We start from the raw sequence: 72089 nt of genomic DNA on the forward strand, positions 1-72089 counted from the left end.
TGCACGGCCCTGGAGCCGTCACTATCCATTAATTACCAGCTGAATACATCTTATTTCAATACAGAGCAAACTTCTGTCATAACAGTCTCCAGTTAACAGTCAAAATGTCTGCTAGGAACAGTGACTTGTGTCACAAGTGATAGCTACATCCAAATTCTTTCCCGTGCTGCAGTGTTGGGCATTAATCAACTAAATCCTCTATCGACTAAAGTAATCTGACTCCCATTTAGTTCAGACTAATATTTTAAAAATTTAATTCAATTGCAGACGAAGATTAGCTTTAGTTTAAACTAATTCGTTAGTTGACTAAAAAAACTAACTTAGTTCAGATTGATTTAGTTCAGATTAAAGTAATCAGATTGAATTTAGTCAAACTAATTTAATCAGATTGATTTAGTCAACTAAAGTAATCAGATTAAATTTCGTCAGATTAAAATTTATACTAAATCTAATCAGATTGAAATAAATCTACACTGTTAGAACTACAGATTGCGTTTGGATTCTTTAAGGGGTTCCTTTCTCTTCTCCCCCCCCCAATGAATATTAAGAAGCTCCTAATGTGTTACGGGGGGGGGACGTTGGGGGTTGCCCCCCTTACCGATTTAAGACCTTAAAAAATCAATAATTTTTAAAAACACCCCCTTTGGACTGACGCAGTTTGCGACATGACCCACACTACCCCCCCCCCATTTGGTACACAATACTGCTTTTGGTCTTCCTTATCTTTATCTTCTTTATCTTTACTAATAATAAAGCTGGAAGTCTCTCTGTCGGGAGGATGTCTGTAGGATGTCTGGATCTCTGTGACGCGCATAGCGCCTAGACCGTTCGGCCGATTTTCATGAAATTTGGCGCAAAATTAGTTTGTTGCATAGTGGTGTGCACCTCGAAGCGATTTTTCGAAAATTCGATTTTATTAATTTTCTATTAAAATTTTAAGCCCTTTTTCACATAATCTTTACTAATAATAAAGCTGAAAGTCACTTTGTCTGGAGTATGTCTGGATGCCTGAATCTCTGTGACGCGCATAGCGTTTAGACTGTTCGGCCGATTTTCATGAAATTTCGCAAAGTTAGTTTGTATCATGGGGGTGTGCACCTCGAAGCGATTTTTCGAAAATTCGATGTGGTTCTTTTTCTATTCCGATTTTAGAAACAAAATTATCATAAGATGGACGAGATTACCATAACGTGGAACCATAACATGGGCATAAGCCAATTGGCGATAAAATTCACCATACATTATTTGTAAATATACAGGCGGACCAAAAGACCTTTTAATTTTCTATTACGGGCAAAGCCGTGTGGGTACCACTAGTACTGGAATAAAGGCTTGATTTTTTTCATATCCAGATAGTCGATGCCTATTCCCTATTGCAGTTACTTATATGAGGGGATGCCCCACTCTCAAAAAGAAATTCACTCCACTCAAATTATGGGGGGTGGTTAAAAACGCGAAAATTTTCCTAAAACAAACCTTAAAATTTTGAAGTCTGCACCACCCGCCCCACTACCCCCCCCCCCTGTAGGCCACACTGCTTCTGATCTTATTCGAATAAAATGCTTGAATTTTTTTATCCAGATGGCCGATGCTTGTTCTGTTTCAAAGTAACTTATTTAAGGGGATACCCCCCTTAGATTGAACCCCCCTCAAATTACGGGGGAAGGGGGCTCCCCCAGAAAAACATAAGTAGAATTTTTTTTCAAAAACAAGCGCTAAAAAATTTAAGTTTGAACCAACCTCTCCACTGACCACGCCCCCCCCCCCCCCCATAGACCATACTGCTTCTGATCTTATTGGAATAAAGTGCTTGAATTTTTTTTATCCAGACGGCTGATGCATGTTCTCTTTCAGAGTAACTTGCGTAAGGGGATACACCCTTTTAAATAGAAACCCCCTCAAATTACGGGGGGTTCCCCCACCCCCAAAAAACTCATTAAAAGACGAAAATTTTTAAAAAACAAACCTTAAATATTCGAAGTTTGCGCACCCCCCCCCCCCACTCCCCCCCCGGAGGTCACACTGCTTCTGATCTTATTAGAATAAAATGTTTGAATTTTTTTTATCCAGATGGCCAATGCCTGTTCTGTTTCAGAGTAACTTAAGTAAGGAGATACCTCCCTTAAATAGAAACTGCCCTCAAGTTATGGGGGGTGGGGGATTCTCCCCCCCCCCAAAAAAAAACATTGTAAACGCTAAAATTTTTCAAAAACAAGCCCTAAAAATTTTACGTCACCCGCTATACTGACCACGCCCCCACCCACACCCGTAGACCACACTGCTTCTGGTTTTATTGGAATAAAATGCTTGAATTTTTTAAATCCAGATGGCTGATGCATGGTCTGTTTCTGAGTAACTTACGTAAGGGGATACCCCTCCTTAAATAAGAAAGTCCCTCATATTCTGGGGGGGGGGCTCCCCACCTTCAAAAACCTATTAAAAACACGAAAATTTTTCAAAAACAAACCTTTCAAATTTGAAGTCGGCGCCACGGACCCCGTTAGTCTGGATCACCGGATAATCCGGCTCGATCGATTTGACCGATTTCCCTTTACATTTAAAGAGCGATCGTCAAAATTCCATAATAATTATTTATTTAACCCTCTCACGGGCAAGACCGTGTTATGTCGTTGATTGAGTTCCCTTTTCTTCGCAATGCAACTTTTGAATCAATTTGTTTTACTCGATAGGGAAAAAATTGAACTGTCACAGGAGAAGATTACAGACTTTGTAGACATGTTTACTGTTTATTTGTAATTCTATGTGTTTCCTTTTAAGGTGATTTTCAGTGAGTATGTTTTATTTTGTTTTGTTTTTTTCATCCTCCGGATTTTCGATAGTCCGGAATGGGTCGGATTCCAATTAATTCGAATTATCGAGGTTCTACTGTAATGCCCCCCCCCCCCTAAAAAAAAAGATTGTTACATTTTCTCATGGTTTCGATACTTTTTTTTGTATTTTTCAAGCAAACGTTCAAAATTTTCCCCGCGGTGTGGGGGGGGGGGGAGCGGGTCCTGACCTTCATGACCCCTCTTTGTATCTGCAATTGACATACACTTGGACATAAAAATATACATCTGTACACCAATATACTCGGGATAACAAGTTACACTTATATACTCGTATATAAACGTATTTACTTGTGTTTGCACGTACTTTGATGTACATACACGTGGCAAATACAAAATTAGTGTGTAAACGTATATACTCCGATTAACACGTTTACGCACATACTCGTATATACACGTACTTACTCGTATATACACGCATTAACTCGTGAATGCATCATAAATATGTATTTTAACTTACAAATACAAATGTACGTCTGTACACGAGTATACTCGGGTTAAAGAAGTATCTACACGCATATTCTCGTCTGTACACGTACATACTCGAAAATACAAGTATTTTTTCTTATATGCATGCATGAATATATATATACACGTTTAAAAGCTAATTTATCTCTGTACACTAGTACACTTGGGGTAACACGTATCTATACGCATATTCTCATGTGTACAAGTACACACTCGTATATACACGTATTTACTCGTGCAAAAGTGCATAAATATACATATACGCGTAGAAATACAAATGTATCATTGTACACGAGTATACTCAGATTAAACACGTATCTATACGTCTTTTCTCGTGTGGAATCGCACTTACTCGTTTGTACACGTATTTTCTCGTATATGCATGCATAAATATGTATATAAACGTTTAAATACAAATTTACCTTTGTACGCGAGTTTAGTCGGGTTAACACGTATCCATACACAAATTCTAGTATGTACACGAACATACTCGTATATACAAGTATTTACTCGTGTTTGCACACATAAATAAGTATACAGGATGTATCAGTACAGCGTTTACATACTTTCAGGGCAGATACAGGGCACGATTAAGAGGAGAAAACATGCTTATTATTTTTAATACAGCAAAAATACTGGTAAGATTTGTCTGGTGCATACAACAGATGTTGCTACGTAAACCGAAGCATCAGATGACGGTGCATGCGCACACGTGGTTTTTGTTCCACCAGGAAGTCCGAGACCCTCCCGGTATTTTTGCTAAATTTCGATATTACGGGCGGGGTCGTAATTTCGAACACTTTCTTTGATGATGATCGTTGGCCCCTTAATTTTCTTTTTCCTTAGTTTTTTGCCGTACTAAAGGTTCTAAACATGTTCTCTTCTCTTATTCGTGTTTTGTCTTTTTGGTGATTGGTGTTGTCACTACCGCGCCAGGAAAGTGTTTCCGACCATGCATTGCTATGTGTTTTCCCTCGTCTAGGTGTACTCTATCTGCCCTGAAAGTCTGTAAACGCTGTACTGATAAACATTGTGTACACTTAGAAGTTTGAACATAAATCCGTGCACTAATAGACTCGGAAAATACGTATTTACACTTAAAATTTCGTGTTTACACTTACGAACTCGTATATACACGTATTTACTTCTGTTTGCACGTAGAGATACAAAATTCCTGTAGACACGAATATACTCAGGTTAACACGTACAGCTCCGTATATACACGTACACACTCGTATAAACACGTACTTACTCGTATATACACGTACTTACTCGTATATACACGTACTAACTCGTGTATGCACGCATAAATATGTATTTTAACCAAAAATACAAATGCACCTCTCTACTCGAGTATACTCGGGTTAAACACGTATCTATACGCATATTCTTGTGTGTGCACGTACATACTCGTATATACTTGTATTTTCTCATGTATGCACGCATAAAAATGTATATGCAATCATAAATACAAATGTACCTCTACACACGAGTATACTCGGTGTAACATTTATCTATACGCATATACTCGTGTGAATACGTACATACTCGTATTCTCTTATATGCACGCATAAATATGTATATACAAAGAAAATTTCTCTGTACACGAGTATATTCGGGGTAACAAGTATCTATACACATATTCTCTCGTGTGTTCACGTACATACTCGTTTATACACGCATTTATTTATGTATAAACGCACAAATATGCATATACACTTAGAAATACAAATGTACCATTGTACACGAGTATACTCGGGCTAAAAAAAAACCTAGACATCTATTCTTGCTTGTACACGAACTTACTCGAATATACACGTATTTTCTCGTATATGCATGCATAAATATGTATATATACGTTTAAATACAAATTTACCTCTGTTCACGAGTATACTCGGATTAACACGTATCCATACGTGAGGACTTATAAGTTGAATACTAAATAAAAATATTTTCTCCTTTCAGTCTGAAAGTAAGCTATTTACAAATTTAGATCTAACATTTCCTAAAAATTGAAAGATCATTAGAAATATTGCATAATAAGTAAAGTGCAGCAAGCTTCCTGCTGTAACACAATTAGTGCTTAGTAGTACTCGGTGAAAAATAAAAAAGTATGTACAAATGGGTTGAAAACAATTAATACATTAACTTATAAACCAGAAAATGAAAGTAACATAATAAAATTTTAAAAATTGAGCACTGTGAAGTGAATTATTATTCGTGCACAAAACATAAATAATTGACCCCTTTTAGATTATTTACAAATTTACATCTAACATTTTCTAAGCATTGAAATTAAATATTTGATTAAACATTCAATTGTTAAATATCAAAACAGCGCCATATCTCTTCTTTTCCCTGCATCTACCATTTCCTTTTATTCATTTGAATAAAATGTTTTGAAAACCAAATAAGGGTGTTGATCAAATGTTTTCCGATACATAAACAGATTAATAAATTTTCTTAAAGATAAATAGATCTGTTTAAATTAAATATTATAAATACTATAAATTATGATTTATGAAAATAAGTTGTTCAAATGAATGTTAGAATTATAAGCATTTCTTTACAAAAAATGCCAAGTAAACGTAAATTTAGAAAACAAAAATTGCATTTTAATAAAATTTTTTCTTATGCACTAGAATTTTTTTAGATTATATGAGAGGAAGAAGAGAATAATTAAACGAACTCATACGTTCTTTTCTAATTGAATCATTCAACGAAGTAACCATTTTCCTTTCCAAAATGTAGCTATAATTGAATATTATTTGCATCTACTTCCACCTATATTACAAAAGTATATGCAAATAGAGGAAAAAATTATATATATTGAGAAAATACAATTGAGACTTTAAAAAAAAAAAAAAAATAAGAAATGAGTTATATGCTTAGATGTCTAGCCATCTCTGAGCTTCGACTACACAAAAAATCTAGTATTTCTTCCTCCGAGACATCAGTTGCCTTTCTTTCCACGTGCATCAGCAAAAGAGCTTCTAGGTTCTTCTGCGACAAAGAATTTCTTAGCTTTGTTTTTATAATTTTTAAGTGAGAAAATTCTCTTTCGCTGCATAATTGCTTCATTGGCAGTGTTAAAATGTACTTGTATTCTTTAAAGAGTTTGTCATGACATGACAAGTACATTTGTAGTTTTTGAATTGTGTGAAACGCACAAGCTACGCATGATTTACAAAAATAATTTTTTGTTTTGGATCACACGTAGGAATTGTAGTTTCAAAAATTTCTTCATCCACTTCTTCTGATGCTTTCTCTATCTTCTGCACCATAAATTTCCTTAATATCATCAGTTAAAGTGCTATTAACTACATTCCATTCACTTGCAAAGTGTACAAGTTGCTCTTTTAATGTTGGCTGTGCTATGAAAGGGCAAAGTTCACAAATTTTAGCAAGAACATCAGTAGGAAGACATTGTGCAATGTCTCTGAAGTTAGAGGGATCGAAGCACGCTAGGTCTGCATATAATTTTTCGTGGGTCATAACTGCATTAAATACATTGATTTTAAAATCTTCTGGAGAATTATATGATGGTGCTTCATCATCCTCAAGTTCTCCCGGCATCCTTTTCTTTTTACTTTTTCGTTTCAAAGTGGAAAAATTTCCTTCTATTTCATAAATTTTTTCAGCTTGCAGTTTTTCATTCATTGTAAGACAAAATACGTTCGAAATTTGCTTAATGCTCTCAAAATCTCTTTGATAGCTTTTCTGTTGCAGAAAAGTTAAACCAAAGTTAGCTGAATGAGCCTGCAAACTTTTGCATAGTCGAAGCCTTCCCCTTGTATATATGAGGAAGCATTATTAAGAACTGCAAAAATTTGAAGGGGAAATAAAAACAGTTAATATTGATTCATACATAAAAAAGTAATTTAAAAGTGATCTTGCTTCATATCGAGCACTAGCATTTATATCCGATGATTCTGAAACATGTTGCAGCACCATGACTGTCTCAAAATAAACGTTTTCAGGTGTTGTGAAGCCGAAGAATCATCTGAAGCAACTGTTCTTTGTCCGATATGCTGTAGCCATTCATCGTACGTTCCAAAAATTTTCACTAGCAATCGTACTTTACTTGTCTATCTGGTTGAGTTCATCAAAGTTAACGGAGTTTTTTTTTTGGAAGATCCCGCTCGGTTTTTTCTCGCATCTTCCCACTCTCTGATTCTGATATAAGAATCCTTGAAAAATTTTGCTGTGACTTGTAAAGTTCCAAACAGTGTTACCACTGAAGTTACAGAAGATGTAATGTCACAGAAAAACAAATTAAGCACGTGCGCTCTGCATCAGACGTGCACGTGGTTGGGGTTTTGTCTAACTATATGCGAAACAATACCATTATACTCTCCTTGCATGTTGCTCGCGGCTTCTGAGCTGTCTCCAATGCAGTTTTGCGCATTTATCTCAAACTTTTCGAATGTTTGTTTGATTGATTCGTATAGGGATTTTCCTGTTGCCGAAGATACTCTTTGTAGAGACAAAACTCGTTTTTTAATGTTACGATGTACGTATCGTATCACAATGTAACATTGGTCATGACATGCAACATCCTGAGTGGTGTCCATTAAGATGCTGAATATTTTGGCTTCTTTAATTTCTCTGCAAATTTCTTTTGAATGCATTTTCCTACGTAGGCTATAATGAGGTTGACTGTAGTAGGGTTTAAAAAAATGCACTGAAGAGCCTCGTCTTTGCCCTTTGCTCCCCCCCCCCTTTAACATATTTCTTGTTTGCATCTTTGCTAACTTCGATAGTTTTGTCAATGTGGTCCCGTAAGTCTGGATCGGTTTTCCCAAGGAGCAACATTAGTTGCACTAAATTTCCATGATTCACTTCAGTATTTTCAAAGGCATGTGCTGCTTCGTTCCTGTGCCCTCTGTATGAAACTCCTTGTTTGCCAATATATTTTACTCCAGCAATTACTAGATTTATTACATGACGTTTCCTCAGGACCTGGCGATTTGAATTGCTAATTGTTCTCATGTAAGAAGTTTCAACGTGTCTCTTCCATCTTTTAATTGGAGATAATTCATAACCGACAGCTGATGCGTTTTGGAAATTTCGTGTTCTCCTATACATTGGTATACGTGACTCCAGTCTTTTTCGTGGTATCCTTCTTTAGTCCCCATTAATTAGACGATTATATAAAGACCCTTCTTTGTACATCGAATATAAAGCAGTGATTGATGAATACTTCAAATAGGGAATTGTGGAGGAAGTTAGTGATACTCGCAATACAGGTCATCCTACGTATTACTTACCACATTCTCCCGTTATCAGGAAAGATAAAAGCACAACCAAGTTGAGAATTGTGTTTGATGCCCCATCACTAAATGATTTGCTACACTCGGATGCTAATCTAAACCCAGATCTTTTAAATTTAATTCTTTCATTTAGATTCCACAGAATCGCATTTGTTGCAGATATCGAAAAGGCAATTTTAAATATTGGACTTTCGGAGAATGATCGCGATGTTGTCCGGTTTTTGTGGATAGATGAATTATTAAATGATATAACTCAAATTAAACTGAAGGTTTGTAAACTATCAAGAGTTCTTTTTGGCGTTACAGCTAGTTCCTTTTTGTTAGCAGCTGTTATAAGATATCACTTACATCAGTATTCTAATTTATACCCAGAAACAAGTTTAATGTTAAGGTAATCAATGTACGTTGATGATTTGCTTTCCGGTGCTTCAAATGAAGAAAAAGCTCTCCAATTGTCTAAAGAATCGAAATTTATAATGGAAGATGCAGGTATGAGATTGAGAAAGTGGAAGAGTAATTCATTAACCCTGGAAAGTAAATGGAATAATTTGGGATTTGATACGGGTACTTGTGAACAATCTGATGTATCTTTAAAGGTGTTAGGACTTTTATGGGATTCACAAAATGACAATTTTAAATTTGATACTTCTAGTTTAATACAATTTATTAAGGAATCAGATGGCACTAAACGAACGTTAATTAGAGCTGCAGGAAGAATCTTTGATCCTCTCGGATTTATCTCCCCTTACACAGTTCGTGTAAAATTACTTTTCCAAGAATTATGGGAACGTGGAGTTCATTGGGACGAGAAATTGCCCGAAGATATTGCTCAGGAATGGAAAAAATGGCATGAAGAATTGTCATTAATCAATACTTTGAAAATGCCCAGGCATTGTTTCGGACAGACTAAATTTGAAAATTTAAGAAACGTACAGGTTCACTGTTTCACTGACGCCAGTGCAAAAATTTATGGTTCAGTGATATTTATTCGTTACACAGATGAAAATAACATTACCAAAACATCCTTTCTTGCATCTAAAAGCAGAGTTGCACCCCTTAAAAAACTAACAATTCTAGACTCGAACTGACTGCCGCGCTGATAGGAGCTCGTTTAATTTCCCATATCAAGCCTATTTTTAAAAGATTCCATTCGAAAGTCAGTTATCATTGTTGGACCGACAGTAACATTGCGCTTTGTTGGATAAAATGTTCTTCTACTAAGTGGAAACCGTTTATTGAGAACAGAGTTCGAGAAATTCAATCATTAACAGATCCAAGCATGTGGGAATTTTGCCCCGGCCGAATGAATGTTTCGGATATAATAACAAGAGGAAAGGGTATATCTGAATTGATGAAATGTGAAGCATGGTTTACTGGTCCAAAATGGTTAAAAAATTAAGATTGGCCAAAATCAGCAACCGTTGATAATTTCTGCGATGAAGCTTTAGGAAAGGAAATGCGAAAACAAGAAGTTTTATTCTTAGCCACTGTCAATGAAGATCTATTGGATTTAAAACGTTACGGAAGTTACAGAAAGGTTCTACGAATAACCGCTTACATCAAAAGATTTATTTATAATTGTCGAAATGACGATAAAAGAGTTGGTTCTTTAAACGTTGATGAAACTAATGAAGCTGAAAATTACTGGATTTTGAATGCTCAAGAACATGCTTTCTTTTCAGAAAAAAAAGCATTAATTAAGGGAGAAGAGTTAGAAAACAATTCGAAAATTAAATGCTTTAACCCGTTTTTGGATAATAAGATTAGGAGGAAGGTTACAATTTTCCAATTTAACAGAAGAAGAAAAACATCCCATTTTGTTATCAAATAACAATGAAATTACAAAGCTATTAATCCATGAAAATCACGAAAAAGTTGCTCATGGTGACTTATCTGCAACTCTAACAAACTTAAGACGGCGATTCTGGATACTAAAGGCGACAAAAGTTACGAAAAGTATCATTAAGAAGTGTTTAATTAGTAGAAAACATCGTGCAAAACCATTTTGTGAAGTTACTGCTCCTTTACCAGCAGATCGTATCATGAAAACCAGCGCTTTCGAAGTTTCAGCAGTAGATTTTGCAGGACCAATTTATATAAAAGATAAACACGCAACACAAAAGGCTTACATTTGCTTGTTTACTTGCGCTACAAGCCGGGCAGTACATCTCGAACTGGTATTGAATCTCAACACAGATACTTTTATTTTGGCTTTTAAGCGATTCATTAATCGGCGAGGAATGTTTCGAATAATATATTCGGATAATGCTTCTACATTCAAAAAAGCAGAAAAGGAATTAGAACAGTGGAGTAAACTTGATAAGTCAAAAATTCAAGATTATTTCAGTCGCGAGCGAATTCAATGGAAATATATCGCCCCTCTAGCAGCCTGATGGGGAGGTTTTTGGGAACGGATGGTTCAAACCGTTAAAACATGTCTAAAGAAGATATTAGGTAAGGCATTTTTATCGTATGAAGAAATGTATACTGTGCTAACAGAAGTTGAAGCTGTCGTAAATTCAAGACCATTGACTTTTGTGCATGAAGATGCCAGTGAACCATCTCCTTTAACTCCATCGCATCTCTTGATTGGAAGACGCTTAATTTCACTCCCTGCAAGAAATTATCCGTGCAATTCCTCTTCCAGTGATTTGCGTAAAAGAGTCAAATACCAACAGACGTTAGTAGAGCATTTTTGGCGCAGATGGAAAGAACAATACTTATTATCTTTGAGACCAAACCATATAGTGTCACCTATACGCACTCAAAGTATTCAGATTGATGACATTGTTCTTTTAGGTGGATCTCGCGAACCTCACCTTCGTGGAAAATGGGGAGAGTGATAGAACTGTTTAAAGGTCGAGATGAAAAAATAAGATCATGTTGCGTAAAAACATCTACAGGCTTGTTAAAACGACCTGCCCAGCTTCTATATAAACTAGAACTCAATGACTGAAATTTTAAAACTAACTTTAAAGTGTTCAATTGTATTTTATGTGTTTTTTCTAACAATGGTTTCATGTTATGTTTTACTAATAATTGTGTTTAAAAAACTTTGCAGATGAACTTAAAGTTCATCGGGGGGAGTTTGTCACGGTTAGATTAATTCAGAAGAGGGCGCCGTTGCTGTAAAATATTGTAAAATGAAATTGGCAACAGCAAAGGATAAAAACAGATTGCATCGGTCGAAATGTGTTAGTTTCAGTTGTGTTTTGAAGGCGCAAGCCTAATTTTTACTAATCCTTTTCAATGTAAATAAATTTTAACTTTACTTACCTCATAGTGTTTTCTAACTTATTTGAATTCTACAATTTACACCGTGTCCGTTTACCTTGTCGTGGTGTAAGGGGGGGGGGGCTTGCGGTGTGGTGAGTTCGGGGCGAGTTCTTGGGAAGAGTAGTGAACCCCCAGTTGCTCAAACAGAATATCGGCGGGAAGGGACTTTTTGTTCCCTTCCTTCCCTCATCACACTTACCAAATTCGGACAAAAACCCCTAAGCCGAGGTGTGTCTACCGTGCCCGTGGCTGCGTGGTACCGGGGGTAGTCGGTGCCTCAAATTGTTGACGTCAGGGATAGCAGGCGAACCCCTGGTGTAAAAGCCTTACCCCTGTGCAAGGGGGGCTACACAAGGGCTAGACCCCATTTTTTCCCCTCAGTTCCCAGGTTAATCCATGGATGACAACAAAAAAATACCTCTCCCCCTTGTTGGGAGCGTTAGAATGAACCGCTTACATCTGCAAAATTTTTCATTATCAAAAGGAACGAAAATCTAACATTCACTGCTGTATCCCCATTCTTAATTAACAAGGCATTAATAAATCTTATGGGCGAGTTCCAATCAGTTAAAAAACTACGTACAGGCGAATTATTAGTCGAAATAAAGCATCCTAAACAAGTTCAAACTATTCTAGCTATAAAACAACTAGGCTCATATCTTTGTACAGTCTCAGCACATTCAACATTAAACTTTTCTAGGGGAATCATTTCGGAGCCAAATTTTTTATTCACATCAGAGAAGGAAATCCTAGAGGAAATGAAAGATCAACACGTAAGTGGAGTGAAGAGGATCACTATCAAACGCAACGGCGAAATGCAGAATACAAAACTTATCATTCTAACATTTAGTACGCATATCCTCCCTTCACGTGTCAAAGCTGATTATCTCTCCTGCCCTGTTTGACCATATATTCCTAACCCGCTACGGTGCTTTAAGTGCCAGCGCTTTAGGCATTCCAGACTGTCATGCCGTGGTGCAGAAACTTGTGCCAGGTGCGCTGAGCCTGGCCACGACAGCAATGATGCAAAAAGGAATATAAATGTGTGAACTGCAAAGGAGATCACCCGTCCTACTCTAGAAAATGTCCAAACTGGCTCTCCGAAAAGGAAATACAAGTAATCAAAACCACTCAGAACATATCATATCCAGATGCCATAAAAATTGTCCAGTCTCGTACGCCTTCAGCCGGACTTTCATATGCTGCAGCAGTAAGAAAAGTATTCAATTCTACCAGCACACAAACAGATCCTCAAATTATTAATACAATAACCAGCACTAAATCAATTAACTCTCCTAAATCAAAAAATAAACAGCTCAATATCCCTAAGCCTCCACAAAATAATAGTAACGAAACTAAAATAGTAAGTACGCAAATCCCGAGTACAAGTTACTCATCTACAATAATTTCGAAAAAACCAACTGATCAAAAACAAAACAAAACTGTGGAAAAAAAGAAACGTATTCAAACGCGCGCAAAAATTGGTCTCTATACAGAGGCCCCAAAAATTTTATAATTTTAAAAAAGAGGACGTTTTACTTTCTAGCAAGAAAGTAAAATTAACCAAGTCCCAAATTGAAAAACTTACACAACCTCCCCCCCCCCCCAAGAGAAGGACGAGGATGTCGAGTTGGAAGATTTTCCGCCATCTGACGATGAAAGGTGGACTGACCATCTTCCTTCTTGAGCTGTTTTTTCTTCTTCTGGCCGTTTCTCCTTCCTTTTCTCTTCATGACCCTGAGCATTCTTTCTTGGAATTGTCAGAGTTACTCGCATAATGTCACGGACATCAAGGATCTTGTCGAATATCACCAACGGCCGTATTTTGTCTGCAAGAAACATTTCTGTCCCCTGCTGATAGACCGAGGTTGAAAGGTTTTGACGTATACCGCAAGGACTGCTTGTCAAGAGACCGTCGTTGTGGAGGAGTGGCGTTGCTGATCAACAATGATTATGCATCTAGCCAACTCAATATCAACACATCCCTGCAAGCAGTAGCTGCGCGCGTTCACCTTCACTCGCTGTTCACAGTTTGTTCTGTGTATATCCCACCTTCTTATGACTTAAGAAGCGTGGAGTTGCAGACACTGGTTGATCAACTTCCTCCCCCATTTGTCATCTTGGGGGATTTCAATGGCCATAATCCTCTCTGGGGGAGTCCAGACTCCAACAGTAGAGGTTTAACAATAGAAAATTTTATTGAAGACAATGATCTTTGCATCCTTAATAACGGTGAACACACTTATTTTCATCTTTCTACCCAATCTTACCATGCCATCGATCTCGTAATATGCTCACCTTCTTTTCTGCCACGTTGGGATTTTCAGGTGGAGGGTGGTCTCTACTCCAGTGGCCACTTTCCGATCAGGATTACCTCTACTGGACGCTGCGGCCATCAGCAGCATCAGCAAGCTCGACTTCGCATTGATCGAGCTAATTGGGCAGCATTTACCCAGTTGGCAGAAATTAAATCAGAAGACGTAACTGATATTGATATCGATGTAGCGGTAAAGCGAGTAACCGACATTATCCTAAACGCAGCTAACGCTGCCATACCAAAAACCACTAAAGGCAGGATCAAGTTTCCTAAGCCTTGGTGGAACCTCTATTGTCAGGAGGCTCATAAGAAGCAAAAAAAGGCATGGAATACGTTTCGTCGTTATCCAACCACACAAAATCTCGTGGCACTTAAACGAGCTCGTGCTGAAGCTCGAAGGATTCGACGGAAGAGCCAGCGGGACTCGTGGCAGACCTATGTCAGCACAATCACGACGTCCACCCCATCAAAGACCGTATGGGGTAAAATAAAAAAAAATCGTTGGCAACTACAATATATCTTGTGCACCCACTCTGGAGAATAACGGTCGTATTTTATCCGATCACAAAGAGGTGGCTGACTGCATGGGGACTTATTTGGCAGAAGTCTCCAGTGCAAATAACTATTGCTCAAAATTTTTAACCATCAAATCACGCAAAGAACAAAAAGTTCTAGATTTTAATTCAAACATTTTTAATCAATACAACACAAAATTCACCCTTCAAGAACTGAATGCTGCCTTACAAAAATCAAAAAACACATCACCAGGTCCAGACGAAATTCACAATAGTATGTTAAAACATCTAAGCAGGTCCTCTTTAGAACATATTCTGCATCTTTTCAATAGAATTTATTCGGAACACAGATTCCCAAAATCCTGGTGTCAAGCAACAGTAATTCCTATCCTTAAGCCCAATAAACCATCTGAAAAACCTGAGAGCTATAGACCTATAGCTCTCACTAGCTGCCTATGTAAAATAATGGAACGGATGGTCAACTCCAGGCTGATATACATTTTGGAGTCGCATCATCTGCTATCTCCATATCAAAGTGGATTCAGGCGTGGTAGATGCACAATAGACAACCTATTGCTTCTCAAAACATCAATAAGAGAAGCATTTCTCAAACGAAAACATCTCGTGAGCGTATTTTTTGACATTGAAAAAGCATATGACCGTACCTGGAGGTATGGGATCCTCAAAACCCTTCACGAGTATGGGTTACGAGGTAATCTACCCATCTTTCTCTCTAATTTTCTAAGAGACCGAATTTTTCGCGTACGTGTCAAGTCTGTTCTTTCAGATGCATTTATTCAAGAAGAATTAGTTCCCCAGGGAAGCGTACTAAGCGTAACTCTTTTTGTAATTGCAATCAACAGCTTAATCGAACAACTGCCTCCCGCTGTCAAAGGTACCATGTTCGTTGATGACTTTCAAATATCTTTCTCTTCATCGAGCATGAGTATCATTGAAAGGCAACTTCAAATGGCTATCAATAAAGTAACACAATGGGCGGAGGAAAATGGCTTTACTTTCTCTGTTCAAAAAACTTTCTGTATCCACTTCTGCCGTAAAAGAGGTCTTCATCCTGATCCAATACTTCTCCTTAACAATCAACCAATAGCTGTAAAAGATCAAGGAAAATTCCTCGGTCTTATACTTGATAACAAACTCAAATTTATACCGCATATACAAGAGTTAAAAAAGAAATGTTTACTAAAATTAAATATCCTTAAAGTCTTATCGAACACTTCCTGGGGTGCTGATACAGAGTCTCTCTTAAGAATCTACAGGGCTCTAATACGTTCAAAACTTGATTATGGATGCCAAATTTATGGCTCCACGGCAAAAAGCTATCTGAAATTTCTAGATCCAATCCACAATCAGGCACTGCGCATCTGCACAGGAGCTTTCCGAACCTCACCTATTAACAGTCTTCATATTCTTGCTCATGAACAATCTTTAAACAATAGACGCCTCAAACTTTCATTGAACTTCTACTTCAAAATAAAACCTTATAGTGATCACCCTTTACACCTTCATATTTTTATCCATCTAATGTTATCTTATTTCTTCATCGTCCTTCTGCAACCCCAACATTCGGGATCCGAATGCGCCGGGTGCTTTCAGATTTGCAACTGTCAGATTTTAATACTCTCAATACAATAAAACTGATTGAACCATGGTGTGAAGTAGTTCCATCTACCATCAATGACCTCGCTAAATTCTCTAAAGAGACTACCTCCAATACAGCCTACCAACAAATATTTTATGATACAAAATGCAAATATTCTGATTATCATGACATTTTCACTGACGGATCAAAAGCAAACGATCAGGTCGGCTTTGCTGCAATAATAAATGGTCAAGTTACCGCTGAACAATCACACCCATCTTGCTCTGTTTTTACAGCAGAAATAAAAGCCATATTGATATCTCTACAATCAATAACCCAATCCGCTCACAAAAAGTGGGTGATATACACTGACTCAAAGAGTTCAGTGGAAGCAATCACCCACTGCAACAATAACAGCCATCCCATAGTCATTCAGTCTTATCATTTATACAAAAGTCTTACACAAAATAATTTTCATGTACTCTTTTGCTGGATCCCTGGTCACGTAGGCATTGCCGGCAATGAAGCCGCTGATTCAGCTGCGAAAGACGCAAATATCCTAGTTGATGACAGTGTCCCTTTAGTTGACATTAAAAACGCAATATCTGAATGTCTTAACACGCATTGGCAACGGACCTGGAATCTCGAAACACAAAACAAATTACATTCGATCCAGCCATCGACTAAAGGTTTCAAATCATTACAACTTACCAGGAGAGAACAAGTTTCGTTAACTCGTCTTCGCATCGGCCATACCAGGTTCACCCATAAATACCTCTTATGCCGTGAACCAGCTCCGATTTGTATTAGATGTAAAGTCAACCAGACAGTGTTGCATATCTTATGCAACTGCCCAAATTGTAACCAAATACGTTTTAAATATTTTAATAATTTTAATCCATCTCTGAAAGAGTTGCTGGGGGACCCACCCCATCCCAATATATACTCCTTCCTCTGGGAGATTGGCTTCTCCTTTTTAATTTAGTGGTTGTGCCGTCAAAATGTAACTTTATCCGTTTTTCCTGTTACTGAAGGTTCTTTGACAACCAATTGTTTCAAACTCTTTCAAAAGTTTTTAATGTTTACAGGTTTTTTATTACTGGTTTTAAACTACTGTTGTTTATACCTTTCTCTCCAAAACATTTTTACTTTTATCATACCCTGATTTTTTATTTATGTATAAATTTTAAACTAAAAAATCATTTGGCGCAGTATAGCCCTCAAGGGCTCTTGCGCCATTAAAAATAAGTAAACCAAACCAACCGAAATAATTAATTTATTTAAATATAATAACTGGATTAAACGCATTGCAACTGTTTCTTATACATATAATTCGGTATTTTACAGCGGCGTAATCGCAAACAAATTCACATTTGACATTTCACTAGTAAAAAAACTATGTATTAAAAAGCTACACTAACAAATTAAGAAGGCAACATACAAAGAAAAGTACAACTTCCCTGCTAGTATTTCCCCCTTAGATTACATTATTTCTATTAATATCTAAGTAATTAATTTATCTAAGTCTCTAAGTGTTAGGAACTGTATTAAACCCATTGCAACTGTATCTTATACATATAATTCGGTATTTGATGGCAGCAAACAAATTCACATTTCACTAGTAAGAAAACTATACATTACGAAATTACGAATGTTGCATACAAAGTTCTTGGAACCTCTTCTCTAATCTCAAGTTTTGCAGCGATTTCCTTTGCTTTTTCATACAAGGTTTTAAAGTTCTCATTTGCTTCTAGTCTTTGCTTCGATAGTAGATCTAAGACGCTGCTAACATTTGCCATGCCCTGAGAAAGATCTATATTTTTGTTTTGAAGTTTTTCAGATAAGCTGTGAGTGGTTGATAGCATCCGACTCAAGACTGAAAGATTCACGATAAATTAAAATTGACTCAAAGAACTACTTAAAGCATGTGCTTAAGGAGCTGCGTCACTTGATTCTTCTTCAATTTTTGAAAGAGCGAGAAGAATTGGTTCTAAACTATCTTTAAATAAAATCACTTAGTCGTGCCTTTCCACCCATCGTGTTTCACAAAGTGAGATAAGTTTCTTTTTTTTCTGTTCAGGACAACAGTCAGATATAGTTGACTTCAGAATGGCAGTTCTTTTGGCTTACTTGTGAAAAAACCCGCAGACTTCTTTGATAACTCCCATACAATTTCTTATTGATGGAATATCACTTGCGTCTGAAAAACACAAGTTTAAACTATGTGAAGAACAATGTGTATACAAGCCTAGTGGTAATGTTTCTTTAATAGAAGCTTGTACGCCTCTGAATTGTCCTTTCATCGCTGCAGCACCATCATATCCTTGACCTCACATTTTCGTTAAATCAAGCCCTAAACTTGACAAAGTCTCTAACACTATTTGCTAAGCCTTTGCCACTGACATCATATACGGGGACAAAAGTTAAAAAGTCTTCTCTAATTTTGTATGATTCTTCTTCAACGTACCGCACGCAAAGAGAAAACTGCTCGATTTGACTTATGTCCGTCGTTTTATCGGCTAAAACGGAATAATAAATTGAATTTCGTACATTAGTTCCAATTTTAGTTTGGATCAATTGACCAAACGTATTGATAAGCTCATTTTGAATTACAGAGCTTGTATACATGCTCTTTCCACCCCTGTGGAAAGAGCATGTATACAAGCTCGTGATCTTTAAGGTCATTATCACCACATTTTGCTCTATATCTCAGCAAAGATCGAAAATTTCCATCATTATTTTCTGGCTCTTCCAGTTCTATTCGCCCAGCGTCACGATGTCCTCTTATTGCTATTTGCTGCCCTCACAAAACCTTATGGTTTGTATTATAGGGATTAGTCTTTTTCTGTTTTTTTCAACATCCAATCGTCTTTGAGTATTGACTTGATTGATTATACTCTCAGACTTTTTAGTTACAACTGATTTCGTATTCTCAGCGCACAAAACTGATGCTTTGTGTTAGCTGAAATTTTTATGCTTTCGAAACATTTCCTTTGCTTTTTTCAAATTCTTGAAAGCATGTGTTAACAATGCTCCTGTCACTTAGTGACAGGAGACCTCCATTTCCTACACTTTTGGAGTGTGAAAATATCACGCAATATTTACAGAAGGGTCCGGATTTTTCTTCCGAGTACGCCAACCACTCAAATTCTTCAAGCCATTTAATTTGGAAGGATCTCTTTTTGGTTTGATCCGGAACAAGAAATACTAGGAAATTTATGTGCAGGTTGAGGCTTCCAAACATTTTCTATAAGCGAAACTTTTTCTTCATTCGTTAATGAAATAACGGAATTGCTCTGACAGTAGTTACCAATATCATATAGATTTTTTGTTAATGGGCTGGGTTTCTCCGAAACTGGGGTAGGATTAGGATCAACAATACTGTCATTTGCGATACAAGAAGAATTGACACTGGCACCGTCATTTTCAGTACTATCATTAACGGGCCCAATTTCATTTGCAACAGAGGAAGAAACATTGACAGTGGCACCGTTATCTTCAGTACAATAATTAACAGGCCTATTAACAATCTATTTTTTTGCAAAAAAGTTCTGAATAGACATTTGTCTTTTCATTATGAAATGAGTTGACTTAATAGCAAAAGAAAATTCCAAAAACAGAAATATGCTAACATTAACACACGAGCTAAAAACATAAGACTGAACGAAACAAGCTCCTGATGACAGTCGCCCAGTTATTTCTCCACAGCTTTTTCGAATCGAAGCTATATTAGAAATGCCCTTTAAAATGTATAAAACCAGGGGTCATCAGAAAAGTAAGAAAGTACATGAGCACTTTAAGCTCTTTCCCTTCAGGCGCGTGCCGCAAAGCAGACTCGATAGCCACTAATAATTGCCTCTTAACGACTTTGACGCTATTTCGGAAGACCCCTTGTAGAGAAAAAATGATAAAAAATTTCTCGGACTAATGTCTCAGTGTTTGTAATGTAAAACGTTTTAGGCGACACATGCACATGTCGCCCAAGGCTGCACTGGTGAACCAAAGGATGCAGGAAGGCTGAATCGAAGAGCACCAATTTAGCCTCTACCGCGTGTAAGATTATGTCGCTCACCAATGACAATAGTCGTAAATCTTAAAAATTTGAAAAAATATAATAATTGCTCTTCCTGCCACAAAACTCGAAAAAAGTTAGTTTACACAACAGGGTCATGTTGGTGCATTAACGATATAATTAGCAGTTACACACCTTAATAAAACTTCCTGTTATAGAAAAAAAAAATTAGAAACTTTTACAATACACTATTTGTTGAGACTACAAAAACAAACCAGTCAATATAACATCAAAAATGTTTTGCTCAAATTAAAGTATTTGAGAATTAATTAGTTAAAAGCAGGCCCGGAACCGGATCTATAAATTTTGCCCCCTCCCCATTTAAAAATCAGCCCTTAACCCCCACTCGATTGCCCTATCCTCCCCCCTCAAAAAAAAGAAAAAAAACTTTTTTTAACGAGTGATTGTTCTATGTTTTTAACTGTTTCAATATCTCTGCTTGAATTTTGAATTCATGTGTTTAAATGTTATATTAAGTTTTTGTTATTGTTGTTTTAAGGTTTTTAACTTACTTGTTTGAAAGCTTCTAATTGCCAGTGTGAATTTTTTTTATCCTTATTTTTGGAAACTCATCTTATTTATAAGTTATGTCAGCAAAAAAGAAAAACAAGTTTCCCATAACTTTACACTGCTCCCCCCCCCCCCTTTTGCTTATGTGCTTAAGCAATATGCGTTGAGATTCAATTTTTCCTCACATTTTTACCGAAGCATTACAAAACTATTTTCAATTAAAAATTTGAATGTAGTTTTTGAAAATGTATTTATTTATTTATTATTATTATAATAATTATTATCATTATTTTGTTTCTTGGGTGCCCTAACAATGCTACAAAAACAGTCTAGCATTTAAAAAGAGCTACTACTTACTCTTGTGCCTCGATGAAAATAGCAAGTATGTACTATGAGAGCTAATTTCGCTAGGAGAACCCATCATCTTTATGCATGAATACAATACATGTTTAAATTTAAAAACTAAATGTTTCTTTTTACTATTAAACATTTGTAAAATTGAAAGTTATTTTTATTAAAGTACTTTTTTAAACGTCACATTCTCAACATGTGCACAATTCAGACATCTTTGCACTAAACGTTTCACTTTTTGAAAACTAGTATTAAATACAAATATTTTACTAGAATTGCAACCTTTGAACGAAACCCAAGTGCTGCTTGTAAAGAGTCCGTTTATCAATACAAAAGAATTGAGCTTATGTATAAGAAGACCAAATGTCTTTTGTGGGATGTCTTTTCATCCATAAGCTAATTTCTTTTGCTTTGAAAAAGGCGTTTTTTATGACGCCAAAACACGTGTCTGCAGTAATCTGCAATTTGTCCTTTTTGACGTTATTATTTCTAACTTTACTTTTCAGCACAAAGGTATTCATATATCTTATCTCAAATTTATTTTCATCCTAAAGTTCACTTTTTTTTTCGCATCAAGATATGTGTATACGCATTTTTTTTTTTTAATTTCTGTATTTCATACGTTGTCGTTGTTTATTTCTTTTCTTCTCAAAACATGTTTGGTTCAAAATAAAATATGCTAGAGTAATGGTAGTTTCTGAAACTTCGATATTAATAATCTAATTTAATTCTATTAAACTCTTTTTCTCCCCTTCTTCCCTGTTTTGGAGTGGGACGTGGTGGTGGAATTTTCGGTGAGCAATATCGGTCATTCTCGTTATGCACAATAATTCAAAGCCCATAAAATCTTTCTCACACTCTTTCCTATCATTTTTCTCTTAAGATATAAAATAAATCTCCTTTGCGCAAATAGAACAGGAAGTCATGCTGTAGCCCCGCTGACAGCAAAGTACCGTCAATAAATCACGACATCGTTCTCCAGTATTCTTGAAAGAGTGAATTTACTTGTTACTCAGAACTGAGACGTGACCCCGGGGGAGCAAAGGTAAAACGCAGTGGAGTAGTGCAGTCTCCTTAGGGGACCAACCGCTTTGATGAAGATAAAAGAAAACGCACCTCACACCGTCAAACCACCTTCGTAAATTTGAGTGCGATTTTAGCCGCAACATTGGTACAAAACGAAGTTAACGAAATGATTCTTTTTTCTTTCAATTAATTATTTGTGAGCACACATAAACGACAACCAAATAATAATTGCTGATAAAAAAAATCTCTCCAGATTTGGGGGGGGGGGAGGGCGAGCCCCCTCAACCCCCCCCTATATACGCCCTTGCTTTATAATCATCTTTCAATTTCTTAAAAGCAAAAGCTTAACGTTCTTGTGAGCAGTGCACACACAAATAGTATGCATTCCAGATGAACCAACAGTAACGCACGACTTTGGTCTAAGTTCACAAAATTTCGAAGAACTTACTTCGGAGCCAAATTTTTCACGATATAAAATAAACATCTCCTTCAAATTCCGAAGCAAAAGACGCTTTTGCATGTGTTTTTTTCTCGCCTCCTATCCTAACAGATACATAATCCTTTTTTCCTGGGCAAATGCGGCTAAACTCATCATCTCCAAAAAACACTAGCTACTAGATTTTTAACAACTTCAGAAAAAACTTAGCCCCTTTTTCTGGCTGGCAAGGCAAGCACACCACATTCTGCTTTTAGCTTTCTCGCCGTTTTAATCATTCTTTCAGAAACACAAAACTCTGACATTACTTTTTTAATTGACCAACTACTTGGAGCCAAAGTTAAGATTTGTAGTTTTTCATCTCGATTTGTTGAAGTACAGTGGTGGCGCTAGGAAGTCCCCGACAGGGTGGCAAACTTGCCCGACAGGGGGGCATAGACAAATTTTAGTTTGCAAGATTCCCCCCCCCCCCAGAGCCTGATCATCCTGACACTAGACATGGGGCACATTTCTATTTCAGGAAATTCATTTTGTGCCGCCCCTCCCTCCCCCCATTCCAGCTTTTTTTTTATATGTTGAAACAATAAAATATTTCGATACTTGCGTTTTTACACAACCGTACTAAATTTGGTGGTACCTCATATCACTGTAATATATACATTTAAAAAGTAGAAGAGATTTAGTAGTTTACGATAAGTATGTAAATGTGGTTAAACTTTGCCCGTTGCAGTAAACCGTAAATACCAAAATGATCTATCATATAACTTTGAATAGTAAGTACAGACTAAATTTGGAGTGGTTTTCTGATTTGCAAAGAGATCACACTTTTAAGGCGAATTTTTATAAACAAATAGATTTTTTCCTTGTTTTGGCATTTGCAAAACTATCAATGATATCATTGTACTCTAGATTCTGAGTGAAATCATCATTTATTTTTAATTAACATGATAAATTAAGGGGATTTTAGGCCCCCCTGAAATCTAAGAGGAGGGGCCTGTGCCCCACATGCACCAGCGGTAATCAGGCTCTGCCCCCTCTAATTCAAATGACAAAGAATTTAATCATTCTTTGCGTCTAAGAACACGAATTCCCTATAAAAATTAAAAGCAAAAAATAAAAATTTTAAAATAGATAAAATGAAATATGTAGGGAAAAAAATTAAATTTAAAATGAAAAACATGAAACTAGGCTTTTAAGCAGGGTCATCGCGAGATCAATAAACTAAAACTGTCTGAGAATTAGAATTTGACGAAAAATATGAATATGATGTAAAAACATTATAAATGTGTGTTCAACAGAGTTTTATGCACGGAAAGAAACTTAACAACAGGAATTTAGTTGTGCGTGTAGAAATGAGGGGGGTCCGAGGGTTCTCCCCCGGGAAATTTTCGAAATTGTAGCTCTGAAAACGCAATTTTAGATGATCTTCGGTAATTTCATGGAGAGAAGGGTTTGGGTGCTCACCCCCAAAGAATTTTAAGAAATTGAAGTCCAATAAACGAAATTTTCGTCGATCTGTAATGGTATTTTATAGGGAGTGAGAGTCGAGGTGCACCCCCGAAAAAGTTTTAAAATTGATGCATCGAAAACGCAATTGTAGGTCATGTTTGGTAACGTTAGGGTGATGGGGTTAGTGATCGATTAAGATACTGACGGTTCCTCTCCCCCCCCCCCCGTCTTCCGTAATCAAACCTTATAAACACACAAATTTTACGGAGGGAAACTCCAGGGCTCAAGGTTATAGCGGTGCTCATCCACTAGCTCAAAATATTTATTGGGGAGCAGAGAAATCACATCTTAAGTAAACAAAAGAAGAGTAACTAATATTAAGTTAAAAAATTCAGAAGAAACTTGAGTCCGATGCCTAGCTTTATATTTAGATGAACCTCGCGAATCAGAACAGGTATAAAATTAAATTTATTTATATTTTCTTTCATTATATTATTTTTCCGGGATAACTTGGGAAAGCATGGAAAAGGGAAAACGATTACAACTACTAAGTTTTGCTAGCGCAAAAGCAGAATCAAGAGAAAAAATTGAAAATCTTTTGAAGAGCCCAGTTTGCTAAAACTCATTACAAGTATTTTATTTGATAACAAATAGAAATTGGAAACGGGTAAAAATTTTGCGCTAAAAAAATTAGAAAAGGTGCAAATTTTTACGATTTTTAATTAATTTGTATGGTAATAAAAGTTCTACATCGATTAGGCCTAGCTGGTGGTGGATGGAGCCGGCGGGCAACCGGGGTAATCAGATGAATAATCATGATAGTTTCATAGGGGACGCAAACATATTTCATTCCTAGATTTTTAAAAATATCATCGTACAAATCACAGCTATTTGGAGGAAAATGTGTGGGCCGCCGAAGCGTGTTTGAAATAGAAAATAAAAGTTAAAATGTGGTGAGCGAGAATTATTGAAATGAATAGTCACACCAGCAGTTCTAAGCAGGACTGCGGAGTCGGAAGAAAAATGACCGACTCCGCAGGGAATTTTAGAGCCTTCGACTCTGATTCCACCCAAACTGGCAGAGTTACAGATTTTAAGGGAAAATGATCGACTCCGACTGTTGAATTTTTAAACCTTTGACTCCTGACTCCGACTTCTTTGCCTCAAAATCAGTCCGACTTCAACTGCTCACCGTTGGTTCTAAGTTTTTGAATGTACTAAACGAAAGTAATGTGTGTGTGTGTGTGTTTTGTGTAATCCAAAAAAAAAAAACGAAACTTGATAATATGATCTGCACTATGCTAAACTCGGTACAAACGAAGGTGAAAAATCGCGAATCTCGTTTTTCAAATTCAATGGTTTGCCGTAGTATTCAGAAAGGGCTATTACTACTGTACACTCCCCATTATCCGCGGAATTAGGGGCCCAGATACCGCGGATAACGAAAGTCGCGGATAATGCGAAAAAGGTTTAAAACCAGAGGTAAAGAAGACAGAAATTATCTTTTGCTTGAGAATGATTGCATTGTAAATAAAACGTGAAACGTTTAAAAGAGATGCGGCATTAAAAAATATTTGTATTTCAAGCTCTACAGAACTAGAATAAATTAAAATTTAAATCATGAGTAGAAACTTTCCGTCAACCTAAAACATTCAACAGCCCAGAAGTGAAAGCAGTGACCACAACAAAAAAGACCACCCCCATCAGAGAATTCCCAGAAGACCTGCAGGCGTTTTCCTAACCTTTCTCAATCGGAACAGATGATAAGGATAATGTCATACGCTCCTTCGGGGATAAACTAGGGGTCTTCAGTAAACACATGTGTTTTACCGAAATCAGCTGAACGCTTTCCCTTGAGGCACGTGTCAAAGAGAAGTTGATGAAAATGCATAACGACTTTCACGTTTTTTGAGAAGGAGCACTTGTCATGGGAAAGGGAAAAAAAAATCTGGGACGAATTGATTTCAGATCCGTGTTTTTGAAGAACAAAAATTTTCTCCACAAGGATTAAGTTAACTATTTTTTTTTCTTTTTCTGAGACTTTCGCGTATAATCCGCTCGTGGATAATCGAGAGTTTACTGTACTTCAAATAATAAGATTTACACTTATTTACTGTTATTTATAAAAATCAAAACATTGAAAATAACTAAAGCGTCTGGTGGACAAAAATATTGTTTCGGCTCTCCTGAAAAGAGCCAATTTTCACATTCGGTAGTTCAGCATAGTGCCGACGATATTACGCCATAAACAAACCTATTAAGTATCAAAGTAATTAACATTAATTGCACAAGTTTCTCTTTTGTAAGGTTTTTCTTTTTTTTAAATTAACTATATACCTAACTTTTTTATTTTTCAAATTTTTTGAAGCATTCATAATTCGAAAATGCATAACCATTAGTTTCAAACTTTTTATTGAACATGCCAGTTGAAATCTGTCATACTTTCAAATTTCAAGTTTTAATTCACTTTCCAGACTAAGGGGGGGGGATGCAAATTCAAAGTCTTACCTCAAAACTTATCTACATGGACCATTTTTGCAGATCTACGGAGTCGGAGGGAAAATGGCCGACTCAAACTCAGGGCTGGATTTAACGGGGCCCTAAGCTATTTTAGGTATGGGACCCCTTTTGTAGTTTTAACAACGTTTCTCTCGGTGGTGTAAGAGAGAGAGAGAGGCTTTTTTTTTAATTTTTTTTTCTCCTTTACTATGTCTGTCTCTTTCATCTGATACATACAGCAATACTTTAATTTTTGTTGATCGTGTTTTAATGTGTTTTTCCTGATGTCCTGTGTTAGATTGACCTTAAGAGGGGAAATGTTATCAAGAAAGTGACACATGACTCCCCTTTAAGTGGAGTACAAAATATTCCCAATTGTAGGGGGCCCGGGGATTTCTTCCCCGGAGGAAATTTTGAAAAATAGATATAAAATTCTGCATTTTGAAGCCTTATAAGATGTAGTTGGAACTACAAAAATATCAGGACAGAAATAGGCAAACAAAACTTTTTTTAAGTTATAAACTCTTTCAAAAATTAAGATAATACACAGTAAAAATTGTTTTTGATTCGAAAAACCAATGACAGCAGTCGACAGAGAGATACAGCGCGGGAAACGAAAAGACAACTCATTGCTTCTTGCTCACATTGGCTTTCGATACAATTAGTTTTTTAATCACCCCTTCAACTCACCGACAAACAATTCAACTCCGACTCCTTTACCTTAAAATCAGTTCGACTCCAACTCTCACTCCGACCCCGCGATCACTGGCAGTGTTACAGGCATTGAAGGAAAATGACTCCGACTCTTGGAATTTTTAACCTACAAATGCCGACTCAGACTCTTTGTCTCCAAAATCTGTCCGACTCTGACTGCGCAGCACTGCTTTTTTACACTATTTTAGTACTTGGAAAAAAAAAAGCGTAATAAAAAAAATAGAATATAGCTTGAAAAAAAAAAAAAAAAAAACTTAAACAAGATTGAGTCTTTTATCAGTCTGTAAGATGGTTTGATCGATCTCGAAGGAGCAATGTTGACTTTTGAATTGGACTTGGTCCGATCAAATGATTACAGCGGTCTGGGCTAAGCGCAGCTTTTACTTTAAAGTTAGAAACATGAGTTTCGACTACATGATAACATCTGAAGAAAATAAATTTGGAAGCAAAATGTATGTTTTCAATTGCTTTAACACATGATTTATTTATTTCTTTAATTTTGCCTTTTCCAAAAGGTTCGCCCCTCCCCCAGACATTTTTCTCAAAAAGAACCCAAACCCGATGTTACCAACCCGACGCCCGATGCCACCAACCCGACGTTTAATAATCCAATGATTGTTTGGTGTGTTGATTCGCCAAGCCCAATGTTTAGTAAATCATTCTCATTTCTTCTTCATTCCCAACAAAACTATTATGCAGTCTACAAACAAGATCAATATAAGTTTTTGAGAAAAATGTATTTAAAATGTTAAACATCTATTTGCTTTTATTATATTAGTCCAAAGAATTTTTTTCCTGCATTTAGCATTTGCCGACAAGACATCATTTCACTAAAAAATTAAAACATTAAATCTACTTTAGTACACTTCCTTGTATGAGGTAAAAGGATAGTTTACTCATCGATATGTTTTGTTGCAGAATAATCCAACAATAATCAGAAAAGTTGTAAATAACTATAGTAATAACTTACTTGTAACTTCTGAGTGAAAATAAAGTACTTTAAAACGCACCAATGAGTGCGTCTGCGTCTGCACACTTGACATGCTGATGAAGAGCTGTTTAGCGAATGTAATAGAAAAGCAAAAATCTCCGAAGCATGTTTTTTCTCCCATGACACCCCCCCCCCTCTCCTCTCGTCTCGGCTATTGTCATTCGGTACGTATTTATCTCGTAACCGGATGACGACGCCTTAGGTCTGACTGGTAATCACCACTACATTCTGCAGGGACGGGGAGGGTACTCTTTTAGTCTAAGTGGACACCCTGAGGTCAAAACCAGCTCATCGACACTCTGCATCGACAAACAGAAATGTCAAGGATCAAAACACACCATTTCCCCCCCGAAGCAATAGCTATATTTTGTCACCATCTGGACGACGTTATACGGACTCGGGCTAACCTTGCCTCAAAGGGGATTTATTTTTTGTTTCCTTTATATATATGTATGTATGTATGTATATATATATATATATATATATATATATATATATATATATATATATATATATATATATATATATATATATATATATATAAAAGATACTTCTACTTTTTTCTACTAATTTTTTTTTCGAGTTCATATATGAGAAAATTTTTATCATTTACGATAAACGCCAAAGCAAACAGATTCCCCGACGAAATACTAAATTTTCCCCGACGGGGGGGGGGGGGGGCAAGACGTTTCCGACAGGGGGGCAATTGCCCCCCCTGCCCCTCCCTTGGAGCCACGTCTGTTGAAGTATTCAATTTATCTTTGACGTCATTTAGGAGCTCAGCATGATCAGAGCAATCTGTACAATGTTGTATGATGGCAGCACTAGGTTGTGAAACAATTGCAGCATTTAAACCACCTGAAGCTGCAATTTTCTTTCCGATTAAGACTTGTGTCTCAGATATTTTGCGTTTTGCATATCCCTCTGAATCCCATTTACTCACTCTTTGAACATGCATCATGGACGGATAAAGTTGCGTTAGAGTCGCAGACAAATGTAAATAAAACAAATAAATTGACTTACCGAACAATCTTTATTTAGGAAACTTCATGTTAATTATTACGGCAGAGTGCATTCTGTAAAAATAGTGAAATATGATCTAGAGTATTATAATACAATACAAATGATAATGAAGAGCATGGTACGGAAGGCAACAGTTCGTGGAAGTTCGTTATTAAGAAAATGGCGCGCAGTTCATCATGTACTGCGAAGTTCACATGGATCGTTAATAACCCAGGCCTGCAGGATGTTAATATTCACTGGGAACACTGCAGGGCAGTCTCTGGAAACTTCTGCTTTTGCACTAGACATCTTGCTATATTTGTTTAAAAAAGCCATTCGCCACTCATAGGTAGCCCATTTTCCTTCTTAACGTTTCCTTATCTTTTAAGTATATCTTCGGCCACGCTCAGGTCTGGATTAAGATAAGTTGATTGACTTTCTGTTTCCTTGTCAAGAGACCAGGACCTATTTCTCTCGTTTTTTCTTAAAGAATTTCCATAATCCTCGGCTCACCACTCGTGGTGCAGGAGAGAGAGACATCCTTCACAGAGAGCTGGCAGGACCTCAAAAAAAAAAAGAAAAGAGACGTTTGGTACACAACGTAGCCTACGAAATTTGAACTGCATAGTGCTGCCCTCTCATAGGAAAAATGTTGCCGAAAAAGGAAATTCGAATGTGGGATTTTCACAGTCTTCCTAGAAAAATACGAAATGACGGATCAGTCTTCAGGAGAAGTGTTAATTTAAAAAACATATTTTACTTTAAAAAGTTGCTAATACCTCTCTTACATAAAAGCTTCTTTATGTAAGGTAGTTTATTTTTTTCTTTCAAGTTAAATCGTTTAAATGTTACCTTGATTACAGTGAAGCCTTTGTATAACGATATTGCCTATAACAATAAACCTGTGTGCAACGATATTCTCATTGGTCTCAGCAAAATATCAGCATGAATAATCAAGCTGTCTATTAAGATAACCGGCCTATAAGAATATTTTTTTAGGTCTCAATAGTACCTTTGTAGACAGGTTTTACTATATGCTCTTTTTTTTCCATTGATACCTTCAATTCAACAAATAAATCGTAAGATGTCTATTTTCGGCACTTGTTTTTAAGTGCTTGTCTTAATATGATTTGTGCAACTTTTTTTTATTTTCAAAGATACTTTTTTTTTTGCAACTTTTTAGAATTTTTAGGCAATTTTTGCTAGTTTTGTGACATTTTCCCTGTGGCAACCGGTAAAAACTGGATAAAACCCGACTCTGGAAAACTTGCCAACCCTGGTTTAAAGACTTAAGTTTCTGAAGATTGAAGATATATGAGAGATATTAAATAATCAGACATTTTCGAAACGATAATGATATTTTCGAATATTGCTTGAGAGAAATTTGGCCAATACAAGTATGTTAAAAACGGAACATATTTCATTTGAATGCAACTTTGATGCTTAAGACCAATATGCTTTTAAGACTTTGTTAACAATGTCATATAAACAAGCCTGGTAACAGAAACAGTGTGACGCTGCGACCAGCGCCGCAGATTCTTGAGAAAGCTGCCAACTATTTCTTAGTTGAAGACAAAAAAAAAAGCACAAATTATCTTAAATTTTTGGGAGCAATGTTTCGTATCATATTTTTTGTGAAATGATATACAGATACTAATAATTTTTAAGTTTAGCACCTTATGTTGAAACATTTCTCAGGGCTCTCATAGATTTTATGATTAATCTAATGTTGGTTTATATTGCAGATTATTTTTGAGGCTTTACATTTGCCGCAGACTGATGAAACAAAATTTGTTTCCGGAGAGTCAAATAGGCACAGAACAAAAAAAAAAAAAAAGAACTTTAATGTATAAAAACTAAACCTTTGTAGTTTGTAAGTACGTAAATTTGTAAATACGATAAGAGAAAGTGCAAAAAAAGAAAGATACATTTACAAAATATAAGAAACAAATAACACTTACTGTTAAGAAGAAAGTGGCTCTTTGAAAAGGTACGGCAACACATACACTCCTAGGTATGCTTCAGCGACAAATTTTTCTGGGGGAGGTATGTCCTAGATTTTGCCTTGGAAGTAATTTGACAATTCCTCTTCAAAAGGAGACATCTTTTTCTGTTTCAATAATTAAAATAATTTGGGGCCAATTTGAAGGCATTGTCAAAAAAGCAATACAGCTCAATAGCAATCAATCTTTTGAACTCATCATGTTGCTGTTTTGGATGGAAAATTAGAGAATAAAGTTCCTTTATCTCAGAAACGGGGACATTTTTATTGATCAACTCTCTTCTAAAAGAAAATGTTGTCCATCAGAGTTGTAATCTTCTTTTCGTCCCTTTTTTTTTTTTTTTTTTTTGACGAATTCTTCACTCAAGCACCTCAGATGTAGATCCTGGGGTTGCTTCATCTTCACCAGGAAAATGGTCAGGTGCCCAGTTTATTTCACCTGCCTTCCGTCAGGAGCAAAACTTTTTATGTGCTCTGTTTGATGCTGTAGATGCCCTCACGGTAGACACCTCAACAGAGTTATCTCCCTGCCGCATCTTCTTAAGCTTGTTCAAGAGCTTCAGCTCGCACCCTTCTATACCCAGACCAAGGTCGGTCTTTAAATGGCGATAGGCTTCCACTAAGGCGAAGCAAACCTTTTGCCTTTCAAGCTTTGTGGGATATGGCTTGAATTTGTTAATGTATCGAGCTAGATGCCCAACTAGCTCCCGAGAACAGTCCCAATTCAAGGTACCTTTACCTTCCAGGGTTTCTCTGAGTGGTTTCGAGAAGTCGTGAACGGGGATGACGATAACTGAAGGCAACCTTGCCTGCTTCAAGTTTAGGTGCACTTCAACCTCAGGTTCCCCTGTGATCACATGCTCCATGAGCTCAGATAAAAAATCTAAGAGAATTTTGTGAATTCAACGAAGGCACGCTGTGAAAAAATTTAGTGTTGGTCCCTCAATATCTTCTATTTTGAGTTTATCTTTGTAGATTTGGAAGATACATTAGATATTGAAGACAAAGTCTTCAAATTCCTTGTCAAATTTTTTGAGGACATAGGAACGTTTCTTTAAACTGTTCGTTTCTTCGATGATGTTGTGCACTTTCTCAGCTTCCTCTATCTGAATTTTATTTTGTGGAACTCGTGTACTGGATTAATAACTTCATCTGCACAAAGATACAAAAACATATAAATGACTGTGAATTTTGTTTGGTGTTTCATTTTATGAGAGAAGAAAGCTAATATATTTTGATAAAATAAAAGTGTGAAAAATCCAACCGAATTTAATTATAGCATTGGCAATGCTATTTATGAACATCCCAGCAATGCTGCATTGCTGGGATGTATTGCTTGGAGGGCATTGCTTGTTTGCAAACAAGTTCTGTTATTACTCTGCAATGCTATACAGTCAAAATAAGTAGACTAAGAACTGAATAAAAAATACCTTTATGCTTGAAAAATAAGAGAACATAAAACAACATACAAAGGCGAATTTGCAGGAAAACTGTATTCATAGGCTTTAGTGTTACAAGGAAGCCTCTTACAGTGCATCTTTTGCATTGAAAAAAAGGGGTCCTTGTAACCCCAAAACATGTGTTTAGTTTTCCTACAAATTTGAGCCTTGTTTGGTGATTGCTGATTTATATTTTTTTACTAATCGAATAAGACTTGTCTGTATTTTTGGCACTAGCATCTCATTAATAGTATATTTGGAACTAATATCATATACCCCACTCTATGCGAATTTTTCCTGTCGGCGCCAAGAAAACGATGTATGACGACATATGTCATACATCGTTCTTAGCGATGCTTTTTTTTAACGCCAACAGGAAAAATTCTGATAAAAAACTTGATCAAAGCACTTCCGAACACTATATATATAAAACAACATAAAACTACAACAAATAACATCGCAAATATCCACTTCAAAAATACCAGAAACTAGAAAGTTTTTGTACAGAAAGAAAAATTACTTGAAAATGTTTAATATACTTAAATTAACAAATTACTACAACAGCTCACCAATGAAACATGTACCAATAAAAATAAAAGCTATTTTCCAACATGCATTTCATCTAACAAAAACTTTTTTCATACTCTGCTAAAACAGAGCAAAGCGATTCAAATTGCGATGAATCGGAAAACATCCCCAAAATCAATAACTATTTCAGACAAAAAAACGCTTAGTTACTCAAATTTCGATGTATGAAAAGTAGAAATGTCTCAACGGAACATCCCAAACATAAACAATACAAAAATACCATACATTAATTTGCTATGCAGACATGCTTTTAAAATACCTATTATATTTTACATAAAATAACACCTTCATTTTTAAATAAAATGCTAGAGTCAACTTATTTTCAGAAATTCAGCACCTAAAGAAGGCACGTTTATAGAATATGTCGAAATTATTCGTGGCATCGATAAGAATTAACTTTAAGAATAAAATAACCGTACTATTTTTGAAAATTAATTTACATACAGTAAAAATAATGTTAAAAACTACAAGAAACCGTCAAGATTTTGTAAAAACAAAGAATTTCGAAAGTGAGTTTTTTTTTTTTAATTCTAAAAAAAGAGAACTTACCTTTTTATGGTAGAAATCCTCCCACTCAGTTTGAAACAAAACAATATATGACAGTGGCTACCTTACAGATGCACACCAAGTTGGAGTTTACTTTTAAATAACGTTCAAGTTTGAAGAAACTGACATTTTCTAATATTTATTCATCAAAAGACAACTACTGAATTTAAACTGATACGAAATAAGTTTTCCTGTAAGGTATATTGCACGAAAAAACAAGAGTATCTCCTGTGCGTGAAACTGATAACAAATAAGGTAATTCCGGTACAGATGCCCCCCTTAAGGAAAAAGGAGCTCTAATATAAATTGGGTATTAAAAATGACAACGAAAGTTTATGGTAAATACAAAATAGTTATTGTTTATTAATACTAAGTAGTTTTTTTGTACAATATTGTACATTTTTTAAGTGAAAAAATAAAATTGTGACAGTACTACATTTGGCCATCTCTCCCGAAGTTCCGGGTGAGATGCCTCACTCACACGGGAGAGATGCCCTACCCGTAAAAATCAGTTATTTTTTAAACATAAAAAGTTTAAACAATGCTCAATAGTTTATTAAAAAAATCAATCGTTTATAACACATGAAATGAAAGCTATTTCGAAAAAAAAAAGAAAAATACAACCTTAGCATTAATTTATAAAATATGAAACTCTCATACTCAACATATAAAATTTATAATCAAACTCAAACTATTGCAAAATATTTCATTTTTTTCCCTATATATGAAAATTTCAAAATTACATTTTAGAAAGTATAATGTAAAAATATTACGAAATAAGTGGAATTTTATTCAGACAATACTTTTCTTTTTATTTTCTCTAACTTTTGTTTTTCCGCAAACATTGCAAAGATTACCATACATTGTGCATGATTCATGTAACCATTTTTGGCACTTTACGCACTTTATCCAGTCTACTGTTTCTTTTGTCAAATAATAGTTCTCCTCACATTCGAGGCAGTTGTTTGTATGATCACTTCCGCCGGTTTCAATGGGTGTGTCCATCACCAGCTGTTTTGACGCTTTGCTTAATTTGGCAGCGGATTTTAGCTTTTTTTCTTTGATGTGTTCTTGGGATGTAATAACCATAGCCAACTGTTTCTTTCTTTTTCGGCATCTTTCCTCTAACTTAGGTACAGGTGAAATCTGGTGCAATAACTTTGTCGGGGTGGATGTCAGGTCAGATGATTTAGAACTTTCGGACTGTTCACAGGTCGGTTTCATTTCTTCACTGATGGAAAAGAAGTGGTTTGGAATCTCTGCTTGGTTCAGAGGGAAAATTCCCGTCTTTCGAAAACCATTAATAGCAGTGTGAACAGAAGCTGCCCTTTTCCAGGCTCTACCAATCAGTTCTGCAGCTTGTATTCTCCCAATGGTCCTTCCTGGATGATTAACAATCCAATTCCTTGCTTCCTTTTTAAAGTAGTGTTTTAGTGGCTTAAAAAAAGACCGGTCAAGAGGCTGAAGAGCTTGTGTGGTATGGCTGGGCAGGCAGACAACTATAATATCATTGTTGTCTGCAAATTCCAGCAAGTCATAACAGTTTAAGTGCGATGCGTGACCGTCCAGAATTAGTAAAGTCTTTCCTTGGGGTTTTCTCGGAACAAAGACATCTTTAAGCCATCTGAAAAAAATATCTATGCTGATGTATGAGGATTTTTCGTTCATGAACACCATAGATCCAGGTGGAAGACCATCAGAAAACTCTTTTTTTTCCCGAACGCCTTTAAAAATAACTGAAGGGGGGAGATATTGTCCTTCTGCATTGCAACAAGCAATAACTGTAATATTTTCTCCTCTTTCTGTAGACGTCAAAACATGAACATCTTTTGCCCCCTTAGTAGCTACGACCTTTCCTGGAACGTTATTTAACTGACAGCCGGTTTCATCCATATTATAAATACTTCCCGGTCTTGTAAAGAATTCATGTTCCTCAAACACTTCCGAGAGAATTTTAAAAAAAATGATCAACACTTTCTTTGTTAATACCTTCCCCCCTTGCTAAAGAGAGGCCCTGGGCTTGTCTAATACTTAGTTCTGGGTTTCTTCTAAGAAATGATGAAAGCCAGTCATACCCAGCCATTCTTGATTCTAAATTAAATCGATGATTGAGACGTAGCTTTTCAGCAAACTGAAAAGCAAGTGTTCTAATTGTCTCTTTGTCAGGTGCAAATCCACATTTTTCTAAACGTTGGATGTGCTTGACGAGACGTTTTTCGTTTTCAACTCCAAACACTCCTTGTGGTCCTAAAGAGCTTGTTTTGATATTGTTGCCTGTTTTTCTTCGACGACGAAGTGTCCGAGAAGGAATTCAATAGTATCTAGCAGCTTCATTGACACCAATTTCTCCTGCTTCTAGCCTCCTTAGAGCCTCTTTTAAATTGTCTTCTGTCTAGGTCCCACGAGCTGCTCCAGTTTTTTTCCTTTTGTACACTGTAGGCATCTTGCCTAAAACAAATAAGAAGCATTGTACCAATAAATTTCAAATTTAATTAATTTCAAATCAAAAGTTAAAATTTCCTAGTAGTTAACTTGCGACAAATACTTTGTAAGACATATGTCCATTTGTTTAGTTAAATTTAATTTCACCTATTTAACTATTAACCACAGAAAAATAAATTTGAAAAAGTTCAACAATACATTAGCAAAAAAAAGACATACAAAAACTATTATAATTAATTACCCGTTTCACGCCCAGCAAGCCGTCTGAATAATTATCTGTCTTAGTTTCCAAACGGAAACTTGTGTGCACTTCAAAGTTTAATTTAATTTTTAGAATAAACACTATCAGTTTGAATAATTTAAAAAATAAAACAACTTAGTTTCATTAAAAAGAGTAATATATTTTATTTTAATTTTCTTCATAAACTTAACACTTCGGTTACTTATCTTGCCCCTTAGATAAAGGAAAGTGAATAGTATAAAAAGTGTGAATATTAAATAAATGTATTACTTCGTTAATCAAGCTTAAAACTATATTTTGAATTTTATTGATAAATGTTAATCTAAATTTATAGTTCCAAAAAATATTTTTTCAGTTAAAAAATATACCGATTTACGCACATTACACAATTTGTAAAAACTATATGATTTTAAAAATACTATTTAAAAATTTAAACACTTAAAAGAGTTTTGTCGCTGAAACTGTATGTGGGGCATCTCACCCGAATAGAAGCTGGGGCGTCTGTCCTTTTTGTACAGGAGAGATGCCCTGTCAGCAGTCCAAAGTACAAGACGGCAAAAATGGCGTTACATTGCCTGAAGTCGACTAATCAACTTCGCACTACAGATTTTTAGCTTAGATGAATAAAAATTCATTCTTATTAACAAGTGCCAGCCTTAAAATGCAACATCACTCTTATAACACAGTAGAAAAAACATGGTACTTACTTAAAATGTTACTGTAACAGCAGAAAACGAAGAAATAAGTTCACGTAATTTTCACAGCACAGCTTTCAACATCCAACTGAAATAGTGATCAGACTTGGAGATCCATCTAGTGTTGGGTTTCGAAATTACAGCAACTGGGGCATCTCTACCGGTGGGGCAACTCACCCGGAATCACCTTAATCAAGTTTGAACATATCTAGGATTGCCTTCGGGTTGCCAAACACAGGTTAAAATATTCGGCAGGATGCCATGCTTAAAAAATTATTGCCTCATTCGCGAGAAAAAATATTTCAATTTTGTGCAAAAAATCGGACGTCGCCAAATGGGGGAGGGGGGGGGGGGTATCACATCTGTACCGTATATCTCATAAATTAATGGTATAATTTAGCACAGAATGAAAAGTGTACAGAACATCAGAAACAGAACACTGCCCAATTTGTTTCCCTTTAGTCTTTATGCTGGCATGGTATTTCTAGTTATTAGTTTCCATTAAAATAAAAGCTAACTCAAATCTAAATACAGTAGAACTTCAGTATAACGACTCCCTATGGGACCAACATCATAAGGTCGTCGTAACGAAAAGTCGTTGTGACGAATTGAAAAAAATAATTTAAAAAATGAGCAAAGAAATGATCCGACAGTACATACCTAGGGAACACTTCTAGTATTTATTTGTTCTATTACTGTATTTTTGAAAAAAAGTCTTTGATTGACGCCTGTTTCAAGTTCATTTGGGAATTTTTCATTATGACTGATTCCATATCCGTTAGATTTTGAACGAAATCTTCAGAATTAAATTGTCTTTCAAAATATTGACGCAAGGCATTGATTGCATTGAAGGCTTCTTTTTCATTCACTTCTTCAAAAACTTGGACGATTTCTTCTCCGTCGTCGGAATCTCAGATTTCTTCGTTTCCGGTAATACGGGCAATAAAATCGTCCTCATTCAAATTTTCCTCGCAGCACTGTAAATTTTCGTCTACCACGGCATACTCATCAAAAGATAATTGATGATCCGGAAATTTGACACTGAGGTGCTGGGTCATTTCATTAGTGTCTGGAGTTTCATCTACAGGAGAACCGGGCGATAAAGGTTCCGGCAACGGTCGGAATTCAACTGACTGATTTCCCAACTCTTTCTGAAATTCTTCTTTCGTCTTAAAGCCGGCATGACGAAAACAATGTGCTATTGTGTTTTGTGGAACATCATTCCATACTGATTTGACTAGATGCATAGCAACTAGGATATCAATATCGTACGTCTTGTTTTCCATAGCGGCAATCATGCTTCTGACTAACATTTTTCGATAGTTGGATTTGAAGCAATGTCCCTGATCTAAGGGTTGAAGTATTGCGGTGACATTAGGAGGGAGAAATTCCAATTTTATGGCTTTTAAATTGCCGATTGCGGGATGAGCAGTGCTGTTGTCCACAATCAGCAAAATCTTTCTTTTATTTGCAGCCATCTTCCGGTCAAATTTTCGAATCCATTCTTCGAATAAAGCGCTAGTCATCCACGCTTTTTTGTTGTTTTTGTACTCAATCGGTAAAGTTTTCACGCCCTCAAAGCACCTTGGGTTTGCAGACTTTCCGATTAATAAAAGAGGCAACTTCTCGGTTCCCGTCATGGTTGCCACAAGAAGAATTGTCAACCGCTGCTTTGAACGTTTTGCTCCGTGTGCATTTTCTTTACTTTTTAGTACCAGACTTTTATCAGGCAACAGCTTGTAGTAGAGAGCCGTTTCATCTGCATTTAACACGTCGTCTGGCTCATATTTTTCTTATAAAGTTTTCAATTGTTCTTTCCTCCATCCGTTGACTTTTGCACTCTCACCGCATAGCTTTTTACAAGAGAGTCCGTGCCTTTCCTTGAACTTCTCAAACCATCCATTTGAAGCACTGAAATCTATTTCAACATCCATTTTTTCAGAAAAAACTCTAGCTTTTCATGGTTCCCGCGGCCATGCAAAAGTCCTTCAATTTCATTTGGAATTTCAAGGGCCCTTGAAAGTACTTGAAAATCATCTGGAATCCTTGAAAAGTTTGAAAAGTCCTTGAAAACTGCCGATGGCGAAAATCAAAAATTTCTCTTTTCCCAATGAACCACGTACGTGACTTTCCAGCAAACCGGCTGCGATAAGAACCATCAATAGCGCATGCGCGGCCGTATTTTCTCTTGCATGTGTGGAGGGAGGTAGAAAGTACTTTAGCATTTAGTCATTGCATTGACTGCTCGTTCTGGTTCGCGCCGTTGGTGCGGAGTCGGTCCTCAAAATGGGAAAATTCGTGTTTAACGTATTGTGGTTAGAAAAAGCAGATTATTGCGATTGGCTGCAACGAGGAAATGGAAAAACAAAGCCTTCTGCCGAGTGTGTGCTAAAGAATTGGATATTTCCAAGATGGGAGAAGCCGCTTTGCGATCCCACAATAAAGGTAGATATTTGGTTTTATTTTATTTATGCAATTTATTTAAGAATGCTATTTGATCTGATTTTAATTTTTTGCACCCTGCAAATGTTTTACTTAATTTGAAACATTATATTTATTGAAACAAAAAATAGGCCTAGCAGCATTGAAACACGTGTTTTTTTTATATATTGGCTAAAAAATATGGTGTGAATGATACGAATTGAACTGGATATTGTATTTAAATTTTCTGTATAATATCATGCGCAATTAAATCATGAAAATGTTATTTAAAGCATATTTTATATTAGTATAGTTTATTTATTACAGAAGTTGCGATATTTATAACGTGTGTTTCAGAATTGTGATTTTACTTTAAACTTAATAAATTTTAGTTGAAATACTTTAGCATTAACTGATTATTCAATCTTCTTTTGTTAGTTACTTTTACAGTGATGGTTTAGAATTATAAAATATGCATTTGTCAGTCAGGGCGATTTTTTAAAAATTTATGTGAAATATTAACTATGCACTAAACATCAACATTAATATTTTTGCATTACTAATAATTTTATGAAGATAAAATAAAATAGGAATTCATGTTATTAATGGTTTAATACATCATCATGGTATGATGGTTTAATAGATCATATAAATGTAAAGAGTATAGTATTTTTTGGTTATTTTTTTTAAAAAGAAATTAACAGTAGTATAAAAAAAAAAATTGCAAAAAGTTGCAAATCGAAAAAAAAAATAACAAAATATCATATTTTCTCAGGGGTGCTCACAGGAGGGAATTATGGCGTAGGTTGTGCCATCAGAAGTTGGGAGGGGGGGATTATTTTAATTTTTTTATATAAATTATTTATTTTGTTAGATTATTTCTTTTATTTTTGCTTTGTTTGCTTATTTATTTTTTGTGTGTATGTCAGTGACGTATTTTATAACTGTTCCAACAAATATAAATGAATATTAAAAAAAAATTAATTAAAAAACATAGCAAAAAAAATCACACATATTTGAGAAGAAACTTAAAAAATATTGTAGTGTCCGGCACCCCAACAGAGACATTTCTCGACCCCTCTCTCCTGGTCGCACGATTACTTCAGCCGGGTGCGAAGGAGCGAAGGGAGGTTTGAGAGAGAGATGACTGAGGTCTGAGAGAGAGCAGCGGTGTTGTGCGTTGGCTCTGACCTGTGGTTGATCTGTTTCATGTTGTGCGTTATGCTTTAAGCTGTTTCTTGTGTATATATTGTACATAGATTAGAGAATGTGTGTAAATAAAAGATCTTAAAATTAATCAGAAGAGTTTACGAAATCTATAAAACGAACCAAAGCGGATAAAGGGCAAGTTAAGCCCTGCGCCAGTGGGCAAGTTAATACTCGCTACACTGGCGCAGCCGGTAGGATGACAAAATGGATAGGTGAGCTCTTATTGATTGTTCTGTTTTGGGGGATCATTGATTATTCTAACAAGAAGATTAAATTCTAAAAAGTAAAATGTTCAGTGTGAAAGGTTTAAAGAAAGAAGATTTGAAGCTAGTAGCTGAGGAATGTGGGTAAAATGTTACTCCCGACCTAAAGATAGTGGATTTAAAAGATCTCATTACCAAATCGAAAACTTACGAATTTATAGAAGAATTTTTGGTCACCACTGTGGAAGACAGGAAAGAACGCGAGGAGCATCAGAAACAAATTGAAATCTTAAATGCTCAAAATCCCACAAAATTAGGGCCCGCCCAAAGTGCTGCTAGTAGTTTGAATGAAATTATTAAAACAATTAAGTCACTTACAATTCCATGTCCGTCTAAGCCCGAGCTATGGAATTTGTTTTTCAGCTCTTTAGAACGTGCTTTTGTGGCAAAGGAACTTTGAGGAAGTAAACAAAGCAGAGATTTTACTAAATCTGTTAGGGGAAAAGGCAGCGAATATATTAATTTATATCGACGATGAACAAATTAAAAGTTATGAGTCAATAAAAGCGATAGTATTAAGAGAATTCGAGCCCACTGCTCAAATTTGTTTAGCAAATATCAAACGTGCTAAACGACAAAGTAACGAAACTCATGTACAGTTTGCATCTAGATTAAAAACAACTTTTGAGTATTATTTAAAATTGAGGGAGTGTAATGATGTCAAAAGCATTGTAGATTTGATGGTGTCTGACAAATTGTACGAAACCCTGGACCAGGAAACGCAAATGCATATTGGCATACGGCAGGGGGAAAATTGGTTTAAACCTGTTCAAATGGGGAAAGAATGTGATACCTATTTTGTATCTAAGGGCAAATCATTCCATAAAACCAATTACACGGAGGGATGTAACTTCAAAACTGATGTAGACACACCTCACACTTCTGGGAAAGATGCTAGATACGTCCCACCTCACTTAAGAAATGATAAGAATAGAAGGGTAGATGTTAATAACAAGGGCAAAACTAAGGAATGCTAAAATGTCAGTAATCCAACGTTATTAAGCACAAAACTTGCAATTGATTGCAGACACGTGTTTCGGTGTTACAAGGAACACCTTTTTCAATGCAAAGAAGTGTGAGCTTTTGGATGAAAAGTCATCTAGAAATTCTGATGAGCACCCGTCGAGGGATAAAAGTTCTAAACCCAAGACAAACAACAACGAATGTTTGGCAGCCAAAGTTGAAACGAAATTTTTGGAGCCTCAAATAACGATTCAACCATTGCAGTACGCAAATATTGTAATTGATGGACAAGAAATTGAATCAATAATTGATAGTGGAACTCAGATTCCAATTTTGAATTCTGAATATATTCCAAATTTGAATGAAATCAGCCGAGGGAAAGTAATTTTAACTTCTGCTTTCGGGGAAGAACTTGAAGCAAAATTGTGTAGAATTCTCGTGTCCCTAAAATCTGACAGTCCAGGCAATTGTATTTTAGAGCAAACTGAAATTCTTGCTGCTGTAACGGATAAATTAAATGTGCCTTGTTTAATACTCCCAAATGTTCACCAAATGCTTATAAACGCGAACGATCCGACTTTTACTTTCGAAACGGACATTCAAGAGGAGGAAAATGACACAGTAGACGCCCCTCCGGCAGAATACGAGGGGTCTTTTTCGTCTAAGGGGGAGGAAGGAGAAACGCAGCTGTCCTGTTATCACTCGGGGAGCGTGGGAAATGATTACCGGGCTAGAACGCAAGTGGGTGGTGGAGATCGTAAATTATCCCAAGGGCTAGAAAGTGAAAGTGTTGCATCTGTATCCCATTCTGAGTCTTCTAAGTTGAAGGAAGAGCAATTACGATTTCCCACATTAGAGGGAATGCGTAAAGATTTCCAGAGGGGAAAGGGAAACTTTTGTTGCATTGATGGTATTCTTTTTCACAAAGATAAGGTTCTGGGAGAAACAGTGATGCAGCTGGTGTTACCGTACAATAGGAGGGAGAAAGTGTTGCGTTTAGCACATGAATCTGTTTTTAGAGGTCATATGGGAATGCGGAAGACGAAGGAAAGAATTCGTTATAATTTTTATTGGCCGGAAATGGCAAAGGAAATAAAGGAATATTGCAAAACATGTGAGAGTTGTCAATTGAGAAAGGAAAATAAGATTTCAGATAGAGCACCTATTACTGCAGTAGTTAGGCCATCTTTACCTTTCGAAGTAGTTAATATTGACATAATTGGAGAAATCAGTCCGCCTTCAGCAAGGGGGCACCGTTATTTATTATGCTTAATGGATCAGCATACGCGTTGGCCAGAAGCCGTACCCCTAAGATCACTTACTGCAAAAGCTACATGCGATGCATTTCTTCAAATATTTACTCGTACTGGAAAATTCCGAATATTATAGCTAGTGATTGTGGTAGAAATTTTATAGCTAGTTTAACTCAGGAATTTATGAAGAGAATAGGCAGTTCTCCACGCTTATCAACTCCAGGGTATCCCGCCAGTAACGGTTTGGTGAAAAGGTGGAACAAAATTCTCAAAAATATGATGCACCATGCAATAAGGGAGGATCCGTCAAATTGGGATAAGCAAATACCATTTATGCTATGGGCTTATAGGAAAGTACCAAATGGAACAACGGGATTATCACCATTTAAATTGATGTATGGTAGGGAGGCTAAAGGTCCACTCGCTATCTTAAAATCTACGTGGGCGGGAGAAGTACATATCCCTACAAATATAACTGAATCCGCTGTAGACTATTTAGAAAATCTAAAAATTAACTTAGAGAAGGCGGCAGAACAAGCGTCTTTAGTAGCTGCGAGCAAGCAAAAGTCATATGAGGATTATTTTAATCGACGCTCATCGGTCAGGAAATTCGATATAGGCGATCAGGTAATTTTATTAATTCCCGACTCGACTAATAAATTATATGCACGATGAACGGGTCCTGGCATAGTGGTAGAGTGTTGTTCGGAGCATTCCTTCAAAGTGAAACTATCCGATGGGAGCATTCGTCATGTGCACGTGAACAAAATGAAGAAATATTATCCTCGCGCTCAAACTATCGGAGTGGTCTTTGACGAAGATAATGAATTCGGAGACATCTATGAAGCGCCAAGTCAAAGATCGGATGGACCTGATCTTATGTCTCAGTTAGACTTGAGTCATCTACATACTGAGGAAAGAGAGCAATTAATAGAAGTTCTCCAGTAACACGGTGATGTGTTCTCAGGGAAATTACAAATTGCTCGAGTTTCGGAGCATAAAATAAGACTTGCAGAAGGAGTTACGAGGAAGAAGCCTTACATTTACCGTATTCCTGAAAATTTAAAAACAAAAGTAGACGAACAAATTAAGGAATTAGAACGCCTTGATTTAATTGAGCCTAGTGACGCGGAGATTGCATATCCAGTAGTATGTGTCAACAAGAAAGACGGATCAATAAGACTCTGCGTAGATTTTAGATCTTTGAATATTGCAACGAAGAAAGACGATTTTCCTATGCAAAATGTCGATGACTTAATAGCATCGGACAGGCGAATGTAATAACTTCCTTAGACATTTTAAAAGGCTATTAGGAGATACCGCTTGAAGAAGGAAGTCGAGACTTGACTTCATTTAAAACACACAGAGCCCAATATCGTTGGAAAGTCATGCCTTACGGTCTTAAAAACGCTTCCGCTACGTTTCAGCGCGCGATTAACTCAGCTTTAAGTGACCACCAAGAATATTGTAAAGCATATATCGATGATATCGCAGTTTTCTCTCAAGATTGGAAAACACATTTAGTGCATCTCGATTTAATATTGAAGAAATTAGAAGAATTGCGATTCACAGTTAACGTGACGAAATGTGTGTTTGCCAAAAACAATGTGAAATATTTAGGTCACGTGATTGGATCAGGCAGGCACGAGCCGGATCCAGAAAAACTCTCAGCAATCAAGAAGCTACCAACCCCCAAAACAAAGACGCAATTAAGAAGTGTATTAGGACTTTGTAGCTATTACAGAAAGTACATAGATGGTTATTCAAAATTAGTATATCCATTGACAGAACTCACAAAGAAAGGTGTACAAGAAGATATTCCATGGTTAGAGTCTCACGAAAGCTGTTTCCAAAGCCTGAAGAATGCGTTATGTGACGCACCTAAGCTGTTTACACCTAAGTTGGATCAGCCGTACGTCATTCAATCCGATGCCTCTGCATATGCGATTGGAGCCTGTCTATCGCAACGTGATGACGAAGGAGACCTACGTCCCATCAGCTTCGCTAACCAAAAGTTGAACGCGACGCAGCAAGCATGGCCTACTGTAGAGCGAGAGGCCTATGCCGTCATTTGGAGCCTTCGGAAGTTCGAAACCTGGATTTTTGGAGCTCACATAGAGCTGATAACGGATCATGACCCTCTGACATTTATTACCAAGGGAGTTCCTCAATCAGCTAAAGTGCAACGTTGGGCATTGGCACTTTAGAGATACGAAATTTCAATCTGACACTGCCCAGGTGCCAAACTTGGAAATGCAGATGCCTTATCACGGTTACCTGTGGATTAATTTAGAACTTGAACTAACTAACGAACTTGGACTAATTTGAACATTAGTTATGATAGTGACAATTTCTTACTGTGTGCTATAATATTTCAAAACTCAGAACTTACTTCTCGTGTGTTAGTTTATTTTACAGGTATGAAAATAGACTTTAAGTACGTCGACTGAAAAAATACAGAGTTGTATTATGTTAATTTATGCTAATCAGGTAATTTATTGCATGTCATCAAGAAAATATGTTAGCATTTTTTGAAGGTAAATTTTAGTATCTGTTAAAATTTTACATATGTGATTATTACAGGAGAGGATTTTTGATATTGTATTTTTCTTGTATTGTAATGTAAAGTGCTAGTAATTCGGTGAGTGTAATTACTATGTGTGTATGTTGGGATTGCCGAACTATTAATTCTCAGATGGTGATTTTCGACTGCAGTGATAATCACAATCTTGGGGGGGGGGGAGGTGTAGTGTCCGGCACCCCAACAGAGACATTTCTCGACCCCTCTCTCCTGGTCGCACGATTACTTCATCCTGGTGCTCGGGTGCGAAGGAACGAAGGGAGGTTTGAGAGAGAGATGACTGAGGTCTGAGAGAGAGCAGCGGTGTTGTGCGCTGGCTCTGACCTGTGGTTGATCTGTTTCATGTTGTGCGTTATGCTTTAAGCTGTTTCTTGTGTATATATTGTACATAGATTAGAGAATGTGTGTAAGTAAAAGATCTTAAAATTAATCAGAAGAGTTTACGAAATCTATAAAACGAACCAAAGCGGATAAAGGGCAAGTTAAGCCCTGCACTCGCTACAAATATATTTGTTAAATAATCATTAGATGAAAAGGTTAAAGTACTTCTTTAACTTTAACTATACATATAAACTGAACCTTATATACTTTTACCAGAAAGTTAGCAAATAAGAGTGGGTAGCTGTCTGATTTTGGGAAACTATCTCATTCCATTACTTGTCAGCATTAGAAATTATTGAAAAATCTTATTGGTCCTTTGGACCAGTTAACATGAATAAATACTGGTCCCCAGACAGCATCACTGGTTAATTTTTTGCAAATGTGATACTTTGAAGTACAAATATCAAAAATATGAAAATCATGATTATTTTCAAAATTAATATGATACATATTGAGGAATCCCTTGGTCTTAAGTTTTCGTTTACTTTCAGGACAAAATCATAAGGATCTTTTGAAAAGCCATAAGTTGTCGGCCATAAAGGACTACATACAAGAAATTGCACCAGGTCATGATTCACCTGTACATGGCGCTTCCACATCCCAAGAGACTGTCACAACCGTGGTCCAAGAAGTCGCACCACCTTTGGAATTGGAGTCTACGACTACTAATGCAGCAAGAGCTCTTAATTTGAATGCTGACACTACTTCTGCAGAAGTAAGATGGATTTTGAAATGTGTAGAAAGTAATTTCTCCTTTAACTCGTGTCAAGATGTGGGAGACATATTTCGAGAGTTGTTTAGCGACAGTGAAATTGCAAAATCTTTTTCGTGTGCTTCCAACAAAGCATCATATTACTTGTGCTTTGGCTTAGCACCATATTTCAAGTCCAAAGTTTATGAAAGTGTAAGCACATCAGGAGACTACGGCATTCTGTTTGATGAAACCCTATGATCTCTGAGAAGTCACCATTGTCCAACCAATTTGTGAGATGTTTATCCTCCTTAGATCCAAGGAGGATATATCAAAATAGTGACAGTTGTCACAAAAAAATGAGCATCATTCTGAAGGAGTTAGTTCGGTGCAAAAAATAAATGAAGATGATTGCGACCTAATTCTTTCGGAACTTTTAAATTCAGTGGCAAATGATGAATCGTTTAAAAGTTCCGATGTATCAACACAACGGTTAGATGTGTTTTTGATGAATCATTTGTGCACGGATGAGTATAGACTGCTGTGGGGGGTCATAAAAAGACTATTGCTTCTTTCCCACGGACAAGCTAGTGTGGAACGTGGTTTCTCAATTAATAAAAAAAAAAGAAACTGAAAACATGAAGGAAGGAACATATGTAGCCAAGAGGCTTGTTAAAGACGCATTGGCTTTGAGTGGAGGTTTTTCTTTTAAGACATTTCCATCTATTGGAGTATTGCAAAACCGCATCATTTTGAGCCACTCCACTAAGGCTTTCTCTAAAAGCGGGAATTTTCCCTCTCGTGCATGCATTCTGGATTTTGAGACACCTGCATCATTCGCTGCTAAAATTTGATCTCTGTTTTTGAGGATCGTGAATAACGTGTTTTTTTGGATATCAAACTGTCTCGCAATTTCAGCTTTTGGACATTTATTCTCATCGACCGCGGCCAAAATCTTGCACTTAACATCTATAGAAATTTGATTTCGCTTATCCATTTTAACGAGTGAACAGTGCAATAGGAATTTCTAAAACTAGGTAAAGAGAGAAGAGTGACGTACGTCCCCTCTGCAACCCCGCCTCACGTCATGTTCCCGGACATGCAGTCTCCGACCAACTGGGAACGAGAAGAATGTCCGTTCTGACAACTCGTTTCTCGGAAATGCCTGCGACTACTACTCCTCCCTTCCCTCTGGTCTTTAGTTTTCCCCTTTTCGTCATGCCCCTCCCCTCCTTTAAGCAAACAAAAGGAGAGAAGTAGAGGTTTCTTGAAATTCCACCACAGTACAATAGCAATACCCCACTTGCTCATGAGTTTTGCGGACTAAAATTGGCGGTCACTCTAACGAAAAATAATACGCTTGGGGTCGTTGTAATGATTCAAAATCAACATTATTCCTATGGTAAAATAATTGGGACTTTTTAAGATGGTCGTTCTAACGAAGGGATCGTTGTATCGTGGGGTCGTTATACCGAGGTTCTACTGTATAACTTACTTCAGCTCTCAGGAAATGGCAGTGCAAAAAATACATAAACTGCGTTACTGAAATTTTAGAATGTTTCAATTTTTCCTTTTATTGCATGCTGAATACTAAGTGAATTAAAAATTTCAAACTTGTGTGATTGCTAGAAGTAACCTTAAAATTTTAATGATTCCCCCCCCCCTCATCATCTGTCAGTGACAAAAAATCACGAACTCCGACTGGCAATAACTCGTGAACCACTGGCATAAATGGAACGAAATTTACAAGAATAGTTCCTGATCACATGTTCTGTTCATCACTAAAAAACCAGGCTTTACCCACAAGGAAATTACAGGGGTGGCGAAAGTGCCGTGAGTTGCTTCGTGAAAAGAATAGTACGGCTCTGCCTTTCTTTGGCTTCCTTATGCTCGACTTGGCGGGGGCACTGCAATGCCTCCAGATTCACAAAAAAAAAAAGAATGAAATACAAATAATTTTTAACGAAGAAGTCGGCATAAAATTAATAGATGAAACCATACGTAATCTTATTTCAATTACAAATTCAAATTAAATACAAATGTTAATGGACCCAAGTTTTTAAACAGTTTTTTCATACATTACATTTACTACAAAATATTTGTGTAATGGTATTGAGGTTTCGTTCTTAATGTCGAACAATTTTTCTGAAAAATATAACACAGAATTTAAGCCATCGTTTTTGCCCTATTTCAAAGAGTTATGTTTTAAAAGTAATATTGATGTTGTTCAAAGAATAAAATTACTTTTTAGCTTTTAGAGCAATTTCCAGGTGTAAAGCTTGTAGTAATTTTTTTAAACATATATTTAATTTTAATGCTTTGTGATGAACAATATTTTTTGTTAATTCTTGAGGAATTTAAACGAACAAACTTTATGGTGTACCAACCCTCGAAAGCGCAACGTATAATTGGCCATGAAAAAAGCATTGATTTACCAGATCCAATCCACAAATTGACATTATTGATCATTTTACGATTCAGTTCTTACTTGCAAGAAACTAGACTCTTATTGGCTTAACCATACTTTATTTTATCGACAACACTTATCTGGACAACAGAACTACAATAACAACAACAACCAAAAAAACTGACGAATCAAGCTTCTTATATAGGCTGCGTAGCAGCGCCATCTGAAGAAATTAGCATAATTTGCAACACACCCCACCTGTACACTGTACACATAAAAGTTCAAATAATAACTGAAATCTTAATTCTAATTGAATGTGTTGCAAACTTAAATTTTACAAACTCATAGAATTAAAATGTTCATATTAAATCAACAAATAGTATCCAATTTAACAAATTTGTTAATACTTCAAATAATAGAATAAATTTACACACATAATAAATTATACACGAAAGAGTAGTTGACATTTCCTCAAAATTAAGGAGCGCTCTGACAAGGGTTTTTCGCAATGGATCTTTGACACTTTTCATTAACCTTTCATAAAATCCACCCCATCATGGAGCATGAGGGACTATGAATTGCCATGTTAATTCAAGGTGAATTGCCCTTGTTACAATACAAGTAAATAAGGCTATGTAAGATTTCTGAGGGCTACTTTTTTCAGATTTAACAAAAACTGGACCAGTGAAATCCACTCCTGTCACACTGAAGGGAGGAGTATCAATTATGCGATTTTGCGGCAGTTGCGCCGTTATTTGTTTTGCCGGTTTTAAGGAGTACCTTTTACAAATTAAACATCTCCCTATAACCTTTTTTACAACTTGTCTACCCTTCGGAATCCAAAATTTACGTCTAATTCTGGCAAGGGTAGCAGACACCCCACCATGAAATATCTTGTTGTGCTCCCTAATAATTAACAAATCAGTTAATTTAGATTGTTTTGGTAAAATTATAGGATGAATTTCATCTATTGAATACTGGCTTTCTTCCAGTCTACCCTTTACGGGTAGAATACTATTTTCATCTAAAAAGGGAGCTAATTTAAAAAGACTAGAAGTTTTAGAAATTTGCTTATCATTTTTAATGCATTGTAATTCCGAAGAATAGACAACATTTTGTTCAAACTGAATCCAGGAATCTTCTGCGTCTTTCATTTCAACTGCAGAAATAGTTCCTGTATTTGATACATGTTTTTTCAATTTAGCAATAAATCGTTTAACAAACACAGTTATTCTTAACACTTTTGTCAAACTACTATACTTATTTAAATCTAATTAATATTTAGGAGGATTTACAACACAACTATTTTGTACAGTACTTGCAAACTCTTTACGAAACTCAAGATCTCCGACATCATGTTTAACTTCTGTACTCATGTTTGGCCAACACTCAGATGGTTGTCGTAACCATTGTGGTCCGTTCCACCACAAACTATTTTTTGCCAGGTCTCCTGAATACATGCCTCTGCTAACTATATCGCTGGGATTTTGTTTACCAGGACAATGGAACCACATACTAGGATCACTTAACCCTTGAATTTCTTCAACCCTATTTTTTACAAATTGCTTATATTTACAAGAATTACTTTTGACCCAACAAAGTGTTATAGTCGAGTCTGTCCAATAAAAACATTTTATATTAAATTTTAAACAATCACTTACTTGCTTTACTAATCTTGCTGACAATAATCCACCCATTAATTCTAATCGTGGTAATGTAAGGGATTTAAGGGGTGCTACTCTGCTTTTAGAACAAATAAAACTAGTAACAATTCTACCATCTTGTGCAACGGCACGTAAATATAATACAGTACCATAAGCAGAAACAGATGAATCTGAAAAAGAATGAATTTCAAAATTAAAAAAAATATCAGTTTTTAACTCATACAGATAACATCTGGGTATCTTTACAGTGTTCAAGTTCTCAACATCATTGCACCACATCTGCCACCTGTGGTCCAATGGTTTCGGCAGCTCTTCGTCCCAATCAACACCGGAACTCCAAATTTCTTGAAGAATACACTTCACAATTATGATATAAGGCGCGAGAAATCCTATAGGATCGTAAATACGACCCACTACTTGCAGAACGAACCGCTTTGTGCTGATACGGTAGGTTAGAATTCGAGATAGCTCTTTCATACAGAACCTGAAAACATCTTCTCCTGGATCCCAAATAAGAACCAGCACCTTCGTAGAAGAATCATACTGCTGGAGTCTAATGTCGGATTGTTCACAGTCAATATTGTTTTCTTTCATCAGAGAAATTAATTCGCGCGAATTAGTCTTCCATTTGCAAAGCACCATGCCAGCTTCTTTCAGAATTTTTATGCTTTCAATACAAGTCTGAAAGGCTTCATTTACTTTTTCTCGACCCCCAATCAGGTCATCAACGTACATGGAGCTTAACAATAGTTCGCAAGTGCTAGGATATTGTTCACGAAGTCTCTCAAAATGATATTTCAGGGTTGCAGATAGGAGGTACGCACTAGATTTTAGTCCAAATGAAACGCGATTAAAATGAAGCACATTCATTTCTTCTGCTTTTAAATCATTCTTCCAAACAAATCGAGTAAAATCTCTGTCCGAATCGGATATCTCAATTTGTAGAAATGCTTGTTTTATATCAGCAGTAAATGCTATTTTACTTTGCCGAAATTTTAGCGACAGCTCAAAAAGATTTGGATATAAATTGAGTCCTTTAAAAAGACATTCATTTAGTGAAAACTGTCCATCCTCATGAGCAGAGCCATCGAACACAATTCGCAAACGTGTCGAAGGTTTGTCGTCACGAATTACCGCATGGTGATGCAAGTAAAATCCCTGATTAGATGACAGCCTATCTAATGACGGAACTGCGACTATGCCTTCTCCAAGATAGCTATCAATCACTCCCTTATAAGTTTCAAGAAATGGAGGACTATTCCCAAACCTTTTAATCAACCCCTGAAAACGCCTAACTGCATTTTTCTTATTATCGGCTAATTTTTCCTTCATTTCTGGTTTCCACGGCAACTCCACACAATATCTCCCATTTGAAAATTGAATAGAATTACTGAAATCATTCAAGATTTCCTTTTCCCTAACACCGAGAACATTCGCTTTCATTTCCCGTATACCTAAACTTTCCAATTCCCAAAATCGTTTCAATTCAGACGAAATAGAATCATCTGAATGAAGGACTAAATTCACTGAAGTTAACGTATTACTGTCTAAATTTCCCTGTACAGACCAACCTAAGACTAAATAAAGAATAAATACCTTTGTGCTGAAAAATTAAAATGTCAGTAATCCAACGTTATTAAGCACAAAACTTGCAAATGATTGCAGACACGTGTTTCGGTGTTACAAGGAACACCTTTTTCAATGCAAAGAAGTGTGAGCTTTTGGATGAAAAGTCTGACTTTTCATCCAAAAGCTCACACTTCTTTGCATTGAAAAAGGTGTTCCTTGTAACACCGAAACACGTGTCTGCAATCATTTGCAAGTTTTGTGCTTAATAACGTTGGATTACTGACATTTTAATCAACCTAAGACTGTTTCTATCGCCACCAAAGACGAATTTAATCGCTCAGTTTTATGAACTAAATTCCTATAATTATCTACTCCTATAAGCATAGATATTTTCTTATTACACGTTAGCTCATCCACACTGTATGTTAAAGTGTAACCCATCGAGTTTAAATCTTTCCATATATTTTCATTAGGTAAACTTATCATTCCCTTCAAGATTTCATCGATTTCTAATGCTTCAATACTACATCTAGACTCATCTACTAAATTCTTTAAATTCACTTCGACCCTTTTGCAAACTTGTTGCTTTGGAATACTACATCCGAATGAAAATATACTTAAGTTTTCTGTACCTAATACTTTTAAACCTAATTTCTTTGAAATATTTTTGCAAATGAAAGATTTTCAGAACCATTATCGAAAATACCAAAAATTACTTCAGAAGAATCTTTCTCGATTATTTCTGTTTTAATACATTGCAATAATACACCTTGCTTCTCTTTATCCGCTATATAATTAGAAATAGTCTCGCTAATATTTACGATTACTTCGGATTTGTTAGCACTACGAATTTTATTTTCATTTTGACCTACCCTCTTATTTTCTTGTTTGAAACAAATAGCTTGATTATGACGTTTACTACACAACGTGCAAACTTTTCCGCTTTTACAAAATCTAATTCGACAACCTTTTTGTAAACATAAGAAACATCGATTTGAGCTAATCAACCTATTTCTTTTTTCATCCAATGTTAGTGAGCTGCATTGCTCCGATTTATGATTTGAAACGTTACAAAAGACACAAGTATCAGATTCTGTCGAAACAACCAATTCCGTAGCTGAAGAGCTGTTTCTTTGAAACTTATCTACACCGTATTGTTTCGATGAAAAATTTCGTTTGCTTCCCTTACTATAAGCACTAGTTTCTGAAGGGCTAATTGTGCGAAGTTTTCTCCCTAGCATTTATTGCAGTATACAAAAATAACATTAACTCATCCAAAGAATGACTACTATCTGGGTGATTTTTACTGAATTCTAATGCTAAATCCGAAGGAAAAAGTTTTATTACAATAGTTGATAAAAGCGTACTATAATTGTCAGATTTGATTCCTAAAGACTCAAGGGATCGGATTTGCGTTTGGCATTCGAAATACAAATTACGCAATCCTGCTAAATTGTTCGAGTTTTTTAATGGACTTAAATTTAGTAAATTATAAGTATGCGCACTAATTAAGACATCTTTTTGTCCGAAAGTGCTATTAATCAATTTAATTGCTTCTTTGTAATTTTCACTCGAAAATGCGAATCCTTTGATACAAGCAAGTGCTCTTCCGCCTAACAAAGATTTCAAATACGAGAATTTATCAACATCTGAGAGAGACGGATTGTTGTGAATTGAACTTTCGTACTGATTCCAAAAATCTAAATAATTTGCCGGATCACCGTAATACTTTGCAATTGTTAATTTTGGTAATTTAGGCAAAATTCATGGCTCTGAACTACTATTCCTCAAATTAACTGTATCGTTCGTATTTGTAAGAGATTTAATTTTATTTTGCAACTTGATTTTAACGATAATTATTTTTTCTTTATATTCATCAATACGTTGTATTTCAAAATCAATTTCGTCTAATTCTAAACTATTTTCTAATTCAACGTCTAAACCAGTTAAAATTTCATCTTTTATCAACAGTTGTTCTAATAATGCTTGACACACATCTAAACAGATGTTCGGATTATCCAAACAAGACTCTATATTTCCCACTAGCCTAGTAACTTGCCCTCGCTGACTAATTCTCCTTCTTTTCAACCTTTCAACATTATCTGTTTCAGCAACAATATTTGTATAATCTTTTCCCCCTTCTGCCATTTTAAACTCAACTAAAATTACAACCTACTATTTTCCAAACCAATTGTTAAATACTCACCCCACCAATGCGATAGCAATTCTTTTCGGCTCGATGCACCAAAATCTATTGATCATTTTACGATTCAGTTCTTACTTGCAAGAAACTAGACTCTTATTGGCTTAACCATACTTTATTTTATCGATAACGCTTATCTGGACAACAGAACTACAATAACAACAACAACTAAAAAAAACAGACGAATCACACTTTCTTATATAGGCTGCGTAGCAGCGCCATCTGAAGAAATTAGCATAATTTGCAACAGACATAGTTTGACCCTGCAACTTATTAATGGTCATTTGCAAATTCCATGCGAAATAGAAATTGCAAGCGTGTAATTGAACCGGTGAGTCTGAAGGGATTAATGGGATCCGTGGTAGAAAAACATCTTCACCTTGAATGTTGCCGGATAAAATGGTAGCTTAAAGAAAGTTTTCCATGACTTTTTTAATGACCAATCGCTTGCCATTGCACTGCTTTAGTGCATTTAAATTTCGAAGTAAAATAGCTGGTTAACCATTTTTTAATCGATGGTTTTGTGTTGGTATTCCTGGTAAATCCAGTGAAATCAAGAATTCAACAGGATAGTTTACCACTTCTTTGGAATCGACAACAGTGTCAATCGATTTGAATACCATTTTTATTACCAGGCAATGACTGCTATATCTAAAATTATTTTCGTCAATATCTATATTTTTTCGGCGAAAATAGCTCGCTCATGTAGCCACTCATGGTTAGTGTGAATTTGAAAATATACTTTCCATTAAAACATCTCTGGTAGCCAACACCCACCATATTACAAAAATTGTCTGAGAGTCTAATGCACTATGCCTTTTTATGTAATTGAGTTTTTCGATTGCCAGTAATTGTTCGGAGAATGCTGATGCTAATATGTCATTTTGAAGCTGAACTCGCATATTTGTGGTAAGATGTAATTTAGTGACATTTCGCCACAAGTATGATTCTTTGAAGCGTGCATTAATTTCGTCTGCATATGTCGCACGTAGAATAACCGGCATTGTCTGTCTAAAATCACCGGACAGCAGCAGAAAACCACCGAACAGTGTGAAATTTTTATTTAGGTCTTTAAGCGTTCTATCGAGAGCTTCAAGTGAACGCTTAATGACCTTAGTGCATTCATCCCAGATAATAATTTTGAATTATTTTATTTTTAATTTGAGTCTTTTTTGCATCGTTGATACTGAAGTAGATTCTTTGTCAAAGCCAACTATTTTGCTGGGATGCAGTTTGCCATCATATTTCACCACACAAAATTTACCAACTTTTTTCACTATTCGTCTAAAGTTTCTAACAAGGCAACTTCTTCCACCATTTCTTCTTCCTCTTCTTTTTCCATACGTTGAATCATGCGATCGATATCATCGATCATATTTTTGGATTTTCTTTTTCCTTGTTTCTTTTGCAGTATATGTAGATGGAGCTTGAATGTCAGAAGAACTGATACTTTTCCTTGGAGGGATCCCCAACATTTTTTTCCTTTCCTCCAGTCTTCTTTTTTTCAGTCCATTCTGTTCTTGCCTTTTTAAAGCTTGCAGTGAAGCTAGATTCTACATTACCAACCGACGAATCACTGTCATTTGAACGGGGTATCCTTTTATTCAATTGTGCAAGGTACAATTCCACATGCCCGGAAACCTGCAATAAGGTTATTTTTTATGGTGGGCTGAGTTCGCTCCATAAGGGTTTTCAACAAGGTTGGGAAATCATCTTTCCTCAGCACATCACATTTTAAATCTTTCCATTCCCCAAGCACTTTTCGCCATTCTGATTTAACCCCTCTGAAAACACTAACATCGAGTAGCTGAGTAAGGTGGGTTCTATTTGGTGGCAGACACAAATTTTATATTGTTTGCTTCACTCATTAGCAACACAATTAAAGAAATGTGCAAGCTTAAATAGTCGCAAATAACAACCGTTTTCCATCCACCTTTTTTATGCATTGCAGTAAAAGTTCTTAAAACCAATAGTGGAAAATGTTTTGGTCGAACTACCTACTTTGGCTATTCAACAACCAAAGTGAGTAGGTTGATTGATATGTTTTACTACCTAGAGAAGTTCAAATTGAAAAAAAGCATTAAAGAGATTTTCAAGTTTTACGCACCACAGAAGTAAGAAAGTTTTTAAAATATGTGCCAACTAGACGGTTGTCTTTGCATAAGTGTTTGGACAGGTTACTTCAGCAATGGACCCCTCTTCTGAATTTTTTTATGGGTGAAGTAAAGAAACCCAACCTTGTGGCAAGTTTATACTGTCGAATAACTTGGGAGAAGAGAAAAGTAGAAGCTGAACAGAATACAGTCAAGCATTTTAAGAACAATGCATTACAGGTTGTATCAGTGACTAAGCAAAGCAAAAGTAAGCAAAAACAAGTTTCTTCACAAAACACAACAAAACCTAAGAGCTGTGACAACCTTCGAAAGAAGAAAAAGAATGGGGAAGGAAGAAAAAAAACTGAAAGCAGTAACTCGAGAAGAAAGGATATTTTACTTTTTGTCTTCAGAAAAAAACAAAGCTTATTCATATTTTTTATTGAGTATTGCATCAGAATTTAATATGAAATTGTCGTTCTGCAGTCCTTAGCGCCACTTGTACACAGACATTTTGCTAGATAATTTGAAGAGTCTTCTAATCAAGTTTGTTAAGCCCTCTGTTATGAAAGAGTTCGAGGTTTTCCAAATAAAATTTGAAGATACATGCTGATGTTTTTATCAGTAATTATGCTTATGAAATTGTTCAACACCTGAAACCTGCTAAATAGAAAGAATTGTATGCTAATGTAAGAAAATATTACACAGAAGCTTGTTCATACATAACAAAGAAGTTTTCTTTGTCATCTGAAGTTCTTCATAATGCAAGCGTAGTAAATTGAAAGACTGTTGAGAATCAATCATTTAACAAAATCAGATTTTTCATTAAAAAATTTCCATTTCAATTGCCAAAAGAAGAAATTGAAAAGGATGAAGATGCCTGGGACAAACAATTTCATGCTCTCCAAAGTCAAGATCACATTAATGTGTTGAAAGAGGACAGAGCCGATTGGCAAATTCATATTCTTAAGTCAATTAAAAATGTAAATGGAGCTTTGAAGTATAACAATTGCGAGTGTCCTTTCAGGTATTTTAGTGATCCCACACAGCAATGCAGAGTGTAAGAGATTATTTTCCATTAAAAAAAAAAAAAAAAAAAAAAAAAAAAAAACGTTATTTCGGGCTTCATTAAGTGAGGAAACTCTTGAAAATTTGCTGATTTTGAAAGGTAAAAATAATGTGCAATGTAGTCTATTAGTCTAAGATCCGGCTGCAGAATTCTGCACTCATCGAGTATCAAGTCAAAATCAAATTTTTATATTACATTATGAAAGGGGCAATGTGTTTTGGCTAGGTTGCCTAGCAAGAAGTGCCCGTAAATATTTTCTGTGAAATTAATATTGTTTGACATTTTGGGGTAAAAATGACGCATTTGTTATTAAAATAATACTCTACTTCAAAGAAATATACCTAAAGAACTTAAAAAGTTATGGTTGTCTTTGTGCAACTGGCCGCTACCTGTTCGCAGCCACATGTAAACGGGTACTATTGGTGCACATTTATGCACTCATAAAGTATAGTCATCATTTATATATCAAATTGGAGCTAATTTTTTTCTAAACGTGCTAAACTAAGGTTACCTATGCAAAAATGGCCGCAAGTGTGGGTTGCCTGCAGTTAAAGGTTGCTTAGAATGAAAGAGTTAGCGCTTTGCAATATTTGTTCGTCAGAGATGGCGATAACCGGCTCTGCGCATGGGCATATCAGGAGGGGGGGGGGGACAAGGTTGGGCAGCTCCTCCCCCCACCTCAAAAATAAAAAATATTTAGAATTTAAAAACAAAAAATTACCCCCCCCCCCCCGTGTCCGTTTACCTTCCGGTGGAACTATTGGGTTTCGAAACATCCGAGTCATCACGAAACAGAAGTTACACGTCGATACGAGCACTCCAGCGTTACCGACAATTCAATTGCTGCTAATGTAACAGAAACTGTTAAACACAGACGATACTTTTTCGAAGTAATAAACATAGTGATAAATGAAATTAAAAAGCTGTTCCACACCAAACCGGGATAGTCAACCTTGTACATTTAAAAGTACTGACAAGTGAAGCAAGAGGAAGTCAGTTGCAAAATAAATTGAGTATGCACGCAAGTGACTTTGATATGGAAAAATTGGAGGCGCAATTGATTCTGCTACCTACAATAACAAAGGGAGAATTATCTTCCTTTGATGTCGGTGAGAAATTGGTAGCAGAATCAAGAACTGTTAGAGAGCTACTCAGTGAAGTATTTAAACTAGTTCAACTGATTCGTAGTTCCTGTTTCAGCAGCATCGGCCGAAAGGTCGTTCAGTTCTCTTCGGCGAATGAAAACTTATATGAGATCAACAATGTCACAAAAACATTCGACTCAGCTTCTCCTGCTAAATATCCTGGAATCTCGTACCGCCAGACTTGATCTGGATTCCATCATCAAAGAATAAGTCTGCAGAATCGTAGAAAGAAAGAGTGTGTTTGGCTTGTAAATATGAAATGTACAATTAAAAATTTGGTGCTCCATCGGTTGTTATTTTTTTTGTCCCCCCCCCCTAAAACGTTGGCACGTCTCTGCTTCACTAGCAACCTTTATTACAGTGATAAGAAAAATGTAACTTACTACTTTGAAGAAAGCATCCAAATTTTCTCTTAATAGAATAGGTAGCACACGTAATCCAAAAGTTCTTTCCATTTTAATTTTGTCTGCCGCGCTTTAATTTTCTGCGCTTGTTGTGAAGTCCATTATCAAGAAAGGCTAGATTTTTAGATTTCAAAATTCTTTGTTCGAAAATATAAAAAAGCTTAGGGCCGTTTTTAAAGGACTCTCAAAACAAATTTCATTTGCTTGAACAACAGTCAATCTCGTAATTTCATCAAATTGTTCTACTTTTTTTTTTGGTAAAAAAGGATATTTACCGTTTTTCTTCAGTGGATGCATTGTCATTTATTATAATTCTCCGAAACGAATAGGTGTCAGTGCCATTAAAGATTTTACTTTCAGCTTGTCTTGGAATGGAATACTTTTTGAAAATTCTTCCTGAAGAATTTGAACATGAATACTTTGAGTTAGTTTGTTTTCCCCTGGGCAATGGTCTGGAACCCAGTTCAATTCGATTTTGATGGGATTCGTTGAGGTGTTTTGAGGGCCAGGTACAAGACAATCCGACTTCCTTGTTGAAACTTCAACACAATTATCACCTTGCCGCCTCTTTTCAATTTATTATTAATCCTAGCTTTCCAAGAACCAGTTCCATTACCGATTTCATTACTCAAATATGGGTACATTTGAAGAAGTGCGGCACAAATCGCCTCTCTTTCAAACTTGTTCGAGGTAGCACCTAAAGTAATATAAATAATTTTCCAAATTACCTACCACTTCTATAGATTTGTCCCAAGATAAAAGCAATTCTGCCTCCAAGGTTTCAAGTAAAGAGGGCGGAAATCTATTTTCAGCACCTTAGGTATAAAGGGAAAGTTTTGTTGCTTTAGGGCCAAAACAATATTTTCTGCCAAGGGTGGACTCTGTTTCATTATTTTCAGCAATCACTTCATATTCTGCTGATGAAAAATTTAGAGAATTGTCAAACATTTGTAATTTGTCAATAAGCTTTAAATAGTCTTTATTTTTTAAGTTCCTTGTGTGTTCCACATCCACATATTCATTGCAATCTTTATCAAATACTTTCAGAATGTAAGACTCCAACGTTTCATAAAGATCACCATTATCTCCAACCTGTATAATTTTCGACAGTTGCTGGTACTTCGCATGAACTTTCATCTACAAATTTTTAAGAAAAAATAAATTAATAAATACAGAGGTCAACTCAATATTCTAATGACCTAAGATGTAAACCTTTGGTATTACTACATGATTACTTGCATAATTATAAACAGAGAGAATAATCATACAACACTTCCCTTTGGGATAGCATTTTCAGTCCAATATCTTGCTCAAGCTTATAAACATTGATATGAAAAAAAAAGGGTTGATGTAAACAATCGACAAAGAAAATATATATCAGTATTTCTGGCAATTGATTTAGCAAATACTGGATCATCACGTTCAAAAGAAGCCACAATGCACAATCCCACCTTATAATATAAACTATTTAATTTTACTTTGGAAGTGCCAAAAGAGTTATCATAACCAGATAAAATGTTCAAAATGTCTTCTGAGTAACAAAACTCTGAGACAGGTTTTTAACTGAAAATTTTAGGTCAGCATTCCAAATTAATGTCTGTAATAATATAATATAATTGCAATTGCTCATGCCTTTGAGCTAAAAAATAAGGTAAAGTAATGAAATGTTTTGAACTTTGAAATTCTTTTCAAATATGAATGCTTGGCCTCAAATCTCATAGACCACAAATATTTAAGTGAACAGAAATTCAAAATTAAATTAGGATAATGAACAAAGAAAACGGTGCTTCGGTTTCATTCTTACACTTGGGAAAAGTTCTTGAAATAGGCTGTGGTGCTCGATTAGATCGTTTAAATATGACACGGAAACCGCATTGATAACTGGAGCGAGCACAATATCATTAATATCTTTAAACAGCAGCAAAAGACTCCAATTGAGATCTTTACTGGGACTTTATCACCAATTATTAGGAGTAAAAATCGTATAAGACACCCTATTCTAGCAGCTGTCATTTTAATGAATTTAAAATAATTCGTCTGCAAAACATGAGGTATATCAACAATGTCATTACAAGCAAATTTAGCAGATTCAAGTCGCTTGTTAAGTAGAGTTAAAGTAAAGTACTTTTTATAATGAGACTTTTAATTATTAGTCCTAGTTGAAAAGCCCCCCCCCCCGTGTCCGTTTACCTTGTCGTGGTGGGGGGGGGGGCTTGCAGTGTGGTGAGTTCGAGGCGAGCTCTTGGGAGGAGTAATGAGCCCCCAGTTGCTCAAACAGAATATCGGCAAAAAAGGAATTATTTTCCCTTCCTTCCCTCATCACACCTATCAAATTCGGAAAAAAACCCTAAGCCAAGGTGTCTCTACCGTGCCGATGGCTGCGTGGTACTAGCGATAGTCGGTGCCTCAAACTGTTGACGTCAAGGATAGCAGGCGAACCCTGGTGTATAAACCTTACCCCTGTGCAGGGGGCTACACAGGGGCTAGACCCCATTTTATCCCCTCAGTTCCCAGGTTAATTTATGGAGGACAATATAAGGAATCCTTCTCCCCCTTGTGGGGAGCGTCAGAATGAATCGCTTACATCCGCTAAATTTTTTGTTATTAAAAGAAATGAAAACCTTACATTTACTGCTGGCTCCCCTTTTCTTATTAACAAATCTCTTGTGAATCTCATCGGTGAGTTTGTTTCAATCTGTAAAAAAAAAAAAAAAAAAAAAAATGGCGAATTATTAGTAGAAATAAAACACCCAAAACAAGTTCCACTTATTTGAGCTATCAAACAATTAGGTCCGTATCTGTGTACAGTCGCAGCACACACGACATTAAACTTTTCTCGGGGAATCATTTCGGAGCCAGACCTTCTATTTACACTAGAGAAGGGAATTCTAGAAGAAATAAAGGACCAACACGTAAGTGGAGTGAAGAGGATCACTGTCAAACGCAACGGCGAAATGCAGAATGCAAAACATGTTATTCTGACCTTTAGTAAGCCTATCCTCCCTTCGCGGGTAAAAGCTGGTTATCTCTCATATCCTGTTAGACAATGCATTCCAAACCCGCTGTGGTACTTTAACTGTCAGCTCTTGGGCATTCCAAGTTGTCATGCCGTGGTACAGAAACTTGTGCCAGACGTTCCGAGGCCGGCCATGATAGAAATGAATGCAAAAAAGAATTCAAATGTGTCAACTGCAAAGGAGACCTCCCGTCTTACTTTAAGAAAATGCTCTAAATGGCTATCCGAAAAAGAAATTCAAGCAATCAAAACCACTCAGAATATATCATACCCAGGCGCAAGAAAAATGGTCCAGTCTCGTACGCCTACAGCTGGACATTCATATGCTGCAGCAGCAAAAAAAGTATACAATTCCACCAGCACACAAACAGATTCTCAAATTATTAAAATAACAAGCACTAAACCAACAAACTCCCCTAAATCAAAAAATAAGCAGCTCAATACTCCTAAGCCGCAAAAAAAAAAAAAAAAAAAAAAAAAAAAAAAAAAAAAAAAAACGAAATTAAAATAAAAAGTACACAAAACCCCAGCACAAGTTACTCAGCTAATTTAATTTTGAACAAACAAATTGATCAAAAACAAAAGAAAATTATAGAAAAAAAGAAAATTAGTCAAACGCACGCAAAAATTGGGGTAGCCTCTAAACAGAGGCCCCCAAAATTTTATAATTTTAAAATAGTCAATTTTACTTTCTTGCTAGAAAGTAAAAAGTCCTCTAAGTCCCAAATTGAAAAATTCCAACAACCTCCTCCGCAATAGGAGGAGGAGGATGTTGATTTTGAAGATCTTCCGCCATCCGACTATGAAGGGTGGACGGACCATCCTCCTTCTTGAGTTGATTTCTCTTCTTTTGGCCGTTTCTCCTTTCTTTTCTCTTCATGGCCCTGAGCATTCTTTCTTGGAATTGTCAAAGTTACTCGCATAATGTCACGGACATTAAAGATCTTGTCGACTGTCACTACCGGCCATATTCTGTCTGCAAGAAACATTTCTGTCCCCTTTTGATAGACCGAGATTGAGAGGTTTTGACATATACCGCAAGGACTGCTTGTCAGGTGACCGTCGTTGTGGAGGAGTGGCATTGCTAATCGCTAATGATTATGCATCCAGCCAGCTCAATATCAACACATCCCTGCAGGCAGTAGCTGCGCGCGTTTACCTTCACTCGCTGTTTACAATTTGCTCTGTATATATTCCCCCTTCTTACGACTTGAGAGGCGTGGAATTACGAACACTTGTAGATCAGTTTCCTCCCCCATTTGTCATCTTCGGGGATTTCAATGGTCATAATCCTCTCTGGGGGAGTTCAGACTTCAACAGTAGAGGTCTAATAATAGAAAGATTTATGGAAGACAATGGTCTATGCGTTCTTAACAACGGTGAAAATACCTATTTTCACTTTCCTACTCAATCTTACCATGCCATTGACCTTGCAATATGCTCACCTTCCTTTCTGCCACGTCGGGATTTCCAAGTGCAGGGTTGTCTCTACACCAGTGGCCACTATCCGATCCGGATAACATTTAATGGACGCTGCAGCAATCAGCAGTATCAGCAAGGCGGACTTCGCATTGATGGAGCTGATTCGGCAGCATTTACCCAATTGGCAGAAATAACATCGGAAGACGTGTTTGAAATTGAATTTGCGGTAAAGCGAGTAACCGACATTATCTAAAACGCAGCGAACGCTGCTATACCAAGAACCACTAAAGGCAGGATCAAGTTTCCTAAGCCTTGGTGGAACCTTGATTGTCAGGAGGCTCATAAGACACAAAACAAGGCATGGAACACGTTTCGTCGGTTATCCAACCACACAAAATCTCGTGGCACTTAAACGAGCTCGTGCTGAAGCTCGAAGGATTCGACGGAAGAGCCAGCGGGACTCGTGGCAGGCCTACGTCACCACAATCACGACGTCCACCCCATCCAAGACTCTATGGGGTAAAATAAAGAAAATAGCTGGAAACTACAACACATCTTTTGCTCCCATTCTGGAGAAAAATGGTCAACTTTTGTCTGATCACAAAGAGGTGGCTGACTGTCTGGCGACTTATTTGGCTGAAGTCTCCAGCGCAAATAACTACTGTTCTAAGTTCTTAGCTATGAAATCACATAAGGAACGAAGAATTCAAGATTTTAATTCAAACATTATTCATCAATACAACACAAAATTTACCTTTCAAGAACTTAATATTGCTTTACAAAAATCAAAAAACACATAACCAGGTCCAGATGAAATTCATAATAGTATGCTAAAACATCTAAGCAGGTCCTCTTTAGAAAATATTCTGCATCTTTTCAATAGAATTTATTCGGAACACAGATTTCCGAAATCCTGGAATCAAACAACAGTAATTCCTATCCTTAAGCCCAACAAACCATCTGAAAAACCTAAGAGCTATAGACCTACAGCTCTCTCTAGCTGCCTATGTAAAGTAATGGAGCGGATGGTCAACGCCAGGCTGATATACATTCTGGAGTCGCACCATCTGCTATCTTCATATCCAAGTGGATTCAGGCGTGGCAGATGCACAGCGGACAACCTGCTGCTTCTTAAACATCAATAAAAGAAGCATTTCTTAAACGAAAACATCTTGTGAGCGTATTCTTTGATATTGAAAAAGCATATGACCGTACCTGGAGGTATGGGATCCTCAAAACCCTGCACGAGTATGGGTTGCGAGGTAACCTGCCCATCTTTCTCTCTAATTTTCTTTAAGGCCGAACTTTTTGCGTACGTGTGAAGTCTGATCTGTCATATACCTTCATTCAAGAAGGAGTTCCCCAGGGAAGTGTACTAAGCGTAACTCTTTTTGTAATAGCCAATCAACAGCTTAATCTATCAACTACCTCCCGCTGCCAATGTACCATGTTCGTTGATGACTTTACAAATTTCTTGGTCTCACACTTGATAGTAAACTTAAATTTATCCCGCATATACAACAGTTAAAACAGAAATGTTCATTGAAATTAAATATCCTTAAAGTCTTAGCGAACACTTCTTGGGGTGGTGATACAGAGTCTCTGTTAAGAATATACAGGGCTCTTATGCACTCAAAACTTAATTATGGATGTCAATTTTTATGGCTCCGCTGCAAAAACCTACCTGAAAGCTCTGGATCCGATACATAATCAGGCACTGCACATCTGCACAGGAGCTTTCCGAAGCTCGCCTATCAACAGTCTCCATATTCTTGCTCATGAACAATCTTTAATCAATAGACGCCTTAAACTTTCCTTGAACTTCTACTTCAAAACAAAACCTTACACTGATCACCCTTTACCTTCATATTTTTAATCCATCTAATGTTGTCTTATTTCTTCATCGTCCTTCTGCAACGCCAACGTTTGGGATCCGAATGCGCGAAGTCCTCTAAGATTTGCAGCTGTCAGATTTCAATACTCTCAATACAACAGAACAAATTGAACCATGGTGCGAAGTAAAAACATCTACCATCAGTGACCTCGCTGAATTCCTTAAAGAGACAACCTCTAATACTGCTTACCAGCAAATATTTTATGACTTCGGTTTTGCTACAATAGTAAATGGTCAAGTTACCGCTGAAAAATTACACCCAACTTGTTCGGTTTTTACATGTGAAATTAAAGCGATATTTATATCTCTACAATCAGTAGCCCAATCCGCCCACAAAAAGTGGGTGATATACCTGACTCAAAGTGTTCAGCGGAAGCAATTACCCACTGCAACAATAATAGCCACCCCATAGTCATTCAGTCTTATCATTTATACAAAAATCTTATACAAAATAATTTTCATGTACTCTTTTGTTGGATCCCTGGTCACGTAGGCATTGTCGGCAATGAAGCCGCCGATTCAGCTGCCAAACCCGCAAATATCGTAGTCGATGATAAGTGTTTCTTTTGATGACATTAAAAATGCAATATCTGAATGTCTTAACACGCATTGGTAGCGGACCGGGAGTCTCGAAACACAAAATAAGTTGCATTCGATTCAGCCCTCTACTACAGGTTTCAAATCAATGCAGCCTACCAGGAGAGAACAAGTATTATTAACTCGTCTTCGCATCGGTCATACCAGGTTTACCCATAAATACCTCTTATGCTGTGAACCAGCTCCAACTTGTATTAAATGTAACGTCAACCAGACAGTGTTACATATATTATGCAATTGCCTAAATTTTAACCAAATTCGTTTTAAATATTTTAATAATTTTAATCCATCTCTGAAGGAGTTGCTGGGGGACCCACCAGATCGCAATTTGTACTCCTTCCTCCAGGGGAATGGCTTCTCTTTTTTAATTTAGTTTTTGTGTCGTCAAAATTTAATTTTGTCCCTTTTCTTGTTATTCAAGGTTTTTTTGTCAACATATTGTTTCATACGTTTTTAAAAGTTTTCAATGTTTACATGTTTTTTATTAGTTATTTTAAACTTCTGATGTTTATACCTTTCTCCCCAAAACATGTTTAATTTTATTATATCCTGACTTTATATTTCTGTATAAATTTTAAATTAAAAAATCGTTTGGCGCAGTATAGCCCTCAAGGGCTCTTGCGCCACTAAAAATAAGCAAACCAACCAACCGGAACTACGAATTGGCAAATATAGAATTATTAGCCATCCATTGTCCCTTCCCCACCTATGGCGATGAACGGGATCGGCGAGCAATGGACGGTTCTCGCAAATTGAATTTAAGTTTTAAGGAACATTATGGGGATTCTGTATGTCACCATAAACTCAATGCTGCTCTTTTAATGTAATATAAAGTGGCGCTTGAAATGTTTTATCGGATTCTCACCCACCCCCTAAGATCAAGGACACACACCCCAAATATCGCGAAGACTCCCCTCCCCCAAAAGCAAGACCCCCTAAAAATAAAAAATATCTCTCAAACCCCCCTCTTAAAAATTTCAATGGCGCAGTCTGCGGCATGACCCCCCTCCCTAGGTGGGCACGTCTGGTTTTATGCATAAAATTAAGATTATGAAGACCTTCCTAAAAACATATTAAACGTTCACGTTGTATTAAAAAAAAAAAAAAAAAAAAAAAAAAAAATTATTCACTTTTATAATAGAAAACTGAAATAGTTTAATTTTTTTTTCGAAAGTTTCAGTCAGCGTTTTCTTGGTCATCGCATTTTAATTAGTTATGCTCCCCCCCCCCTCCAACGGAAGGAGAACTTCAGTCAACTCAAAATTTTTACAGAATAATTTTTATTAGAAACTACATCGTGAAATCCTGAGTTTTGTATGATATACTGTCTAAAATAATTTGGAACAGGGGTGCCACATGGGGGGGGGGGGGGTCATGGCACAGACTGCGGAATCGAATTGTTTACGGGGGTTGTTTTAAGGGGTATTTTTCTTCTGTTTGGGAGCGGCGGCAATTTGGAACGGCCTTAGTGTATTTTTTTGTGGGGGAGGGGAGGTGCATCTGCTCTTGGAGGTATGGGCACCTCTGCTTAAAACCTAATAAAATATTTGAATTTCAAAATTTATTTCCCACTAAAATTTGACACACCCATGACTGAATGGTACAAATGTATGCAATTTTGTGTTTTTGTAGGTACATACGAAAGGGTAGTAATTTTATTTACGTAGAAAGCTTTAGTTTTGATTTCTGCTGATATTATTTGGCAGCATCCGAAATGAAGAATAACTGAGCAGCAGCCACATTTTCTACTGAGTCAGTTGAGCTTGAACTTATCTTTTTGTTTATTTGTTTTTGTAGAAATTCATTGCTTTAAGATAGAAATAGTAACAATAAAAGAGTTTACCTTGGATTTTTTTTAACAGAAAAATAAAAGACTAGAATTTAAATATTGTTCCTAAGTCAAAGTGTTCAAATATTTTAAAGCTAGTAAAACGACAAAACAAATACCAAAATGATTGGGCTGTTCTCTGTTCTGTTGACATGATTTCCGAAGGTTTGTTTTTTTTTTTTTTTTGTTAACCTTCTTTCATTAGTCAGATGATATTTCAATGAAAATAAGTTAAATGGATCGTTATTGAAACATTTGTCTAAGTATGACGTTGAAAAAAAAAATAATTAATCCACAGCACGGAATAAAATTGTAATCTCAATTTTTCAAATCTGCAGTGTTAAAAGTTAACACAAGTACAAGTTATAATACTAAATTGTGCGTCTGTTACATTCTTAAAATTCTAGTAAGAATTTCAGATAACAGCTTTTTTTTTCGTTTACGTCGTTCTACACGACATAATTTATCGACCCCCCTCCCCCCCAGTTTCGTTTCCAGTATTTTTCACCGTATGTTTAAACTATAAATAAAAGTCAAAGTTATCAAAATAGTACAAAAATCAAACTATAATGAAGAAGTTGTTTAGTAAATCAATAAGCAATACATCTTCACGACAACAAATATAATTATTCGCTTCACTGATAGATTTTAGGTTCCATAAATATTTGTTGAAAATGCATTGCATTAAATACATGAGTCATTTTTCAACTTTAAGACAAATGAAGGGCTTATGTAACAAATGATAAAGGGGTTATGTAACAAAAAGCTAATTTAGAGTAATTGAGTTTCAAAGTTTTATTGTTGAAACTTTTTTGTTTTCTGGTTTTGTCGTTAAGTGAGCGTATGAAATTAGTCTAATGACACCTATTTTTTAATATACCGAGTTTTATTTTCTTGGCTGTATCCATAATATATATTTCTATGTATTTCATTTACATAACTCCTTCACCCACAAACATTTTTTTGACATCTGTAAATTATTTAAGGAATGACGAGACAAGATGTGAATAAATTCAATCGTTGCAACTCTCCATATTTGATTCGAAAGAAAAGGATGGAAAGTGAACTAGCTTGGGCCATTTCTGGAAAAAAAAAATACATAGATAACTTGAAATATTTTATTAAAACAAAAAATAAATAAATAAAAATAAAAAATAAACCAGTTTTATCTAAGCTGGTCAATCAAAACAACAAAAGAAAAATTGAATTTGCCTTCATGGCATGGTCTTTCATTAACAAGTAGATTGCAGTACCATCTGTATTCGTTCGGAATAAATCGTAGCTGGTCTTTCAGGTTTTTTTTTTCATTAAATAACTCCCCTGTCTTTTCAAACAATTGGGAAATGGAAATGTCCCCAAGCTTGATTTTTGATTCAAGTACTTAGTGCTTTATATTCACTTCTTTAAAAGGAGTGTTGGGATCATAGGATTCATTATAAAGGTAAAAACCGTATCCTTCTACATGGATCAATTTCACACCATATCTAAAACGCACGCTTTCCTTTAAAATATTTTTTTCTGTTGAAGAGTTTCAGCTTTGTTATCAGTTTTACGGAGATGTTTCCATGTACATGATATGGACCCATATCTATAACTACCGTATTTTCTGGATTGAGTGCCACACCGTAAATTATCGTCGCGAAAAAAAATGTAATGTATGTGCCGCACCCACTATTAGCGCCGCATCCAACTTAACTCAACTTAAAAGCGCAGTTAGACGTAAAGAGACTTGGAAGTAAATGAGAATAAAATTAAAAAAATAATTAACATAACTATATTATTATTACTATTAATAAAATTTTCGTACTTTGGAAGGAGACATTGGTTGGTTATCCACAGCGCGAGACGCGGACCCTTCTCCTCATGGCGCTCCACGTTCTTTAAAGTGGGTCGCATGCACTACGGATCGGCGATTTAAAATCCTTCAAAACCGCTGTCCTTGCTGTCGGACGCAAACAGTCCTAGAAGGTCTGCATCGAGCTCCGGGCTGTTTTCTTCGTCATCGGAGCCGTCATCTTTCTCAGCAACATCCGTGAAGCCGGAAATGATGGTACTCGGCTTTACCGCATTCCTGCAGCCACCCACTTTGCCACTTCCGCGAACGACGCTTTTTTCAGGTTGCCGTCTTTCGTATATTCATGCAATCTATTCACCATCTACGACTCCCATTGTTGGCGCATGTGGCGCTTGAAACTGTGATTCGGAGCCAAATCCAAGGGCTGCAACTTTTTCGTGAGCCCACCCGGTATGATGGCCAGGGACGGCGAACATTGCCGCGCCGCTTAATTCACAGCGTCGTTCTTGTGCGCCGGCATGGAGTCCGGGATCAACATTCCACTAGGTTGGAAAAAAGCTTTTCTTTTTCGCCAAACTTCATTGAACCAATCTAACATCAGGGGCTCATTCATCCACCCCTTCTCGTTGCAGCGGATGACGACGGTCGACGGGAAAGAGTCCTTCGGGAGCATTTTCCGCTTAAAAATCAGCATATGCTTCAGCTTTTCTCCGCTAGCCGTGAAAGTCAAAACACACGTGAATGAAGTTTTTTCGTGCCCCATGGTTGTTGTGGCGACGCTCTTCTCTCAGGCAGAAGTAACAGTTCTGTTGGGAGGGCAGTCGAACATCAAAGGGACTTCATCCATGTTGATCAGTTGATGAAGATGAAAGTCTTTTTTTTTAGGTGTTCGACATAATCTAGAAACTTTTTCTTCTGTCCCATCCAATGAGCTGGAAGACTGCTCCACAGTTGTTCGCTACCTGACAGACAATTCCGCTTCATAAATCTCAAGCACCAATGAGCGTTACCTTTGAAGTTTGATATGCACATATTAGCAGCGAAGCACCTGGCTTCTATTCGAATCCGAACTGTCGAAACGGAAATTCCTTTCACTCTCTGCTCCTCTACCCACTTCTTCAGGTCCCGTTCTAATTTCGGCCTGTGACCTGTCCTTCCTCGTCGGGCACGTTTTGTCTTGGGCATCCCTTCGATAGTAGATTTTTCAGACCTCCAACGCCGCACACATCTCTCATCAATACCAAACTCCCTGGGAGCAGAACGATTTCCAATCGCTTCAGCCTTTGAGATAACTTCCAACTTGAAAGCTGCAATGTAATTCTTTAATCGTTTAGGAGCTATTTCAGAAGAAACTCTATGTAAAATGATAACTTTAGAAAGAACACACGACTGACAGCAAAGGCGACGATGTGAGTGAATAATATTGGGGCCGGGAGACGGAGAAAAAAGTTTTCAATTAGTAGGTCACTTGACCACCCCCAGCAATCCACTTTGTTGAAAGGGGAGAATCCCCTTTACAACCCCCCCCCCTTGTCCGTTTACCTTGTCGTGGTGGGGGGGGGGGGCTTGCGGTGCGGTGAGTTCGGGGCGAGCTCTTGGGAGGAGTAGTGAACCCCCAGTTGCTCACACAGAATATCGGCGGGAAGGGACATTTCTTCCCTTCCTTCCCTCAGCACACTTACCAAATTCGGACGAAAACGCCTAAGCTAAGGTGTGTCAACCGTGCCGATGGCTGCGTGGTACCGGGGGTAGTCGGTACCTCAAACGGGAGTCTTCAGGGATAGCAGGCGAACCCTGTCGTACGCAGCCTTACCTCTGTGTAGGGGGGTTACACAGACCCCGTCTTTTCCCCCTAGTTCCCAGGTTTATTTATGGATGATAATATAAATAACCTTTCTCCCCCCTGCGGGGAGCGTCAGA

General features: G+C 36.5%; 1 protein-coding gene across 1 annotated transcript; it reads right to left on the reverse strand.

Annotated features, from left to right (window-relative positions):
* Nucleotides 1-9847: 9847 nt before the first annotated feature.
* On the reverse strand, nucleotides 9848-51869 carry LOC129230302 (uncharacterized). The gene is made up of 4 exons (XM_054864700.1): nucleotides 51365-51869; nucleotides 51248-51304; nucleotides 50789-51085; nucleotides 9848-9963 (listed from the first exon to the last, which is right to left on the reverse strand). Exons 1-4 carry the CDS (start codon nucleotides 51867-51869, stop codon nucleotides 9848-9850), a joined length of 975 nt encoding a protein of 324 aa, XP_054720675.1.
* Nucleotides 51870-72089: the final 20220 nt, after the last annotated feature.

Source organism: Uloborus diversus, chromosome 9 (assembly GCF_026930045.1).
Source record: "Uloborus diversus isolate 005 chromosome 9, Udiv.v.3.1, whole genome shotgun sequence".
Classification (NCBI taxonomy): domain Eukaryota; kingdom Metazoa; phylum Arthropoda; class Arachnida; order Araneae; family Uloboridae; genus Uloborus; species Uloborus diversus.

What these genes read in the sequence shown, in the direction of transcription:
- LOC129230302 (XM_054864700.1), bottom strand. Translation starts at nt 51,869, where the DNA reads ATGTACGTTGATGACCTGATTGGGGGTCGAGAAAAAGTAAATGAAGCC. An exon ending in ACGTGCCGTTGCACAAGATG is followed by an intron (nt 51,086 to 51,247) that starts GTAGAATTGTTA and finishes TTTATTGGACAG; the next exon opens with ACTCGACTATAACACTTTGT. An exon ending in GTTTCGTAAAGAGTTTGCAA is followed by an intron (nt 9,964 to 50,788) that starts GTACTGTACAAA and finishes ATTTTGGACCAG; the next exon opens with TAAACCATGCTTCACATTTC.